General features: G+C 44.9%; 1 pseudogene; it reads left to right on the forward strand.

The window, feature by feature from the left end:
* Positions 1-25,556: 25,556 nt before the first annotated feature.
* LOC138663378 (zinc finger protein 665-like) lies at positions 25,557-55,436 on the forward strand (annotated as a pseudogene).
* Positions 55,437-72,089: the final 16,653 nt, after the last annotated feature.

Below are 72,089 nucleotides of genomic sequence, written 5' to 3' on the forward strand. Positions count from 1 at the left end.
GAAGTTGTTCCTGCATTCTTTTCATCTTGTGTACATGCCGAAAGTCTGACAATAGGTTTATATTTTATTGAGGAAAATGTGAAAACTCTCAAAAAAGGAAAGAAGTATAAATATTACATCAACAGGCACAAGAAATCTGAAAAGGTGAGCTAAGGCCACCAGCATCAGGGGCATAGCTACAGCATTATGCAATGCTGTAGATAAGCCCCCGCTTTATCCTGAAAGATAAAAAAAGAGGTTATATTATACTCACCCAGGGGCGGTCCCGCTGAGGTCCGGTCCGATGGGCGTCGTGGTCAAGGGCCTCCCATCTTCTTACGATGATATCCTCTTCTTGTCTTCACGCTGTGGCTCCGGCACAGGCGTACTTTGTCTGCCCTGTTGAGGGCAGAGCAAAATACTGCAGTGCGCAGGCACCGGGAAAGGTCAGAGTGGCCCGGCTCCTGGGCGTTGCAGTACTTTGCTCTGCCCTCAACAGGGAAGACAAATTACGCCTGCGCCGGAGCCGCAGCGTGAAGACAAGATGACGTCATTGTAAGAAGATGGGAGGCCCCGCACCGCGACGCCCATCAGATCGGACCGCCCACCCAGGTGAGTATAATCTAACCTCTTTTTCTCATCTTTCAGGATACAAAGGAGGCTTATCTACAGCATTACAGAATGCTGTAGATAAGCCCCTGATGCCGGTGGGTTTAGCTCACCTTCGATTTTGGGGGTGACAGGTTCCCTTTAAATGTGTTAACAAAACAATTAAAAGAAGCTGAAACTGTATTCAAACATGAGCAAGGGAATTTAAATGATGTTGAACATGAATGGACGAGTATGTCAGGCTCATCTTGGTGGAGAAATTTAGGAAAATCACTAACTAGTTGGTCAGTCTTCAGCGAAAATGGCAGCAGGAAATGTATTATCTGATCTGATTGTTATTGTTTTTATTGTAGTTTTGCTGTGTGTATAATATATCAAATAGTTATGTGTAAAATTAAGAACATTTATAAAAAGATAAAGACAGAAATGAAAAGAGATGATATTTTAAGAGAGATGATAAAACGGAAAAATATAACTCTCTGATTTAATTTTTAGATAATTTTCAAAGCTCAGATGTCATTCAACACAGGTGTTGATACAAAGTTTTCAGAATACAGAATGAATGTGATATGAATGGTGAGAGAATGAGTTTAGGATTGATTATAATATTTCTCAAATCATAATCAGGGGAATGTAAAATATCTATTTCAATAATGAAAAATATTGATTACTTAACATATGCAGTTAAGTCTAACTCTGGTTAGTGGGCGACTGAGTTATTCTGAGGACTTTGGTAGATACAGCTGTTCTCTGTTTGTCGCCGACCTAACTCCTGTGCAGACAGATCTCTCATACCTTGAGAATCTCCAACCCAGACCACAACAACCTCAAGACCATATGTAAGAACCACTGAATGCTTGTTTTCTCTTATATAATCTAATACATACAGTGGGGCAAAAAAGTATTTAGTCAGTCAGCAATAGTGCAAGTTCCACCACTTAAAAAGATGAGAGGCGTCTGTAATTTACATCATAGGTAGACCTCAACTATGGGAGACCATCTGAGAAAAAAAAATCCAGAAAATCACATTGTCTGTTTTTTTATCATTTTATTTGCATATTATGGTGGAAAATAAGTATTTGGTCAGAAACAAACAATCAAGATTTCTGGCTCTCACAGACCTGTAACTTCTTCTTTAAGAGTCTCCTCTTTCCTCCACTCATTACCTGTAGTAATGGCACCTGTTTAAACTTGTTATCAGTATAAAAAGACACCTGTGCACACCCTCAAACAGTCTGACTCCAAACTCCACTATGGTGAAGACCAAAGAGCTGTCAAAGGACACCAGAAACAAAATTGTAGCCCTGCACCAGGCTGGGAAGACTGAATCTGCAATAGCCAACCAGCTTGGAGTGAAGAAATCAACAGTGGGAGCAATAATTAGAAAATGGAAGACATACAAGACCACTGATAATCTCCCTCGATCTGGGGCTCCACGCAAAATCCCACCCCGTGGGGTCAGAATGATCACAAGAACGGTGAGCAAAAATCCCAGAACCACGCGGGGGGACCTAGTGAATGAACTGCAGAGAGCTGGGACCAATGTAACAAGGCCTACCATAAGTAACACACTACGCCACCATGGACTCAGATCCTGCAGTGCCAGACGTGTCCCACTGCTTAAGCCAGTACATGTCCGGGCCCGTCTGAAGTTTGCTAGAGAGCATTTGGATGATCCAGAGGAGTTTTGGGAGAATGTCCTATGGTCTGATGAAACCAAACTGGAACTGTTTGGTAGAAACACAACTTGTCGTGTTTGGAGGAAAAAGAATACTGAGTTGCATCCATCAAACACCATACCTACTGTAAAGCATGGTGGTGGAAACATCATGCTTTGGGGCTGTTTCTCTGCAAAGGGGCCAGGACGACTGATCCGGGTACATGAAAGAATGAATGGGGCCATGTATCGTGAGATTTTGAGTGCAAACCTCCTTCCATCAGCAAGGGCATTGAAGATGAAACGTGGCTGGGTCTTTCAACATGACAATGATCCAAAGCACACCGCCAGGGCAACGAAGGAGTGGCTTCGTAAGAAGCATTTCAAGGTCCTGGAGTGCCTAGCCAGTCTCCAGATCTCAACCCTATAGAAAACCTTTGGAGGGAGTTGAAAGTCCGTGTTGCCAAGCGAAAAGCCAAAAACATCACTGCTCTAGAGGAGATCTGCATGGAGGAATGGGCCAACATACCAACAACAGTGTGTGTCAACCTTGTGAAGACTTACAGAAAACGTTTGACCTCTGTCATTGCCAACAAAGGATATATTACAAAGTATTGAGATGAAATTTTGTTTCTGACCAAATACTTATTTTCCACCATAATATGCAAATAAAATGATAAAAAAACAGACAATGTGATTTTCTGGATTTTTTTTTCTCAGTTTGTCTCCCATAGTTGAGGTCTACCTATGATGTAAATTACAGACGCCTCTCATCTTTTTAAGTGGTGGAACTTGCACTATTGCTGACTGACTAAATACTTTTTTGCCCCACTGTATTTTTGGGTGCTATGAACTTACTTTTCTTCATTTTTCTAATCAGTTTTTTGAATGAACTTTAAACAAGATTTGTTTTATCCACACAATTCAATATTGTTTTCATTTCTATCCTCACTGTGCTCTTAGTTAAAAAGAAATTGTTATTTTTTCTAACAGGTGCCTTTAAGAAGATCTATCAATGGCGCGGCTGTTATAGCGAAACTCAGAATGAATAGCAGATAGTACCCCACAATTCTAAGAAACGCCCTCACTTGCTTCTTGGAAAGTGGTTGCAGCCAGTCTTGAATCGCCTCGATCTTGTTTATTTGTAGCTTAATTTCACCCCTCCAAACGACATAGCCTAGGTACGTGGCATATTTTTTCGGAATTATGGTGAACCCCGCATTTCTTAAAGCATCCATAACTGTCTGTACCTTTGGCAGATGACTAGCCCAGTAAGGGCTAAAGACAACAATGTCATCGAAGTACGCTGCGGCATACTTCTTATGCAGAGTCAGGATCCGATCCATCGCCCTTTGGAAGGTTACCTTGGCCCACTGAAGACCGAAGGACATTCTGGTGTATTGAAAACACCCATCAGGCATCGAGAAGGCCATCTTCTTCTTGACACTATGGGACATGGGGATTTACCAATAGCCCTTCGTCGGGTCTAGCGTTGTAATGTACCTTGCGGGACCAAGTCTCCCGATGAGCTCGTCCACATAAGACATTGGGTATGCATCAAATCTTTAGACTTCATTCAGCTTGCAGTAGTTGTTGCAGAACCGCCACTCACCATCAGGCTTTGGCACGAGGAAGACTGGACTCGATCACCCAATTTTCGACTCCTCCATCTCCCCGAGATCTAGCATCCTCTTCATCTCATTTGAAATCACCTCCTGACGTGCTTCTGGAGTTTTATAGGGCTTGAGGTTCACCCTGACATGCGGTCCTGTTAACATGTCATGCTCTACCACCTGAGTATGCCTTGACAGCTCCGAGAACAGGTCATGGTTCTGCTGCAACAGCTCCTGTCACCGTTGCCTCTGGGCGGGTGTTAGCGTCTCCACAACAGTGACATCATCCACTGTGGCTTTGGGACTGGCTCCCAGGTAAGGGACGTCCAACAATTCTCAGTCTCGCCAAGGTTTCAGCAAGTTCACATGATGAGACTTGGTGCGGCTTTCTTCGGCCCAGCTGTGTACCTTGTAATTAACGTCACCCAGTTTTTCCACCACCTCATATGGGCCTTTCCACTTAGCTAGGAACTTGCTCTCCGCCATACAGATAAGCTCTATTATTATTATTTTATTATTATTATACATTTTTTATACCACCATTTATTCCATGGTGCTTTACATGTGAAAGCACTAGCATGGGGTTCTGTTATGTTTGCTAATGACAGGTGTTATGAAGGCAATCCAGAAACACAGTGTGCTTAGCGATCAGAGCGCACACAGTGATCTGACAAATACCCAAAAATACAAGAACGAGCTCTGAGACGTGGAAACTCTGTAGACTGCACACCTGATCCTATCCTAAACACAACTAAAAGCGGCTGTGGATTGCGCCTAACAACTACCTAGGCAACTCGGCACAGCCTAAGAAACTAGCTAGCCTGAAGATAGAAAAATAGGCCTGACTTGCCCCAGAGAAATTCCCCAAAGGAAAAGGCAGCCCCCCACATATAATGACTGTGAGTAAGATGAAAAGACAAAACGTAGGGATGAAATAGATTCAGCAAAGTGGGGCCCGATATTCTAGGACAGAGCGAGGACAGTAAAGCGAACTTTGCAGTCTACAAAAAACCCTAAAGCAAAACCACGCAAAGGGGGCAAAAAAAAACCACCGTGCCGAACTAACGGCACGGCGGTACACCCTTTGCGTCTCAGAGCTTCCAGCAAAACAAAAGACAAGCTGGACAGAAAAAAAGCAACAAAAAAGCAAAAAGCACTTAGCTATACAGAGCAGCAGGTCACAGGAACAATCAGGAGAAGCTCAGATCCAACACTGAAACATTGACAAGGAGCAAGGATAGCAGCATCAGGCGGAGTTAAGTAATGAAGCAGTTAACGAGCTCACCAGAACACCTGAGGGAGGAAGCTCAGAAGCTGCAGTACCACTTGTGACCACAGGAGTGAATTCAGCCACAGAATTCACAACAGTACCCCCCCCTTGAGGAGGGGTCACCGAACCCTCACCAGAGCCCCCAGGCCGACCAGGATGAGCCGCATGAAAGGCACGAACAAGATCGGAAGCATGAACATCAGAGGCAAAAACCCAGGAATTATCTTCCTGAGCATAACCCTTCCATTTAACCAGATACTGGAGTTTCCGTCTAGAAACACGAGAATCCAAAATCTTCTCCACAATATACTCCAATTCCCCCTCCACCAAAACCGGGGCAGGAGGCTCAACAGATGGAACCATAGGTGCCACGTATCTCCGCAACAACGACCTATGGAATACATTATGTATGGAAAAGGAGTCTGGGAGGGTCAAACGAAAAGACACAGGATTGAGAACCTCAGAAATCCTATACGGACCAATAAAACGAGGTTTAAATTTAGGAGAGGAAACCTTCATAGGAATATGACGAGAAGATAACCAAACCAGATCCCCAACACGAAGTCGGGGACCCACACGGCGTCTGCGATTAGCGAAAAGTTGAGCTTTCTCCTGGGACAAGATCAAATTGTCCACTACCTGAGTCCAGATCTGCTGCAACCTATCCACCACAGAATCCACACCAGGACAGTCCGAAGACTCAACCTGTCCTGAAGAGAAACGAGGATGGAACCCAGAATTGCAAAAAAATGGAGAAACCAAGGTAGCCGAGCTGGCCCGATTATTAAGGGCGAACTCAGCCAACGGCAAAAAGGACACCCAATCATCCTGGTCTGCAGAAACAAAACATCTCAGATATGTTTCCAAGGTCTGATTGGTTCGTTCGGTCTGGCCATTAGTCTGAGGATGGAAAGCCGAGGAAAAGGATAGGTCAATGCCCATCCTACCACAAAAGGCTCGCCAGAACTTTGAAACAAACTGGGAACCTCTGTCAGAAACAATATTCTCAGGAATGCCATGCAACCGAACCACATGCTGAAAGAACAAAGGTACCAAATCAGAGGAGGAAGGCAATTTAGCCAAGGGCACCAGATGGACCATTTTAGAAAAGCGATCACAGACCACCCAAATGACTGACATCTTTTGAGAAACGGGAAGGTCAGAAATGAAATCCATCGAAATATGTGTCCAAGGCCTCTTTGGGACCGGCAAGGGCAAAAGCAACCCACTGGCACGAGAACAGCAGGGCTTAGCCCTAGCACAAATCCCACAGGACTGCACAAAAGTACGTACATTCCATGACAGAGATGGCCACCAGAAGGATCTAGCCACTAACTCTCTGGTACCAAAGATTCCAGGATGACCAGCCAACACCGAACAATGAAGTTCAGAGATAAGTTTATTAGTCCACCTATCAGGGACGAACAGTTTCTCTGCTGGACAACGATCAGGTTTATTCGCCTGAAATTTTTGCAGCACCCGCCGCAAATCAGGGGAGATGGCAGACACAATGACTCCTTCCTTGAGGATACCCGCTGGCTCAGATAAACCCGGAGAGTCGGGCACAAAACTCCTAGACAGAGCATCCGCCTTCACATTTTTAGAGCCCGGAAGGTACGAAATCACAAAGTCGAAGCGGGCAAAAAATAACGACCAACGGGCCTGTCTAGGATTCAAGCGCTTGGCAGACTCGAGATAAGTCAAGTTCTTATGATCAGTCAATACCACCACGCGATGCTTAGCTCCTTCAAGCCAATGACGCCACTCCTCGAATGCCCACTTCATGGCCAGCAACTCTCGATTGCCCACATCATAATTACGCTCAGCGGGCGAAAACTTCCTGGAAAAGAAAGCACATGGTTTCATCACTGAGCCATCAGAACCTCTCTGTGACAAAACAGCCCCTGCTCCAATCTCAGAAGCATCAACCTCGACCTGGAACGGAAGAGAAACATCTGGCTGACACAACACAGGGGCAGAACAAAAACGACGCTTCAACTCCTGAAAAGCTTCCACAGCAGCAGAAGACCAATTAACCAAATCAGCACCCTTCTTGGTCAAATCGGTCAATGGTTTGGCAATGCTAGAAAAATTACAGATGAAGCGACGATAAAAATTAGCAAAGCCCAGGAACTTTTGCAGACTTTTCAGAGATGTGGCTGAATCCAATCCTGGATGGCTTGGACCTTAACTGGATCCATCTCGATAGTAGAAGGGGTAAAGATGAACCCCAAAAATGAAACTTTCTGCACACCGAAGAGACACTTTGATCCCTTCACAAACAAAGAGTTAGCACGCAGGACCTGAAAAACCATTCTGACCTGCTTCACATGAGACTCCCAATCATCTGAGAAGATCAAAATGTCATCCAAGTAAACAATCAGGAATTTATCCAGATACTCACGGAAGATGTCATGCATAAAAGACTGAAACACAGATGGAGCATTGGCAAGTCCGAACGGCATCACTAGATACTCAAAATGACCCTCGGGCGTATTGAATGCAGTTTTCCATTCATCTCCTTGCCTGATTCTCACCAGATTATACGCACCACGAAGATCTATCTTAGTGAACCAACTAGCCCCCTTAATCCGAGCAAACAAGTCAGATAACAATGGCAAGGGATACTGAAATTTAACAGTGATCTTATTAAGAAGGCGGTAATCAATACACGGTCTCAGCGAACCATCCTTCTTGGCTACAAAGAAGAACCCTGCTCCCAGTGGTGATGACGATGGGCGAATATGTCCCTTCTCCAGGGATTCCTTCACATAACTGCGCATAGCGGCGTGTTCGGGCACGGATAAATTAAATAATCGACCTTTAGGGAATTTACTACCAGGAATCAAATTGATAGCACAATCACAATCCCTATGCGGAGGTAGAGCATCGGACTTGGGCTCTTCAAATACATCCTGATAATCAGACAAGAACTCTGGGACCTCAGAAGGGGTGGATGACGAAATCGACAAAAATGGAACATCACCATGTACCCCCTGACAACCCCAGCTGGATACCGACATGGAATTCCAATCCAATACTGGATTATGGGTTTGTAGCCATGGCAACCCCAACACGACCACATCATGCAGATTATGCAACACCAGAAAGCGAATAACTTCCTGATGTGCAGGAGCCATGCACATGGTCAGCTGGGCCCAGTATTGAGGTTTATTCTTGGCCAAAGGTGTAGCATCAATTCCTCTCAATGGAATAGGACACCGCAAAGGCTCCAAGAAAAACCCACAACGTTTAGCATAATCCAAATCCATCAGATTCAGGGCAGCGCCCGAATCCACAAACGCCATGACAGAAAACGACGACAAAGAGCATATCAAGGTAATGGACAGAAGGAATTTGGACTGTACAGTACCAATGACGGCAGACCTAGCGGACCGCTTAGTGCGCTTAGGACAATCAGAAATAGCATGAGTGGAATCACCACAGTAGAAACACAGACCATTCAGACGTCTGTATTCCTGCCGTTCAACTCTAGTCATAGTCCTATCGCACTGCATAGGCTCAGGTTTAACCTCAGGCAGTACCGCCAAATGGTGCACAGATTTACGCTCGCGCAAGCGTCGACCGATCTGAATGGCCAAAGACAAAGACTCATTCAAACCAGCAGGCATAGGAAATCCCACCATGACATCCTTAAGAGCCTCAGAGAGACCCTTTCTGAACAAAGCTGCCAGCGCAGATTCATTCCACTGAGTGAGTACTGACCATTTCCTAAATTTCTGACAATATACTTCTATATCATCCTGACCCTGGCACAAAGCCAGCAAATTTTTCTCAGCCTGATCCACTGAATTAGGCTCATCGTACAGCAATCCGAGCGCCAGGAAAAACGCATCGACACTACTCAATGCAGGGTCTCCTGGCGCAAGAGAAAATGCCCAGTCTTGAGGGTCGCCGCGCAAAAAAGAAATAATAATCAAAACCTGTTGAATAGGATTACCAGAAGAATGAGGTTTCAAGGCCAGAAATAGCTTACAATTATTTTTGAAACTTAGAAACTTAGTTCTATCTCCAAAAAACAAATCAGGAATAGGAATTCTTGGTTCTAACATAGATTTCTGATCAATAGTATCTTGAATTTTTTGTACATTTATAACGAGATTATCCATTGAAGAGCACAGACCCTGAATATCCATGTCCACACCTGTGTCCAGAATCACCCAAATGTCTAGGGGAAAAAAAAAAAGTGAACACAGAGCAGAAAAAAAAAAAAATGATGTCAGAACTTTTTCTTTCCCTCTATTGAGAATCATTAGTTTGGCTCCTTGTACTGTTATGTTTCCTAATGACAGGTGTTATGAAGGCAATCCAGAAACACAGTGTGCTTAGCGATCAGAGCGCACACAGTGATCTGACAAATACCCAAAAATACAAGAACGAGCTCTGAGACGTGGAAACTCTGTAGACTGCACACCTGATCCTATCCTAAACACAACTAAAAGCGGCTGTGGATTGCGCCTAACAACTACCTAGGCAACTCGGCACAGCCTAAGAAACTAGCTAGCCTGAAGATAGAAAAATAGGCCTGACTTGCCCCAGAGAAATTCCCCAAAGGAAAAGGCAGCCCCCCACATATAATGACTGTGAGTAAGATGAAAAGACAAAACGTAGGGATGAAATAGATTTAGCAAAGTGGGGCCCGATATTCTAGGACAGAGCGAGGACAGTAAAGCTAACTTTGCAGTCTACAAAAAACCCTAAAGCAAAACCACGCAAAGGGGCAAAAAAAAACCACCGTGCCGAACTAACGGCACGGCGGTACACCCTTTGCGTCTCAGAGCTTCCAGCAAAACAAAAGACAAGCTGGACAGAAAAAAAGCAACAAAAAAGCAAAAAGCACTTAGCTATACAGAGCAGCAGGTCACAGGAACAATCAGGAGAAGCTCAGATCCAACACTGAAACATTGACAAGGAGCAAGGATAGCAGCATCAGGCGGAGTTAAGTAATGAAGCAGTTAACGAGCTCACCAGAACACCTGAGGGAGGAAGCTCAGAAGCTGCAGTACCACTTGTGACCACAGGAGTGAATTCAGCCACAGAATTCACAACAGGGTTCCCAGGCTGGAACTGCCTCAGTCTCGCTGATTGGTCATAGACCCTTGCCTGTGCCTGGAGAAGATCCTACTTCATGATAGTCATTACTTTCACCATTTACTCCTGCAGCTGCGGAACACAGAATATTAGGGAGAAGGAAAAAGACGCAAGATGATAATACACAGATAAGAATAATAGAGAGGAAATATTGGAGAACAATACATGTAATATTGAGATGGATCCAATCATTGTTTTATAAAAAAAATCTACTTATTAAACAAAAAAAGCTCCGCTCCATACACACACGGCTCCGCTACATGCACCTCATACCCCCACTCTGCTCAGTACATGTCGTAGACACACAGCTTCGCGCCGTACAAACATGGCTCCTGTCCATAGACAAACAACTGCTCTGTACATAGAGTACACGCACGGCTCAGCACCGTACACCCTGTACACACACCGCTCCACTCAACACACCCTGTACACAGGCGGCTTCACTCCATATATCACACACGGCTCCGCTCTGTACACCTCGTACACACATGGCTCCGCTCCGTACACCTCGTACACACATGGCTCCGCTCCGTACACCTCGTACACACATGGCTCCGCTCCGTACACCTCGTACACACATGGCTCCGCTCTGTACACCTCGTACACACACGGCTCCGCTTTATACACCTCATACACACACGGCTCCGCTCCGTACACACATGGCTCCGCTCTGTACACCTCGTACATACACGGCTCTGCTATATCCACACTGTAAACCCCTCCTGACCTCACACATAAACTTCCCCTCATCCAGCACCATGACAACCAGCACAGCACAGTCCTGCATACACTGAGGCCTCTGATCATGTGACCCCTGACTCCTCCCCTCCTGTGACCTCATCACAGGTCCTGTGTGCACAGAACTGCCATATATGTGGTGTGCGGTTCTGCAGGTGAAGGTATGTGGAGATTCCCCATTACTGGCGCATTAATATTAGAAATATATTGCTTGGTCTTCCAGACATTATCTTGACCTCCACTGTTCCTGGTAACTGCTATTTATTAATTACATTTAGGACTGAGGAAAGGGCAACTTGTAAACACTTTGTTATCTTCTTCTATCCTCCTCCTGCTTTGTGGCCTCCACCATTGTCAGAGCTCGGCAGCTGCTTAGAGCCCATGGCTGCTGTTTTTTGGCACAAGGTTCGAGGAGGCTGGGTTTTTACAAAGTTGGGAAATTTGCATCACCTGACCTTTCCTAACAATGATAGTGAACAAGGGATAACCCTAAAGGTACCTTCACACTGAACAACTTGACAACGATATCGCTAGCGATCCATGACGTTGCAGCGTCCTGGATAGCGATATCGTTGTGTTTGACAGGCAGCAGCGATCTGGATCCTGCTGTGCCATCGTTGGTCGGTGCAGAAAGTCCAGAACTTTATTTCGTCGCTGGACTCCCTGCAGACATCGCTGAATCTGCGTGTGTGACACCGATTCAGCGATGTCTTCACTGGTAACCAGGGTAAACATCGGGTTACTAAGCGCAGGGCCGCGCTTAGTAACCCGATGTTTACCCTGGTTACCATTGTAAATGTAAAAAAAAACAAACACTACATACTTACATTCCGGTGTCTGTCCCCTCACCGTCAGCTTCCCGCACTGACTGTGAGCGCCGGCCGGCCGTAAAGCACAGCGGTGAGGTCGCCACTCTGCTTTACGGCCGGCCGGCGCTGAGACAGTGCAGGGAAGCTGAGGCGGGGGGACAGACACCGGAATGTAAGTATGTAGTGTTTGTTTTTTTTACATTTGCAATGGTAACCAGGGTAAACATCGGGTTACTAAGCGCGGCCCTGCGCTTAGTAACCCGATGTTTACCCTGGTTACCAGGGGACTTCGGCATCGGTGGTCGCTGGAGAGCTGTCTGTGTGACAGCTCTCCAGCGACCACACAACGACGAAACAGCGACAATGCAGCGATCGGTATCGTTGTCTATATCGCTGCAGCGTCGCTTAATGTGACGGTACCATTACAGGTTAATTAAGGTGTGAAACCTGGGTCAAACTTATCTGAGCACACACCTCTCCAAGCGTTGCCCAAACTTTTTCATCACCGTCTTTTCCTTTTTGTACTTTTTAAAATTTAAAAAATGCAAATATAATATATATACCTAAAATACAAAGGACATGTGTCATCTTTAACTTTAGGCCTTTTAGACATCATTTAACCTTTAACTTGCTTACCTGTTCACAATAACAACAAAAAATTTTTTTTACAATTGAGATAATTATCAGTTTAGTACTTAGCAGCACATCTGCACTTTTATTATTTCCCTTTTTGCACAATAACATTGCATACACTAGTCCCATATTTTCATTTTTCTTTTTAAAATATTTTTATTAGGTTTTGCATTAAAAACCGGGATTAGGGAAATGAGGGAGGGGAAGGGTTAACAATGGACAGTGGAAGGGATCAATAAAATTAGAGAACCCTAATAACAGTCTCTAACAAACAAATATTTGTTTGCAATTTGAAGAATGTTGTATGTAGATGTCATACTTAATTGAATACAATTCCGAGGAAAGAGACACAAAATGGCAATTTTAAACCTTATATTTGCTGTTCCAGATCTTCCATTTCTTAGAATGTTTGTAAACTCTGCTATTGTTAGCCGCAAATCTCCATTCCAGAGCGCTATGTTGGTGAATTTTGTCCAAAATATCTGAGGATTTGGATGTTTCGCGTTTTTTCCACCAGAATGCCAATGCATCTTTGACAACTAGGAGGATCTGTATGAGGACATTTCTAACCGAGGGGTCAAATTGCTCCATGTCAAGGGAAAGAAGCGCCCTTTGAGGGGTGATCACAAAGTTTTCAGAAAAGGAGTTACCGTATATACTCGAGTATAAGCCGACCCCCCTAATTTTGCAACAAAAAACTGGGAAAACTTATTGACTCGAGTATAAGCCTAGGGTGGAAAATGCAGCAGCTATCGGTAAATGTCAAAAATGTCAGCTCATGGCATCTGCCTCGTGCTGGAAGAAGCCCTGTTCCTTCCCCTGATGAACCCCGGCTTATTTTCCTGGGGGTAAACGCATCGGGATGGGCGTCTTATTTGGATGAGTACAATCTCATTTTTTTGATTATTGTTTTATGACTATATTCCTGCATCAGTCTGGTTAGTGAAACTAGAGGTTATATGTATTGAGAAAGCAAAATTATGATACTTTAAAGATGCACATTTAGTCTATTTTTCTACTCTTGTTTATTATCTGATGAAAGGTTAACAGGAAAAAGGGGGTTATTTATAATAGCCATGGTAATTTTGAGAATTTTCTCTGTCTTTGGTATTGTGCACACATTCCCCTACCATATATAAGGTACCAGGGTTTCTGAAAACCAAAAAACCCTGAAAATTTGGGAACTACCCAAAATAGACAGATGCAGTCTCTGATTAAGCTCTTTTGCACAACTGCACTTTAGGGAATCATTGGTGTTGGTGGTGGTTTTTCTTTGTTTAGTTCCCCTCTAGGGTCTGAAGGGTGAGCCTTCGGTGAGCGGGGTCGCCATGTCGAATTTTGGGTGCCAACCTCCGCTGTGAGGTAGGGTGAGTAGGGAGAGATCACCCCCCACCACATTAGTCTCTATCCTTTTTAGTATTGTATAAGAGTGTTTAGACTATAGTATTAAGGTTTTTGTTGTCTCCTGTCCCTATATAGGGTAATTTTACCCAGCAAATTTAGGTTATATTTTAGGGGTATTCTTTTTGATTTTCGGTTTATATGTATATAAGTAGAGTAACAGCCAGCGAAAAAAGTGGTAAACCGGCCTACAATGCCCAAACTTGGAGCACGCAGATATATGAGGCCTGTCACGGAAATACCACACTGCCAAATATGTGGCCTGTATTTTTTTAAATGCAAAATAGTGCGGTATATAAGTAGAGTAACAGACAGCAAAAAAGGTGGTAAACCGGCCTAAAATGCCAAACTTGGAGCACGGCGATATATGGGGCCTTTTTTGCTTTTTGGTGAATTTAAAACAAAAAAAAAAAGAGTGGCACAAGGCTACCACACATAACTATGCTACTGCGGAAATACGATTTAAAAAAAAAAAAAAACACAAGGAATCACCCTGATATAACAGACTGTATTAATTTTTTTTTTTGGCTTTTGGGTGAAATTATAAAATAAAAATAAAAATAGTAGAACAAGGCTAGCACACACAACTATGCTTCGTATGCCTGACAAACTATGATTTTTCTACAGATGCACCAGGACTTAGTCTGACATAACAGACTGTATATTTTTGGGGGGAGGGGTGAATTTTTTGAAAAAAGAAAAAAAAAAAGAAAACTGCAACTAGGTATATAGTAAATAAGCAGCAGCAGAAAGTTATGGAGTTAAAGGGAACCTGTCACCAGATTTGGCTGATATAAGAGACAGCCACCACCTTTCAGGGCTTATCTACAGCATTCTAATAATAAGTCCTGGATCCGACCTTAAAGAAAAGAAAAATAACTTTTATTATACTCACACCTCGTAGAAACACGGCTCCACTCCGTGCACACACAGTTCTGCTCCGTACACCTCGTACACACGCGGCTCCGCTCTATACACCTCGTACACACACGGCTCCGCTCCGTACACCTCGTACTCACACAGCTCCGCTCTGTACACCTCGTACTCACACAGCTCCGCTCTGTACACCTCGTACACACATGGCTCCGTTCCATACACCTCGTACACACATGGCTCCACTCCGTACACCTCGCGCACACATGGCTCCACTCCGTACACCTCGTACACACATGGCTCCGCTCCGTACACCTCGTACACACATGGCTCTGCTCCGTACACCTCGTACACATGCGACTCTGCTCCGTACACCTTGTACAGACACGTCTCTGCTCCGTACACCTCGTACACACAAGGCACCGCTCCGTACACCTCGTACACAAGGCTCTGCTCCGTACACCTCGTACACACATGGCTCCGTTCCATACACCTCGTACACACATGGCTCCACTCCGTACACCTCGCGCACACATGGCTCCGCTCCGTACACCTCGTACACACATGGCTCTGCTCCGTACACCTCGTACACATGCGACTCTGCTCCGTACACCTTGTACAGACACGTCTCTGCTCCGTACACCTCGTACACACAAGGCACCGCTCCGTACACCTCGTACACAAGGCTCTGCTCCGTACACCTCGTACACACACGGCTCCGCTCTGTACACCTTGTACACACATGGCTCTGCTACATCCACACTGTAAACCCCTCCTGACCCCACACATAATCTTCCCCTCATCCAGCACCATGACAACCAGCACAGACTCAAATAGGCTTTATTAGCAGGAACAAAATACACTTAGTGGTGGCAAAGCAAGTGTCACGATTCACACCGTGACCGTCACCCCTACATCACGGATCGGGGTGACTTTAGGCCACCAGACGGCTATCAAATGTGCAGGGGGGCTTATCTTTGTTATCCCTTCACTGCTACAATGTGATGAAAACACACACAAGGCTATTGACCTTTTAGTTTTCAGCAGGGGCTTATTTCAGTTATTCCACTGCTCTTACAATATACCACGAACTGCAGGGATTTATGTATATCCCGCTTTACAGTTCCGCTTGAACTTGCAGCTCTCTGGCGCCCCCTTACCCTCAGGTCAGATTAGGTACTGCACCTAGGGTAATTACTCACCAGAAAGGCTGCCTGCTATGTACTGGCTATTAGACACGCTACAGCAAGGCGATGTAACTACTCCTTCTCAGGCAGGAACAATAATTATCAATGCTGCCGTCACTACAACGACTCCCAAATACTGAGAACAAGGTATGCTGCAGCTTTGATTAAACGTGTCCGAAGCTAACCCAAAACAGTAACGTAATTCCCTTCAGAAGACTTAGGGTACGTTTTAGAGCAGGAAGAACGAAAACTAGTAATTTGAATATTTTACTCTGAAAGATTAGGCAGTGTTTTATCAAAATATTAAAAGGATGTTACAAAAGAGACAATTGAAAATATGTACAAGGTAATTATGAAAATAACAGGGGTTAAATGAGAAATTAACACTTACATGTGTTCAGGACATTGCAGGCAACCAGGCTAGTGGGCGGAGTTCCCAAATATCCCAGTTCATCAGGGCTAGCAGTAAGGGCTCCTCAGGTAAGACTCACTGCTGGGTGCCTGGCAGAAAACTTATAAACTGCAGCCCTGTGACATCACTAACAGGGCTGGTTTCCCCAGCCCCTCCCCTCTCCTCAGACTTACCAAATTTAACACAAATTTGTATAATGCTCGTATCTCTGCTCCAGAACATGTCAGAATCCCACCACACCCCTCATTCTTCTTATTTTACATTTGGCTTTCTATTGGTACCAAGTTTGGGCTAGTTGGGACACATAGTTCTGGAGAAATCCGTACTTTTTTACCTGTTGGAATTAGAGGCTCACGCTTGCAGTGGCTGATAGATCCGCCGATGGAGATTCGCAAAATGGACTTATTATTTTCCTAGCCAAAATCATTGGCCCAATATCTTACAATAACAGGACAAAGAACCGCATGCCTTGAGAGGGATATCAGACTAGTTCTAGCTGGCACAACTGTCCATTGCAACTACAGCGGTCGTATAAATTCTTTAGGTGGGAGGGATTGAGTAATTTGCCCAGAATCAGGAATTAGCAGCTAGAAGCAATAAAAAACCTCTTCTTCACACAGCAGAAACACACAGAGAAGGGTTTTTTTTTAGCCCGCAGTATGGGTCTAACAGGCAAAGCTACAAAATCATATTACATTTCATACAATATCGTGACACCTCCCCCTTTTGGTCTGCACAATGGAGGCAGGACCTCTTGGTGCTCCTCCATGCGCACCTCAGCAGGTTCACCCTGGTGGGCCAACCCATCACTATTGCCATGCTCTGGCTACATGGTGCCTCCGCCTATCCAGTGCCCCAGGTAGTGGACCTCACTCATGCCCATCTGGCACTTTTTGCGCTTGATAGTCAGTCCGTCTCGGTGAATTCGCCTGAGCACTGGCAATGTCATCCAAGTACGCCACCGCATACTTCTCCAGTCCCTGAAGCAGGAGGTTGACCATCCGCTGGAAAGTGGCAGGGGCATTCTTCATGCCAAAGGGCATGACTGTGGACTCGTACAGTCCAAAGGGTGTGATAAAGGTGCACTTCTCCTGTGCCTCGGGGCACAGGGGAATCTGCCAGTGTCCTCGACTCAGATCTATTATGGTAAGGTAGTTTGCGCCAGCTAACCTCTCAAGCAGCTCCTCGATGCATGGCATTGGGTACGTATCAGAGGCTGTGATGGCGTTGAGCCCCCTGTAGTCCGCAGAACCAGGTGGTCCGATCCTTATTGGCCACTAGAACTACAGGTGAGGCCTACGCACTCTTTGACCGTCAAATCACCCCCAGCTGTAACATCTCATCGATCTCCTGGCGCATAACCTGCTGCACCTGGTCGAAGATTCGATAAGGTGGTCGCCGTAGTGGGGCATGATTCCCGGTGTCCACCTCGTGGACTGCTAACTCAGTCCTTCCAGGTCGGTTGGAGAACACGACCCGGAAGGGTTCCAGCTTGGTCCGCAATTTGCACCTGCTGGGGTTCGGTTAGCGAGGCGCTTACCTCCACGTCCTCGATGGACCCACCGGCCTTGGCTTGGGCCAGCATGTCCAGGAGGGTGTCTTCCTCCCCATCTTCGGGCAAGCTGCAGACCGGTATGACGAAAGGTTCACGTTCGTGATGAGCCTTCATCATGTTGACGTGAAAAGCCTTTCGCCTACCCCGAGCGTGGTCAAGTGTGACCACGTAGGTGACCGGGTTGAGCTGTTGGTGGACGACGTACGGGCCCTCCCAGGCTGCCTGAAGCTTATCCTTTGGTACGGGGACCAGCACCCACACCTTTTGACCCACGTGGTAGGTCCTCTCCCGGGCGTTCTGGTCATACCAGTGCTTCTGGTCAGCCTGCGCCTGCGTCATGTTGTCATGCACCAACTGCGTCAAGGTCTGCATCTTGTCACTGAAGCGCATGACATACTCCACTATGGACACTTCAGAAGGATTCGGCTCCTCTTCCGAGGATTCCCTTACCAATCCAAGGGGTCCCCGGACTCGCCTGCCGTACAGGAGCTCGAAGAAGGAGAACCCCGTCGAGGCCTGCGGAACCTCTCGGTAAGCGAATAGCAGGTGTGGGAGGTACCGCTCCCAGTCGTGCCATTGGGTCTCAACCAGCATGCGTAGCATCTGTTTGAGGGTACCATTGAAGCGTTCACACAAGCCATTGGTCTGTAGGTGATATGCACTCGATACCAGGTGCTTCACCTGCATTCTCTTACAGAGAGCCTCCATTAGACGAGACATAAATTGGGTCCCTTGATCAGTAAGCATCTCCCTGGGAAATCCTACACGTGAAAAGATGGCCAACAGGGCATTTGCCACCTTATCTGCCCTAGTTGACGACAGAGCTACTGCCTCTGGGTACCGGGTAGCGTAGTCTACCACAGTAAGGATGTATTGCTTTCCAGAGCTGCTGGGGATGGCCAGTGGGCCCACAATGTCCACTGCGATCCTCTGGAAAGGCTCCCCTATTATTGGCAAAGGGATTAAGGGAGCCTTAAGAGCAGGCCCTGCCTTCCCCACTCTTTGACAGATGACACAGGAGCGGCAGTAGTTTGACACATCTGTCCCCATCTTAGGCCAATAGAAGTGTTAAGACAGCCGGGCCTTAGTTTTGCTGATCCCCAAGTGTCCAGCTAGTGAGATCTCATGGGCAATCCATAACAACTTACCCCGGAATTGCTGCGGGACGACCAGCTGTCTTTCCCTCAACCACTCCTTTTGTGATTCTCCGGGTACGGTCTTCCGGTACCTTCCTAGTTCCCAGAACACCCTCTCCTTATCAGTCACCGAGGTGGGCGTCTCGGAGAGTTGTCTCAAACTCTCTAGGCACACATCTGCATGCAGAGCTGCCTGAAACTCCTGGCTAGGGGAAGCCAGAAGTGAAGTCAGGGTCCCTTCCCCACAGGAACCCTCTGGGACCTGCTCTGGGTCCATCTCTGGTTCAGTCACAACGATGACTGAGGAGGGTCCGGAAGGCAGACAGTTATCTGCGTTCCGGGCACTCTGACTGCGGGTGACAGCAACTAGGTAGGCTATCTCCCCGGGGATTTCCACAGACCCATCAGCCGACACTGCTATGGGTACTACTTCCCCATCCACCCCCAACACTTCAGGGGCAGTGCTACTTATATGGGCCAGTTACCTTCCTCTGTGCCACTGGTAAATTTCATGGCATCACCTTTCTCACGGTTCCCATGCTTCTCCCCATTTCCTGTAGCACCGACACTTGACCCTTCTAGGGGTTCCTCAGCCGTCTCACTCCGCAGAGTGACGGGGCTGAGCATTCCTGTACCTATGGACACATCAACTTTCACAGAAAAATCATTATCAGGTTCAGTTGGCACAGGTACAACATTTTCACCATCAATCCTAGGGAAAAAATGGTTATCAGATGCATCATTACAAGATAAAGCATGGTCAGGTAACACATGCGATTTCCCATCATCATCATCCTCATCAGGGTTTTCCCTGGAATGATCTCTTCAGGGGCCGCCAGTTCGGGTCGGATGAGGGTTCGTTCAGCCCCGGTGTCCTTGAAACCTGTAGCGACGTTGTCACACCCCCTCCCAGCCACCCTACCCACCAAAAGAACTGCTGCATTAGGCCCTGGGGCCTTGGATGGGGGGGTTCTTCGGCTTGTCTGGATAGTAGGCACTGATATGGCCAGTCCACTTGCAGAAGAAACACTGGCGAGGGTTGGTGGTAGGTCTGGTGCTGTTGACCACGGGGACAGGACCTCTGGTGTGTTGGCTAGCAGGGGTACTGGCGTTTGTTGTCGGCTTACCCCCTCTCCAGCTGGTGGTGACTGCCTTCTGCACTTCCGATCTACAGTTGGCCTCATAAACCGTGCTTGAGGGTATGGCAACCGTGAAGGGAATTGGGTCAAAAAATGAGAGGAAAGGAAGTGCACCTACTGGGGGCTTGTGGGGGGGGAGGTTTCTGAGTAGGACCCCTGCTGAATAGGGGTGGATGATTATATGAAAATAGTCGTGCGTTCAGGCTTCCATTATGTGCGCCTAGTGGATCCTGTGCCTCGCGCAGGTATTGTCAGCCCACAGGATATTAACCTAAATGTGACCCGACTAAGGTGACCTGCACACTACAGGGTATGGGTGTGTAGCATATATATGCACACATGTAAATTGTGTAAACCACATACACCGGTAGGGCCGGCTGGGGACTCACCAGGATCCAAAGGCGTTGTGGATGTGGTGCTGCTTTATATGTTGCTGCCTGAAAAGATCCGTGGTGACGGTCCTCGTGTTCAGATGGCAGGAAGGCGGACTAGTGGCAGCCACGGCACAGCAGGAATGCAAAGAAGCTGCGTAGAGCCAGAGAGAGCCCCGGCCGATGGCGTCCGTGGATACGAGCGGGGGGAAGAGTGGCCATGGGAAACCTGGCGTGTGATGTTACAGGAACTACGGCGCGGTGCTGAGACCAAGAGGGTATCCGATGCATTTCTTCATTAGGGTTACCGCTATTATCCAGGGACGCCACTGGCAGGGGCTCTACCTGGCTCTACGCAGCTTCTTTGCATTCCTGCTGTGCCGCGGCTGCCACTAATCCACCTTCCTGCCATCTGAACACCACGACCGCCACCACGGATCTTTCAGGCAGCAACATATAAAGCAGCTCCACATCCACAATGCCTTTGGATCCTGGTGAGTCCCCAGCCAGCCTTACCGGTGTATGAGGTTTACACGATTTACATGTGTGCATATATACGCCACACACCCATAGCCTGTAATATGCAGAGCACCTCAGTCGGGTCTCATTTAGGTTAATATCCTGTGGGTTGACAATACCTGCCCGAGGCACATGATCCACTAGGTGCACTTAGTGGAAGCCTGAACGCACGATTATTGTCATACAGTCATCCACCCCTAAACTGCCAGGGTTTTTGTTGCAGCCGCATCTGTTCTGTCCCTGCGGTGTACATCTATGTTCTGGGGTCCAAAAGAGTTAATTTAAAAACAAATGTTTAGTGTGTTTAAAAAATATATAATGTGCCTTCTGCTTTTTTATGTTTTTTTTTTTCTTCTTCCAAGAATTGTTGGTGTCTATTTTTTTAAACATTTTATTATTTGTTTTTTTTCTGGTCTCTTTCTTGCAATGTAGGAAAGCCTAAGGCCAGAAATAAACCCCATAAAACACTGTATATGGAGACTTTGGTGTCAAGTACCATATTTTTTGGACAATAAGATGCACTTTTTCCCTCCAAAATTTTAGAGAAAAGGGTGCGTCTTATAGCCCAGATGTACCTTATAGTGGCTATGGGCATGGGGGAAGTGGCAGAGACAGAGGAGCAGGTTACAGGAGGCAGGAGCCAGCAGCTGCGGCTAACACATTTGCCCACTGTTAAAGAGCATGAATATTCACTGCTCCCCACCCTCATAGTCCCTCTCATCCACAGTCCCTCTCACTGGGCCTGTGGAGCAGTGAATATTCATTCTCTTTAGTAGCGGGCACACATGATCGCCCAACCACTATTAAAGAAAATGAATATTCACTGCTCACCACGCCCAAAAATATGGGCATGGGGAGCAGTGAATATTCTGGAAGATGACCTCGGCGTGTGGAGGCTACTTACACGTTGTGCGCTGCTTACACTCTGAAATCAGCTGATGGAATCAAACATGGCGCTGAGCAGAGGGAAGGTGCATAAAATTGTTTATTTTTTTTTTTTTTATGTGAGCAGCGTGATAGGGCCATGTTTACCAGGATTGGGTGGTATCTATACCATGATAATGATGGGAGCCATGTTTACCAAAATGGGGATAGTAGCCATGTACTGTGTATGAGGTTGGGGAAAGGGGCCATGTATACTAGGATGGGGATGGTGGCCATGTAAACAAGGATGGGGTGCCATACATACCAGGAAGGGGGGCCATGTATACCGGGATGGGGCCAGCCATATATACCAGGATGGTTAACCATGTAAACCAGGATGGGGGTGGGGGCCATATACACCAGGATAAGGGGCTTCGTATACTCAGTGGGGGGGCACGTATACCTGGATTGGTGGCCATATATAACTGAATGAGGACATACATACCATGATAGATGTTATATATACGTGAATGGAGCCACTTATATAAGAGACCACTGCACAGTTTTCTAAAAATCACCATCTCTACATGTCTGACAGCCAGTCCATTCCAGGGTCAGTTCAATTCCAACCAAAGTACACCTCATTCTCCTTAATGTGTTTGATTTGGTGATCACCTGAACCAAATCTTATTTAATGAGGGAAAGGATAAAAAGACTGTTGTGGTCTTCACAATCCTCTTGCAATAGGACAAGCTGGATGACCAAACAAGTGCTAGAAATAGTCCAAAATTAATTTGAATGAAAAAATAATTTGTAACCATGTCAAAGAAGTTGAAAAGAAAAGTCTTGAATGAGGAAAAGATGGGCTCAATTCTGGCTTTACTATTAGACGGACTTTAGTCTATTACAACAAAGTCATGCAGCAGACATTGAGGACAACAAAGCTACAGACCGGCAGAGGGTGAAAGCGAATCTCCACTGACCGGGATGACTGTCCTTTTATTCGAATGGCACTCAGCAACCCCAGGATGACATCAAGTGACCTATAAAAGGAATGGCAAATAGCAGCTGGGGTGAAGTGTACGGCAAGAACAGACTTCTAGAGGCAGGCCTCAAGTCTTGTAAAGCTAGAAAAAAGCCTTTCATCATTGAGAAGCAAAGGAGTGCCTGGCTCAAGTTTGCCAAAGACCCTAAGGATTGGACCATAGAGGACAGGAGTAAGGTAATCTTCTCTGATGTGTCTAATTTTCAGCTTGCCCAACACCTGGTCGTCTAATGGTTAGACAGAGACCTGGAGAGGCGTACAAGTCACATCGTCTTGCACCCACTGTGACTTTTGGTGGAGGATCGGTGATGATCTGGGGATGCTTCAGCAAGGCTGGAATTGGGCAGGTTAATCTTTGCGAAGGAAGTATGAATCAAGCCGCATACAATGTTATCCTTGAAAACCACTTGCTTCCTTCTGCTCAGGCAATGCTCCCTCTCTCTGGGGGCTGTTTTTTTCCAGCAGGACAATGCCCCATGCCATACAGCTAGGTCAATCAATGTGTGGATGAAGGAGCACCACATCAAGACCCTGTCATGGCTAGCCCAATCTCCAGACTTGAGCCCCATTGAAAACCTACTAAATGTAATCAAGAGGAAAATGGATAGTCACAAGCCATCAAACAAAGAACGTCTTAAATTTTTGTTCCAGGAGTGGTATAAAGTTACCCAAAAGCAGTGGGAAAGACTGGTGGAAAGCATGCCAAGACGCATGAAAGCTGTGATTAAAAATCATGGTTATTGCACCAAATATTCATTTCTGAACTCATCCTAAGTTAAAATATTAGTATTGTTGTTTCTACATGAATAAGAAGTTGTTTTCTTTGCATTATTTGAGGTCTGAAAGCACTGTTTCTTTTTTATTATTTTGTCAATTTCTCATTTGCTGAAAATAAATACATTTTTAGCTTAAAATTTCGGAGACATGTTGTCACTGCTTTATAAAATTAAACAGTGTACATTTTACTCAAAAAACATACCTACAAAGAAATTTTGCAGTGGTCTCGTAATTTTTGCCAGAGCTGTATATATAAAATTTAAAACCTAGGTGCATCTTATGGTCCAGTGTGTCTTATAATCCCAAAAATATGGTAATTTCTGACCATGGTGTTTTTGAAAACAAAATTTTTTTTATTTTTATAAAAGCCTCAAACTTATGTGTGTAAATCAGACATGAGATCTGACGTGATAGAAGATTACAGTGCGGGGAAGACTGGAAACATTCATATAGATGGCTGGTGGTGATGTAGTCAGTGATGGACTCGGACAAATATGTTTCTAGAGCCGTAGTAGAAGATGATGTCATCCTCATCATGAAGTAGTTATTTCTCCTGTCACGTGTAATGAATATCTCCTGCAGTATTGTTAATGGCGATTTCAGGGTCTGTAAATGAGACGAAAATTAGCGTTATGGAAGATGAGTCTATGAGAAACGTATTCAGCTGCCGACTCCGAGGAACAAACTATTTGTTGTCTGTGGCCTAAACTTTATAGGTTTTATTAGTAGATGTCAGAGAAAAAACAATGTTGTAAAATAATAAAAATATACCATATTTTTCGGACTATAAGATGCACCGGACCATAAGACGCACCCCAAATTTACAGAATTAAAATAGGGGAAAAAATGTGTCAAATGGTGGTCCGTCATACAGACCGAATTAAGCTTACCATGGGAAATCAGTAGCGCTGGGGGAGGGTGGTTACAGGGGGGGTTCGGTGGTCCAGCAGTGATATGACTCCTATCGCAGACTGATGCGGTAGGTTCTGTGGTGCGGTGGCTCCTCCAACATTTTCTGAAAGCCCGGAGCACCCGCACATCCATTGCTGTGAAGCAGTAGCCTCTGGGAAATCCCATCCCAGGCTGACACGACAGGTTTGTCGGTGCTCAGGGTTGCGGGCGCTACGCTGTTATTTTGTGAAAGCCCTCGAGCCCCACACACCCCCACTGCTGCGATGCGGTGGCCTTCAGTAAAATGGCCTCTGGGAAAATGCCACTGCAAATTGAGATCTCGGCTCCAAGATCTCATCTCCCGAGATCTCAATGTGTGCATGTGCCAACCCGGTGGACATTTTACCAGGGGCTAACGCATGGCAGCATCGTGGATGTGCAGTGCTTTGGGCTTTCCAAAAATGTTGGCGGAGCCCCGCACCACTGCACACCTCCAAATACTTCCGCACCAGCCTAGGAAGGGAGTGTGATCTGCCTGCAGTGTTGGACCGCCGTAGAATCACCCGACTCCTGCTGCCATCACACTAATTGTAAGTATATTCCGACTAGAAGACGCACCCCCATTTTCCACCCAAAAATTTGGGGGGAAAAACTGCATCTTGCAGTCCGAAAAATACGGTAATTGCTGCTTGGGTCCCCGCCAGACTCTGTATTTTCTGGTCTGTCCCAACGAACTTGTGATTCCTACAGCAAATTAATTGCCGAAGCAGTGAGTAACATAGCCAGTGATTGGTTGCATGGAGATGTCTTACTCAGTAATTCAGCTTATGTTCCAGTCCATACAAGACTAGAGAATACAACATTCTGTCTTCTGAAATGTTTCCTTTGCTATCTCCAGTAATTTTATTATTACACAGCATTCCTTGTAATGATTCATCGTCTCATCGTCTTCCTATTCAGGTCCCTACAATATCCGATCCTTTCAGTAGACATCTTCTATATTAAGAGAAATTTTCTTAACTACCAATCAAGAATGGATATGAATTGGGACAAGATGGCAGAGAGGATATTACACCTCACCCTAGAGATCCTCTTCCGTCTTACTGGAGAGGTGAGAGATTTTGATAGCGTCACATTACATAATTCTTATTTATGGCAATAAAACTGTTGGACGGAACTCAAGAGGCGAGGAATCTGGAAATGTCTGTAGAGAGATTTATTAATGTGTCTCTCCATTACCAGGATTACACATTAGTGAAGAAGACCTCTAGTGAGCGCTGTCAGGCCCCTGTGTCTGAAAGGTGGGAAAGACCCCTGAGCCCAATCACAAAGCCTCCACCTCACCCCCTGATACATGAGGAAATCAATGACCAAAAGATCATAGAACTCACCTACAAGATGATTGAGCTGCTGACTGGAGAGGTAACACTGCTGGGAATACTGGGACATTATACAGTAAAACTATGAAGGTATCGGAGTGATGACGGTATCATTGTATGTGTCAGATTCCTATAAGGTGTCAGGATGTCGCTGTCTATTTCACCATGGAGGAGTGGGAGTATTTAGAATTACACAATAATCTGTATGAGGACATCATGATGGCGGTTCCCCAGCCCCTTACATCACCAGGTAATAGGATTAAATACACACAGCCTATAATTATCTGTATTATCTGTATGTAAGGAATGAATTCAGTCCCTGTGTGTGTTTCCTCCAGATCTATTCAGTAAGAGGACAACACCAGAGAGATGTCCCGGTCCTCTTCTTCCAGAGGACTGTAAACAAGAAGATCCCGATGTTCCTCAGGATCATCAGGTAGATGGAGTGAAGGTGTCATGAGATCTCTCCTATGATGTGTAGACGGCTGTGAAGGTCTTGTGCTCAGTCTTGTTTTATCCACCAGTATTACATGTTTCATACTGGCTTCATGAGAACGGTGGAGATGGCAGGATTAGAGCTGATTATAGATGTGACTTTCTCCATCTGTCTGTGACTTTTATAATATTTATTTCAGGGTGAAGAACTGACCCATATTAATACTACAGAGACATATGTGAGGGGTGATGAGCGGTGTAAAGAGGAGACTCCTACATATGACTACCCAGGTGAGTAGTGACCACTAACTACAGAGAAGTCACAGATTCTTCTCAGTCACCGGCTGTGGCTGCTTTATCAATGGCATAGTTCGGACGTGGCATCATGTGATCCCCATTTTACGGGTAGAGCATAACATTCTCTTCCATCCGAAAATGTTTAAATGGCTTTGTGAAATTGTGAAAACTCTTTTGTATAGGGCTTACAACCTGCAAGTGTAATGCGGCCAGGGTGGTAGTCGTGGCAACGGACTGTAGTGTTTCCACACCCTGGCACCCCGCAGATTGAATATAAAGTCCTTTCTGGTGGGTGTGTGTGTGTGTGTGTGTGTTCCCTCGGTTTCTTTAACTCCAGCTTCAGGATTCCAGGTTCCATAAAACACTGCAGCGTCAGTCCTTTTCAAACAGTTCAACTTTACTGATAACATGGGCACCCATCACTTTTGCAGCACATTTCACACAAAGCATCATATACTTTCCCTTCCTTCTGGGCAGACTCCATTTCCTCTATAACCCCTCCTCTCCTGGCAATCCATGCCATTTCTGTGGACAATCCGTGCTCCTTCCGTATTACTTGTATCACCAGCTCCCTGTCAGCCCCTTGTCCGATTCCATCTTGCAAAGGTGCCAGGAGTTCCATCTTACTGACTCCCGCCCCAGTCGTAGATCCCAGAACCACCCTGAGGATGATCCTATTAAGCTGATGCCCGACTGTACTATTCTCCAGCCTGGGGCCCCTTATTGCCATCTGCAGCTTTACCCCCATGACCTGTAGCTGTCTCATACACTGCATGCATCCTGCCCTTGGCAAGGCTGCCCGGGTGATTATACTTCCCTGCTCCTTGCTTTTTCATCCCCTTTAGTTAACCCTGTGCTGCCTACCTCCTGCTCTATTCTATGATATCTGTTATGATCCGGTGACCTTGGAGCCGCATGGAACTTTCTCTGAGTTGGTGGAAACTGTACTGACCGCAAATCCTGAACTTAACACCGCAACTAGAAGTAGCCGCGGGGTGTGCCTAACAAATCCTAGACACCTCGACACAGCCAGAGGACTAAATATCCCTATAGATGGAAATAGGAATTCTACCTTGCCTCAGAGCAGAACCCCAAAGGATAGGCAGCCCCCCACAAATATTGACTGTGAGTAGTAGAGGAAAAGACACACGCAGGCAGGAAACAGGATTTAGCAAAAGAGGCCACTCTAGCTAAAATAGGAAAGGATAGGACAGAATACTAAGCGGTCAGTATTAAAACCCTTCCAAAAATATCCACAGCAGAAAATACAAAAAATTCCACCATCTAACTAAAGATGTGGAGCGTATATCTGCAACTCCAGAGAATCCAACAAGACTGAGAAAACACTGACACAATCTAAGCTGGACAAGAGAAAACACATGAATAGCACAGAATTATTAAGCACACAGCATGTGTGCCACAGCAACAAAAACCAGACACTTATCTTTGCTGAATTGGCAGCAAGGCAGGAGGAACCAGACAAAGATCCAAAACCTCCCAGAACAATGGACAACTGGAAAAGACTAATGAATCCTGCACACCTAAATATCCCAGTCAGAACTGCAATCAGCAGATACACCTGGCCAAGATTGTGACTCAGGGACAACTGCATTCCCACCTACAACCTCTGGAGGGAACCCAAAAGCAGAATTCACAACAGATATAATCTATCACTACTGTGCCCCCCTCTTGTCTAGCCCCACTACAGTTCTAGCCTATCCTATATCCTATTCTAGCCCCAATCCTATAAACAGTACCCATTGAGTACATTTACATATAAATATATATACAGTACAGAAGAAAAGTTTGGACACCCCTTCTCATTTAAAGATTTTTCTGTATTTTCATGACTATGAAAATTGTACATTCACACTGAAGGCATCAAAACTATAAATTAACACATGTGGAATTATATCCTTAACAAAAAAGAGTGAAACAACTGAAAATATGTCTTATATTCTAGGTTCTTCAAAGTAGCCACCTTTTGCTTTGATGACTGCTTTGAACACTCTTGGCATTCTCTTGATGAGCTTCAAGAGGTAGTCACCGGAAATGGTCTTCCAACAATTTTGAAGGAGTTCCCAGAGATGCTTAGCACTTGCTGGCCCTTTTGCCTTCACTCTGCGGTTCAGCTCATCCCAAACCATCTTGATTGGGTCCAGGTCTGGTGATTGTAAAGGCCAGGTCATCTGGCGTAGCACCCCATCACTCTCCTTCTTGGTCACATAGCCCTTACACAGCCTGGAGGTGTGTTTGGGGTCATTATCCTGTTGAAAATTAAATGATGGTCCAACTAAACGCAAACCGGATGGAATAGCATGCCTGCAGGAGATGTGTTGGCATGACTCGAGTCCTGGTTTCATAGATTCACTCCATGTCATAAATTACATTATGTTTTCAATCATAAGAAATTCAGATTACTGCACAATCTCTCCTGAAATGGGGGCACTAATACATTCTCTACTCTTCTGGTCAGGACTCAGTAGCTCCAATGGTCCACCATAAACGAGTGCAACTCCAGTTTAGTGTTGGAGTTCTCCCCTTGTACATACTTTTTTGGGGGAGATGTAACATATTTTTTGTTCTATGTTTTTTTTTTACATGTTCATTCTGGTTGATAGTTTGATTGTGGTACGATCAGCCTGCCTCAGTTAGGTGAGTTTGTAAGTTTGGAACTCCCTGGTATCTTTTTTTTTTTTAAGTCTCCATTACCTCTTCCAAATGTGCGACATCTAAATTGAAGATGCCCTAGCTCTGCAGTATTATAAGAAGTTCTCTTTAAATGTCTAATATTTTTTCTTGAAACTCATCTTATAGAAAATATTGGCCCTTACGATAGTTTAGATTGCCAAGAGCCACCAAGCACCATACTCTAATTACTCCAGAGAGTTGATACCACTACTCATATTTTACTGATGAAGACTGTTGAGTTTGAACATTTTGATAGATGTGTTATTGTCCATAGTCAGTTTTTGACTACAGTAGTAGTAGTCGCATATACAGTAGTCGCATATATTTTTGCTTAGCGGCTTTAGATCAACGTATGATTTTGGGATGTGCGGTTCATGCTCTTTTTTTTTTTCTTTTTTGCAAAGCATGTTCTAGTCTTCTTCTTGGACCAGCACTCCTCCCATTTGGCTCAGGTGATTTTAATTAGCAGGAGACTGCAAAGTAAGGGGTCTAGCCCATTTTGGCTCTCACTAAAGAGCTGGAGGAAGGTGAGTTTAAGTTCTCCTTTCATTTTGGTGTTGGTGGTGTGTGGCGGCCATTGTTGCTGTGGCTTTGTGCTGGTGGGGCGGCGTGGTCTGGAGTCTTGGGGACTCAGTCTTGCAGCATGGGTGCTGTGGGGCAACAGGCCGTCCGCCCTGCTGGTGCATGGCTGCTGTGGCGGTGGGCGCAGCACGGCTCCGCTCCGTTAGGGCGATAGGACCCACTACGAGGTTTGCCGTGAAGGGACAGTGGGCTTCATACAGTCTGATCAGAATGTTAAACTGAAAACCTCATATTCAGTTATATTAATTTTTGCCTAGCGGCTTTAGATCAACGTATGATTTTGGGATGTGCGGTTCATGCTCTTTTTTTTTTTCTTTTTTGCAAAGGATATATTTGTATCAAGATTTTAATGGAAAAATAAAGTATCGACATTTTATGGAGCAGGAACACTCTTTTTCTTCTGTTGCAATTACCACTCGTCTTGGTCCCAGATGAAGTTCCGAGCACCTGCATGGATTGGGGAGCTGAATGCGGTCTAATTTCATTAGCCGCATCATTTTATTTTGGTTATTCCTAAGATGTAAGGTGTGGATGTTATGTGCCGGTGAATAAAGATAGGACACAAGTTGTAAGTCTTTACCTGGTTTACTGCAGTTGGCTGGCCACAGTCCAGGGCACCAGGCACGGGTGGTGGTATGGCCCGGCCAGCTCAGAGGCAATGGAGGGTCCCCTTCTCCAGGTGAGGTCCGTGAGCCTTTCCTCTAGCGCCTCTTAAAGACGAAGTCCCTGCTGCCTGAAATTTCCTACAGGGTCCTCCACTTTCCCCCTGTCCTGGGACAGGTACCTGCACGACGGGCAGTTTGAGCTGTTTTACATGGACTCTTATCATGCACTGGGCTCCTTAGGTGCTGCTGCGTCTCAGGCAAGGTGTGGGCCAATTACATACAGTTCCTGGCCTTGCGGTTCTGCTCTGTGTCCTAGAGTTCCACAAAAGCCTCGGGCTCCCGGTACCTGGTTCCTGCGCTTCGGCTCTGAGGGTGCCCGGTCACAGTTCCCCTCTGAGCCCTGTTCATAACCTTTGCTCCTTTCCTCTCCAGGTACTACACATCCAACCCTCCAGGTTCTTTCTCCTTTCCCAGAGGCTGCAGCTCCCTCATGGCTGTCAGACCTCTGCGTCTCTCCTAGACGTCCGCCCACTTCATTGTTCCTCTCCAACTAACCTAACTCCTCCTCCAGGTCAGGATACATATAGCTGGGGGATGCTCTCCTGAATCCGGGTCTTGAACTCTCCCTCCTGGCCTGGATTCAGAATGTGTTGCATGTGGGTGCCTTACCTGGTGAAGAGCACTCCCTTGCCTCTGATCATGACATTACCTTCCCCGAAGGAAAAGCACTCATTGATCACCCTCACTGTCAAAAGGTTTTTTCTAATATCCAATCTGTGTCTCCTCTACTTCAGTTTCATCCCATTGCTTCTAGTCTTTCCTTGTGCAAATGAGAATAAATCAATAAAGCTATTTTTACATACCGTATATACTCGAGTATAAGCCGACCCGAGTATAAGCAGAGTCACCTAATTTTACCTAAAAAAAGTGGGAAACTTAACTCGAGTATAAGCCGGGTATGCATTGTCCCCTCATCCCTATCCTTGTATGCGTGGCTCCTCATCCCTATCCTTGTATGCAAGGCTCCTTATCGCTATCCTGGTATGATTTGACCCCATCCCTATGCTTGTATGCATGGCCCCATCCCTATCCTTGTATGCACAGCCCCATCCCTATCCTTGTGTCCACGGCCCCATCCCTATCCTTGTATGCACGGCCCCATTCCTATCCTTGTATGCACGGCCCCATCCCTATCCTTGTATACACGGCCCCATCCCTATCCTTGTATGCATGGCCCCATCCCTATCCTTGTATGCATGGCCCCATTCCTTTCCTTGTATGCAGGGCTCCAGTCCTATCCTTGTGTGCATGGCCCCATTCCTATCCTTTTTATGCAAGGCTCCAGTCCTATCCTTGTATGCACTGCCCCATCCCTATCCTTGTATGCACGGCCCCATTCCTATCCTTGTATGCACTGCCCCATCCCTATCCTTGTATGCACGGCCCCATCCCTATCCTTGTGTGCACGGCCCCATTCCTATCCTTGTATGCACTGCCCCATCCCTATTCTTGTATGCACGGCCCCATCCCTATCCTTGTGTGCACGGCCCCATCCCTATCCTTGTGTGCACGGCCCCATTCCTATCCTTGTATGCACGGCCCCATCACTATCCTTGTATGCACGGCTCCATCTCTATCCTTGTATGCATGGCCTCATCCCTATCCTAGTATGCATGGCCCCATCCCTATCCATGTATGCACGGCCCCATTCCTATCCTTGTATGCATGCCCTCATCCCTAACCTAGTATGCATGGCTCCACCCCTATCCTTGTATGCATGGGCCCCATCCCTATCCTTGTATGCATGGCCTCATCCCTATCCTTGTATGCATGGCCCCATCCCTATCCTTGCATGATTGGCCTCCATCAAAAAACGTAAAAAAATAAACCATTACACTTACCTTCCTTCGCTCCCTCGCAGCGTCTTGTCTTGATGCCAGCAGCTGCTTTATGTTTCTAAGCATTGCATGGCAGGGATGTCATGCGCTGCTCACAAGCAGAGCACAGCTTCCGGAATACTCACCACTTGCAATGCCGGAACTATGTGTGTGGGGCAGTGAGTATTAAGTAGCGCGCACACAGCGTTAACCGCCAGGCGGTCATGTGTGCCGCTACTTAAGAGAAATTAATATTCAGAATGAATATTCATCTCTGTTAAGTAGCGGCACACGTGACCTCCCGGCAGCTGCAGGACCTGCTGCTGCAGCTGACACTGCGCGAGCTATTACAGAGAAATTAATATTCATTTCTTTTTAGCAGCGGGCATCGGAGTTAGCTGCTGCAGCCGGCTCCTACCTCTGTGACCCGCTGCTCCGCCGCTGCCTCTCCCCTCCATGTTCTGGACACCTCACTCGAGTATAAGCTGAGGGGGGGGGGGGGGGGTGATTTCAGCACAAAAAATGTGCTGAAAACCTCTACTTATACTCGAGTATATACATCAATTTACCATTTTTACAGACAGTTTTAGGAGAAATGTTCAAAAATATAAAGTTCAAGGATATTTTATTGAAAAATAATTGGTTTTATTCTTGACAGATGACTGTACCTGGAGATCAGAGGGACAGCTGACATCTTCAATTTTAAAATCAGATGATCTTGAGATCTCACAGGAAACAATTGAAGTGAATGCCATTACTCCAGATATACTATCATCCCTTCACAGCAAAGATCTGTCATCTGATTCAATACCGACTACTAAGGAAAATCAAAGACCCAAAAGAGGCATTAAAAAACAAACTGCTCCTAAAGCAAGGAAGTCCTTTTCATGTTCAGAATGTGGGAAATGTTTTAATTGGAAACATCATCTTGCTCGACACCAAAGAATCCACACAGGAGAAAAGCCTTTTTCCTGTTCGGAATGTGGGAAATGCTTTATCCACAAAGTGAATCTTGATAGCCACCAGAGAAACCACACAGGGGATAAGCCTTTTTCATGTTTAGAATGTGGAAAATGTTTTGTGACGAAATCACATCTTGTTAGACACCAGAAACTCCACACAGGGGAGAAGCCTTTTTTCTGTTCAGAATGTGGAAAATGTTTTGTGACTAAATCACATCTTGTTACACACCAGAAACTCCACACAGGGGAGAAGCCTTTTTTCTGTTCAGAATGTGGAAAATGTTTTGTGACAAAATCAGTTCTTGTTATACACCAGAAACTCCATACAGGGGAGAAGCCTTTTTCATGTTCAAAATGTGGGAAATGTTTTATCCGGAAAACGCATCTTGATAACCACCAGAAAACCCACACAGGGGAGAAGCCTTTTTTCTGTTCAGAATGTGGAAAATGTTTTGCAGAGAAATATCTCCTTGTTAGACACCAGAGAACACACACAGGGCAGAAGCCTTTTTCCTGTTCAGAATGTGGGAAATGTTTTGTGAGGAAATCAGATCTTGTTAGACACCAGAGACTCCACACAGGGGAGAAGCCTTTTTCATGTTCAGAATGTGGAAAATATTTTGCAGAGAAATATCTCCTTGTTAGACACCAGAGAACCCACACAGGGCAGAAGCCTTTTTCCTGTTCATAATGTGGAAAACGTTTTGTGAAGAAATCCGATCTTGTTAGACACCAGAGACTCCACACAAGGGAGAAGCCTTTTTCATGTTCAGAATGTGGAAAGTATTTTGTAGCCCTGTTCTATGTAGCAGAAGCAATCACACAAGTGCAGCTTCTAGTCTCCCATGGGGACTATTGAAGCAAGTAGATAGTTTAAAAAAATTATTAAAAATATTAAAAAATAAAAAAATATAAAAGTTATATCACCCCTTCTCGCCCCATTCAAAAAAATAAAAAAAAAACAAATATACACATATTTGGGATCACCGCATTCAGAATCGCCTGCTCTATCAATATATAAAAAGAATTTATCCAATCAGTAAACTGTGTAGCGAGAAAAAAATTTGAAAAGCCAGAATTATGTTTTTTTGGTCGGTGCAACATTGCAATAAAATGCAAAAATGCAATCAAAAGATCGTATCAACACCAAAATGGTAACAATAAAAACGTCAGACCGGTGCGCAAAAAATAAGCTCTCATCCAGCCCCAGGCCCCGAAAAATTGAGACGCTATGTGTCTCGGAAAATGGCAACTTTTTTTTTTTTTTTACAATCTTTGGAATTTTTTTTTCACCACTTAAATAAAAAAGTTTAGTGTCTGTGAGCTTGTAATGACCTGGAGAATCATAATGTCAGGTCAGTTTTAGCATTTAGTGAACATGGTAAAAAAAAATTAAAAAACTGTTGTGGAATTGCACTTTTCTTGCAATTTCACCGCATTTGCATTTTTTTCCCCCCATTTTCGCTTACATGGTATGGTAAAATAAATGGTACCTTTCAAAAGTACAACTTGTCCTACAAAAAACAAGCCCTCACATGGCCATATTGACGGAAAAATATAAAAGCTATGGCTGTGTGGATAAGGGGAGCAAAAAATGGAAACTCAAAAACAGAAATAACCCTGGTTCTTAAGGGGATAAATAGACCAATCATGAGGAATAAGAAGGGGTTGTCCTAGTAGTGGACAACCCTTTTAAACATCTAAAATCCCACACAGATAGCAGTCATTATTAGCGATGAGCGAGCACTAAAATATTTGAGTCAACAGGTCACATGCTCAGCAGACGTTTCCAGGAAGACTGAGGGGGCAGGAAAATTGCTGAAATGGATGAAAACAGCACTAAATTGGAATGAGAACAGCATGGAGAAGATGGCTGGATGCATCTCTGACTCTCAGGTCGCTTTTGGGATCAATGTTGTCGGAGTATTACGCCACTTTTAAGGAGTGACAACAAAAACATCCAAAACCGAAAATAAAATGTACAGGGGGATTGGCCCCTACACCCGTCCGTCATTAACGGACAGGTGACGTCACCGTTCAGTCACGCCCCCCGCTCACCACGCTACTCCTATAGCAGCGCCATCGGCTGAGGCTAACCGCTGTGAACACCAGCAGTTTCACGGGGTGTTGCAGCTTTGGGAGGACGCTCCCGCATCTGATACAAGTGGACATTGGGCAGGAAACTACTACGCAAGTCCGACCACCCTTTACAGGACCACATGTGCACCTGTAAGTGCCTCTCAGCGCAGCAATCTATCTTTCACTCTTCATGTATTTCTCGGTTTTAAGGCAGTTTTACACAACACACCTGTCGGATTGCCTGCTGCTTTGGCTTCAGGCACATTGTGACTAGCGCCATTGTGATTTGCTGGTTCAGCATTTGCATTACGAAAATAAAATGTGTTTTACAAGTAAAAACATTTGTTCTTGTATATAAAGCAATTTAAAAAAGAGAAAAAATAAGCTTCCTTCACCCCTTAGTTTGTGTTTACACGTAGCCTCTTTGCTGTGTTTTTCCATTTTCTCATTGCTTTCAATGGTGAAAAAAACATTCATTGTAAATGTAATTTTAATATTTTAATACCTTATCTGGACATGTGGTGTGTGACATAGTGAGACACATCCTGTTTACTTTATAAAGGGACTCTGAAAATCACAAATCCTATGCGGACAATGCAAGAACTTCCAAAAATGAGTAGGAAGAGGGACTCTGATACACCCTGTATTAGACATAAAGGAGGGTCTCATAAACATTCTTTTAAAATTGTTAGGAAGTGGGACTTCTAGACTCATAAAGTCTATGCACTAAGTGCAAGGTCTAGTAAAAATTTAAATGAGGGTGTGATGACACGGAATTTTATTTTAATTAACCAGATGTCTATTTTCAGTAAGCCAGGAGGAATAGACTGTTATCTATATGACGACTTTTGAATTTATGCAATTGTTCTTCAGTTGGTCAAAAACCATACACTGTTGTCACGAGTCTTAAACGTTGATTTTTGATCATTTTAAATGGCTAATGTTTGCCTCTTACATCAGACCCTACAACTTATTGTCTGCTTTCTTTGCAAGACACTGATGCAGGGTCATTGAACAATGGATGTTTGCTTAATTTATTGAATGACCATTGTGTGGGTTTTGTGGCTTGTTGACTTACAAAACAAATGAATAAGAACTATGCAAATAGATTAAATAGTCAAACGATACGAGTTAAACTCATCACATCTTCCTCTTGACGTCTGGATGCTGGCTTGAAAGACAACAATTGTGAGCTATATATGTGGGATATGCCTCTAACAATATGCATCCAGACAGCCGAGAGATCCAAAGAACCAGAGACTCTTTACATAACCACAGCCAGGAACACTTTACAGGATAGCTGCCAGATCGTGGCTCTATCACGAGTGACAGAGATCTGACATTCTACAGAATGCCAGCCAGGCACCAGCTGAAAGAATATACATCTGCTTCATTGACCATCAATGAACCCATGAATACATTTGGGGTAGTCAGGATTTGAACTCACCAGTCACCAGAGTCCTATGGATACATTTGTGAAAGCCAGGAATGGGACTCACCGGTCACCTGACTCCATGGAGATGTTCGGAGAAGCCAGGTTGTGACCTTCCTGGCACCTGGCCTTGTACCTCAATGAACTGTCAGCTTCCTAAGCTTGTCGTTACCTCCTCCCTGTCCGAGGGAGAGGTCGAGGTAGTTGGCCCTGGAAGCGCTGAAGTCACAGCTGCTCTTATCCCAGCGAGTCAGTGGGTGAGACTGTAATTTGCACCATCTTGGGTATTTTGCTAGTACTGTTCTATGTGTTATTTAGAAGTATAAAATGAAAATAGTGGCGCAAGTGTTAAGGTGTTATCTGCAGCGAATAAGACAATTGCAGGAAAACTAAATAAGTATTGTGAATGTTCGCGCTGATAAACCTTGGTAAAATTAAAAATTGACTGGTGAACAGTGTGAGCTAGCTTTGGGCCTTGTACCTGTTCACACTAGTCAGTAAAAAGAGGACCCATAAGATAGTATAACATATAGAATGATCTGTGGGCAGTGTGGATAAAGGGGGGAAGGGAACAGGTTTAAAATACTGTAGACCTTGTGCCTATTCACACTAGTTTAATTGAAAAGTTAGTTGTGCATATAAATGCTGGTAGGTACTGTTAGATAAAAGGGCTGCATTCATTAACCCCTATTTCCACAAGAAAAAGTTATGCAATTATACACAACTAGATGGTGGCCCGATTCTAACGCATCGGGTATTCTAGAATATGCATGTCCACGTAGTATATAGCACAGCCACGTAGTATATTGCCCAGCCACGTAGTATATTACCCAGTCACGTAGTATATTGCCCAGCTGCGTAGTATATTGCCCAGCCACGTAGTATATTGCCCAGTCACGTAGTATATTGCCCACCTACGTAGTATATTGCCCAGCCACGTAGTATATTGCCCAGTCACGTAGTATATTGCCCAGTCACGTAGTATATAGCCCAGCTATGTAGTATATTGCCCAGCCACATAGTATATTGCCCAGTCACGTAATATATTGCCCAGCCACGTAGTATATTGCCCAGTCACGTAGTATATTGCCCAGCCACGTAGTATATTGCACAGCGACGTAGTATATTGCCCAACCATGTAGTATATTGCACAGCACAGCGACATAGTATATTGCCAAGGCACGTAGTATATTGCCCAGCTATGTAGTATATTGCACAGCGACATAGTATACAGCACAGAGCCACGTAGTATATTGCACAGCCACGTAGTATATTGCCCAGGCATGTAGTATATTGCCCAGCTACGTAGTATATTTCCCAGCCATGTAGTATATTGCCCAGGCATGTAGTATATTGCCCAGCTATGTAGTATATTGCCCAGCCACGTAGTATATTGCCCAGGCATGTAGTATATTGCCCAGCTACGTAGTATATTGCCCTAGCTCTGCAGTATTATAAGAAGTTCTCTTTAAATGTCTAATATTTTTTCTTGAAACTCATCTTATAGAAAATATTGGCCCTTACGATAGTTTAGATTGCCAAGAGCCACCGAGCACCATACTCTAATTACTCCAGAGAGTTGATACCACTACTCATATTTTACTGATGAAGACTGTTGAGTTTGAACATTTTGATAGATGTGTTATTGTCCATAGTAAGTTTTTGACTACAGTAGTTACTGCCCAAAATACTCCCATTTTTCACATCTGACATGTTGCTTTTTGTGGCGATAACTTTGGAATTCTTCACAAAGGATAATAGGAAACAAATGGACATCACAAATTATTTTCCAACATCTCTTGAATCCAACAATACCCTGTATACGGTTGTACACTACTGTCTGGGCACATGGCAGGGTTAAGAAGGGTAGGATCGCCATTTAGCTATTTGAATGCATATCTTGTTGGAATAGATTCCAGACACAATGTATTGGTTACCTGGCAGCTCAAAACATGGCTACCACAATCAGGCTTGGCGCTATCTACTCAGCTTTGCAGATCCCAAGGATTGCCTTGCTCAACATTCTTTACATGGATCTGTTCTTACACAGAGATCCCTAGGCTTGGGCCATGGTCTTACCTGCTGTTCTGTGGAGGGAGGTGGGATAACGAATAGTCAAGTAGTTGGGTCAGATCCACGAGGGCAGAGAAAATACAAAATCATAAGAAGCAAGATTAGTCACTAAGGGGTCACAGCAGCTGAGCACAGAAAGGACTGAACCAGAGGAGAACAAGGTTGTATCTGGCATCTTCCTGAAATTTGCTTTGAGCTTTAGTAGGGTGGGGTGCTTTCCAATTGGCGAAAGCAGGAAGCAGATAACTCCAGATGGACAGCACACACACCCATAATGCCTGACTGGATGGTACTACAGTTCACAGCAACCCTAATCTAAGTGGCTGAACAGAGCCTGCACCATCCAGAGCTTCTGGTTCCAATATCTCTTCGATCCCCAGTACTGCCTGCAGAATGAATGAGGCCATTCCTGGTGACAGAAGTAGAGGTGGCAGGTGCGGATCCCAGGCAAGATGGTACACACCATTTTCACAAGCCTTAATATGACAAAATGCAGAAAACCAGATCAGTTTAAAACCTCATAATGTGACTCCATTTTGGAAATGATAATGCGTCACCCCCAGGGCAGTGGGGTACTCTGTATCGGGTCCGGTCTCGAGGGGGAATGTCACGGTGGCTGCGATCCGTTCTGTGGCCCTGGTCCTCAACGTTAAAGGGGAACGGTCTTTTAAGGGAAAAGTGTCTAAAGTCTGTCGTGATGCCACCTGTGGCGTTTGGTCAATAGTGGGACCGACACTGCATTAAAGGAGTCCTCTGGGGGATGTTTTGGCAGCACTGATGTTACTCTTCCCACAGGTGAATCAGGATCCTAAGATGTAAGAGAAAGAGTGTTCCAGCTCCATAAAATGTTGATACTTTATTTTTCCATTAAAATCTCGATACAAATATATCCTTGCATATATCCTATATAGCATAGTATATTTTGCTTATAGCTAATCTGGTAGTTTGGTTTATTTTACTATTTAGATAGTTAATCTATACCGCATTGATATAATTACATCCAGGACCTGCAGAAGTAATCAGGTGACTAATAGCGGCAATCTGATTGGTCCAGGAATACTATATAGTAATTGTTAGAACTCATACTAAACCAAGCATGGATTAAGATCTGACAAGATCGAAACGCGTCGCTCTCACCTTGACATCTCAGCATTCGCATATATGCAAGGATATATTTGTATCAAGATTTTAATGGAAAAATAAAGTATCGACATTTTATGGAGCTGGAACACTCTTTTTCTTCTGTTGCAATTACCACTCGTCTTGGTCCCAGATGAAGTTCCGAGCACCTGCATGGATCGGGGAGCTGGCTGCGGTCTAATTTCATTAGCCGCATCATTTTATTTTGGTTATTCCTAAGATGTAAGGCGTGGATGTTATGTGCCGGTGAATAAAGATAGGACACAAGTTGTAAGTCTTTACCTGGTTTACTGCAGTTGGCTGGCCACAGTCCAGGGCACCAAGCACGGGTGGTGGTATGGCCCGGCCAGCTCAGAGGCAATGGAGGATCCCCTTCTCCAGGTGAGGTCCATGAGCCTTTCCTCTAGCACCTCTTAAAGACGAAGTCCCTGCTGCCTGAAATTTCCTACAGGGTCCTCCACTTTCCCCCTGTCCTGGGACAGGTACCCGCACGATGGGCAGTTTGAGCTGTTTTACATGGACTCTTATCATGCACTGGGCTCCTTAGGTGCTGCTGCGTCTCAGGCAAGGTGTGGGCCAATTACATACAGTTCCTGGCCTTGCGGTTCTGCTCTGTGTCCTAGAGTTCCACAAAAGCCTCAGGCTCCCGGTACCTGGTTCCTGTGCTTCGGCTCTGAGGGTGCCCGGTCACAGTTCCCCTCTGAGCCCTGTTCATAACCTTTGCTCCTTTCCTCTCCAGGTACTACACATCCAACCCTCCAGGTTCTTTCTCCTTTCCCAGAGGCTGCAGCTCCCTCATGGCTGTCAGACCTCTGCGTCTCTCCTAGACGTCCGCCCACTTCATTGTTCCTCTCCAACTAACCTAACTCCTCCTCCAGGTCAGGATACATATAGCTGGGGGACGCTCTCCTGAATCCGGGTCTTGAACTCCCCCTCCTGGCCTGGATTCAGAATGTGTTGCATGTGGGTGCCTTACCTGGTGAAGAGCACTCCCTTGCCTCTGATCATGACATTACCTTCCCCGAAGGAAAAGCAACATCACTGTAGCAACCGGTTACCTGGGGTGCTACATTAACCTTCAGTGAATTAATCTATAGTAGTGATTATTTTGAGTCCACAGCCACTTTCCAAAAATTAGCGAGCAGTGGATGTTGGAGAGTGAAAACTGTGAATATACCATTTATTACTCACCACATAATGCCCAGATTGTGCTCCAAGAGAGACACACCATAAATTAAGTGGGTTCTTCTCACAATAATATTGACAACTACATGGGTCCTAATTTTGATTTGGGCACACTGAAAGGCTCAGAAGCGACGGGAAGATTTGACTTTGTGAAAGTGGATATAGACGGCTTGGTTTATAAAAGTCATACTGCTATTTGAACATTTCCATTGAAGAAGAACTCACAACCTCTCGTGGCAGCCTGTTCCACTCATTGATCACCCTCACTGTCAAAAGGTTTTTTCTAATATCCAATCTGTGTCTCCTCTACTTCAGTTTCATCCCATTGCTTCTAGTCTTTCCTTGTGCAAATGAGAATAAATCAATAAAGCTATTTTTACATACCGTATATACTCGAGTATAAGCCGACCCGAGTATAAGCCGAGTCACCTAATTTTACCTAAAAAAAGTGGGAAACTTATTGACTCGAGTATAAGCCGGGTATGCATTGTCCCCTCATCCCTATCCTTGTATGCGTGGCTCCTCATCCCTATCCTTGTATGCAAGGCTCCTTATCGCTATCCTGGTATGATTTGACCCCATCCCTATACTTGTATGCATGGCCCCATCCCTATCCTTGTATGCATGGTCCCATCACTATTTTTATATGCACGGCCCCATCCCTATTCTTTATGCATGGCCCCTGTTATGAACTGGTGATTCAGAAACACAATGGACCTGGTGGTTAAGAGCACACAAAGTGACCTGATAGTTACTAGCAACATAGGACGAGCTCTGAGACGTGGGAACTCTGCTGACCGCAATCCCTAATCCTATCACACCACACTAGAGGTAGCCGTGGAGCGCTCCTGACCAGACCTAGGCGCCTCGGGCACAGCCTGAGAAAATAGCTAGCCCTGAAGATAGAAAAATAAGCCTACCTTGCCTCAGAGAAATTCCCCAAAGGAAAAGGCAGCCCCCACATATAATGACTGTGAGCAAAGATGAAAATACAAACACAGAGATGAAATAGGTATTAGCAAAGTGAGGCCCGACTTACTGAATAGACCGAGGATAGTAAAGATAGCTTTGCGGTCAGCACAAAAACCTACAAACAACCACGCAGAGGGCGCAAAAAGACCCTCCGTACCGACTAACGGCACGGAGGTGCTTCCTCTGCGTCCCAGAGCTTCCAGCAAGCAAGAAAAACCAATATAGCAAGCTGGACAGAAAAAATAGCAAACAAAAGTAACACAAGCAGAACCTAGCTTATGCAGGGCAGACAGGCCACAAGACGATCCAGGAGAGAGCAAGACCAATACTGGAACATTGACTGGAGGCAAGGAACAAAGAACTAGGTGGAGTTAAATAGAGCAGCACCTAATGACCTAACCTCGTCACCTGAGGAAGGAAACTCAGAAGCTGCAGCCCCACTCACATCCACCAGATGAAGCTCATGGACAGAACCAGCCGAAGTACCACTCATAACCACAGGAGGGAGCTTGACCACAGAATTCACAACAGTACCCTTCCCTTGAGCAGGGGTCACCGAACCCTCACCAGAGCCCCCAGGTCGACCAGGATGAGCCAAATGAAAGGCACGAACCAGATCGGCAGCATGAACATCAGAGGCAAAGACCCAGGAATTATCTTCCTGACCATAACCCTTCCACTTAACCAGGTACTGGAGTTTCCGTCTCGAAATACGAGAATCCAAAATCTTCTCCACTATATACTCCAACTCCCCCTCAACCAAAACCTGAGCAGAAGGATCAACGGATGGAACCACAGGTGCCACGTATCTCCGCAACAATGACCTATGGAATACATTATGGATGGAAAAAGAAGCTGGAAGGGTCAAACGAAAAGACACAGGATTAAGAACCTCAGAAATCCTATACGGACCAATGAAACGAGGCTTAAACTTAGGAGAGGAAACTTTCATTGGAATATAACGAGATGACAACCAAACCAAATCCCCAACACGAAGTCGGGTTCCCACACAGCGCCTGCGGTTAGCGAAACGTTGAGCCTTCTCCTGGGACAATGTCAAATTGTCCACTACATGAGTCCAAATCTGCTGCAACCTATCCACCACAGTATCCACACCAGGACAGTCCGAAGACTCAACCTGCCCTGAAGAGAAACGAGGATGGAAACCAGAATTGCAGAAAAACGGCGAAACCAAAGTAGCCGAGCTGGCTCGATTATTAAGGGCGAACTCAGCCAAAGGCAAAAAGGACACCCAATCATCCTGATCAGCAGAAACAATGTTTCCAAGGTCTGATTGGTTCGTTCAGTTTGACCATTTGTCTGAGGATGGAAAGCCGAGGAAAAAGACAAATCAATGCCCATCCTAGCACAAAAGGCTCGCCAAAACCTCGAAACAAACTGGGAACCTCTGTCAGAAACGATGTTCTCCGGAATGCCATGTAAACGAACCACATGTTGGAAATACAATGGCACCAAATCAGAGGAGGAAGACAATTTAGACTAGGGTACCAAATGGACCATCTTAGAGAAGCGATCACAAACCACCCAAATGACCGACATCTTTTGAGAGACGGGGAGATCCGAAATAAAATCCATAGAGATATGTGTCCAGGGCCTCTTCGGGACCGGCAAGGGCAAAAGCAACCCACTGGCACGAGAACAGCAGGGCTTAGCCCGAGCACAAATCCCACAGGACTGCACAAACGAACGCACATCCCGCGACAGAGACCGCCACCAAAAGCATCTAGCCACCAAATCTCTGGTACCAAAGATTCCAGGATGACCAGCCAACTCCGAACAATGAACCTCAGAGATAACTCTACTCGTCCATTTATCAGGGACAAACAGTTTCTCCGCTGGGCAACGGTCAGGTCTATTAGCCTGAAATTTTTGCAGCACCCGCCGCAAATCAGGGGAGATGGCAGACAAAATTACCCCCTCTTTGAGAATACCCGCCGGCTCAGGCAAACCCGGAGAGTCGGGCACAAAACTCCTAGAAAGGGCATCCGCCTTCACATTCTTAGAGCCCGGAAGGTAAGAAACCACAAAGTCAAAACTGGAGAAAAACAGCGACCAACGAGCCTGTCTAGGATTCAACCGTTTGGCAGACTCGAGATAAGTCAAGTTCTTGTGATCAGTCAAGACCACCACGCGATGCTTAGCTCCTTCAAGCCAATGACGCCACTCCTCGAACGCCCACTTCATGGCCAGCAACTCTCGATTGCCAACATCATAATTACGCTCAGCAGGCGAAAACTTCCTGGAAAAGAAGGCACATGGTTTCATCACCGAGCCATCAGAACTTCTCTGCGACAAAACAGCCCCTGCTCCAATCTCATAAGCATCAACCTCGACCTGGAACGGGAGCGAAACATCTGGCTGGCACAACACAGGGGCAGAAGAAAAATGACGCTTCAACTCCTGAAAAGCTTCCACAGCAGCAGAAGACCAATTGACCACATCAGCACCCTTCTTGGTTAAATCAGTCAACGGTTTAGCAATACTAGAAAAATTATTGATGAAGCGACGATAAAAATTAGCAAAGCCCAGGAACTTTTGCAAACTCTTCAGAGATGTTGGCTGAGTCCACTCATAAATGGCCTGAACTTTAACAGGGTCCATCTCGATAGTAGAAGGGGAAAAAATGAAACCCAAAAATGAAACCTTCTGAACACCAAAGAGACACTTTGACCCCTTCACAAACAAAGAATTAGCACGCAGGACCTGGAACACCATTCTAACCTGCTTCACGTGAGACTCCCAATCATCTGAGAAGACCAAAATATCATCCAAGTATACAATCAGGAATTTATCCAGGTACTCTCGGAAGATGTCATGCATAAAGGACTGAAATACTGATGGAGCATTGGAAAGCCCGAATGGCATAACCAGGTACTCAAAATGGCCCTCGGGCGTATTAAATGCTGTTTTCCATTCATCGCCCTGTTTAATACGCACAAGATTATACGCACCACGAAGATCTATCTTGGTGAACTAACTAGCCCCCTTAATCCGAGCAAACAAATCAGACAGCAGCGGCAAGGGGTACTGAAATTTGACTGTGATTTTATTTAGAAGGCAGTAATCGATACAAGGTCTCAGCGAACCATCCTTCTTGGCCACAAAAAAGAACCCTGCTCACAATGGTGACGACGACGGGCGAATATGACCCTTCTCCAAGGACTCCTTTACGTAACTCCGCAAAGCGGCGTGCTCAGGCACAGACAAATTAAACAGTCGACCTTTAGGAAACTTACTACCAGGAATCAAATTGATAGCATAATCGCAATCCCTATGCGGAGGTAGGGCACTGGACTTGGTCTCATCAAATACATCCCGGTAATCCGACAAGAACTCTGGGACCTCAGAAGGGGTGGATGACGAAACAGACATAAATGGAACATCACCATGCACCCCCTGACAATCCCAGCTGGACACAGACATAGATTTCCAATCCAATACTGGGTTATGGACTTGTAGCCGTGGCAACCCCAACACGACCACATCATGCAGATTATGCAACACCAGAAAGCGAATATCCTCCTGGTGCGCAGGAGCCATGCACATGGTCAGCTGGGTCCAATACTGAGGCTTATTCTTGGCCAAAGGCGTAGCATCAATTCCTCTCAATGGAATAGGATGCTGCAAGGGCTCCAAGAAAAACCCACAGCGCCTAGCAAACTCCAAGTCCATCAAATTCAGGGCAGCGCCTGAATCCACAAATGCCATGACAGAATAGGACGACAAAGAGCAGATCAAAGTAACGGACAAAAGAAATTTCGACTGTATCGTACCAATGGTGGCAGACCTAGCGAACCGCTTAGTGCGCTTAGGACAATCGTAAATAGCATGAGTGGAATCACCACAGTAAAAACACAACCCATTTCGACGTCTGTGTTCTTGCCATTCAGCTCTGGTCAAAGTCATATCACATTGCATAGGCTCAGGTTTATGTTCAGATAATACCGCCAAATGGTGCACAGTTTTACGCTCACGTAAGCGTCGATCGATCTGAATGGCCAAAGACATAGACTCATTCAGACCAGCAGGCATAGGAAATCCCACCATAACATCCTTAAGGGCTTCAGAGAGACCCTTTCTGAAAATTGCTGCCAGCGCACATTCATTCCATTGAGTGAGCACAGACCACTTCCTAAACGTCTGACAATATATCTCTACCTCATCCTGACCCTGACACAGAGCCAGCAAATTTTTCTCTGCCTGATCCACTGAATTAGGTTCATCATAAAGCAATCCGAGCGCCAGAAAAAACGCATCAATATTACATAATGCAGGATCTCCTGGCGCAAGGGAAAATGCCCAGTCTTGCGGGTCGCCACGTAATAAAGAAATAATGATCTTAACTTGTTGAACTGGATCACCAGAGGAGCGGGGTTTCAAAGCCAGAAATAGTTTACAATTATTTTTAAAACTCAGAAACTTAGCTCTATCTCCAGAAAACAAATCAGGAATAGGAATTCTAGGTTCTAACATAGAATTCTGAACCACAAAGTCTTGAATATTTTGTACTCTTGCAGTGAGATGATCCACACAAGAAGACAGACCTTTAATGTCCATCACTACACCTGTGTCCTGAACCACCCAAATGTCTAGGGGAAAAGAAAGGCAAAACACAGTGCAGAGAAAAAAAAATGGTCTCAGAACTTCTCTTTTCCCTCTATTGAGAAGCATTAGTACTTTGGGCCTCCAGTACTGTTATGAACTGGTGATTCAGAAACACAATGGACCTGGTGGTTAAGAGCACACAAAGTGACCTGATAGTTACTAATAACATAGGACGAGCTCTGAGACGTGGGAACTCTGTTGACCGCAATCCCTAATCCTATCACACCACACTAGAGGTAGCCGTGGAGCGCTCCTGACCAGACCTAGGCGCCTCGGGCACAGCCTGAGAAACTAGCTAGCCCTGAAGATAGAAAAATAAGCCTACCTTGCCTCAGAGAAATTCCCCAAAGGAAAAGGCAGCCCCCACATATAATGACTGTGAGCAAAGATGAAAATACAAACACAGAGATGAAATAGGTATTAGCAAAGTGAGGCCCAACTTACTGAATAGACCGAGGATAGTAAAGATAGCTTTGCGGTCAGCACAAAAACCTACAAACAACCACGCAGAGGGCACAAAAAGACCCTCCGTACCGACTAACGGCACGGAGGTGCTTCCTCTGCGTCCCAGAGCTTCCAGCAAGCAAGAAAAACCAATATAGCAAGCTGGACAGAAAAAATAGCAAACAAAAGTAACACAAGCAGAACTTAGCTTATGCAGGGCAGACAGGCCACAAGACGATCCAGGAGAGAGCAAGACCAATACTGGAACATTGACTGGAGGCAAGGAACAAAGAACTAGGTGGAGTTAAATAGAGCAGCACCTAACGACCTAACCTCGTCACCTGAGGAAGGAAACTCAGAAGCTGCAGCCCCACTCACATCCACCAGATGAAGCTCATGGACAGAACCAGCCGAAGTACCACTCATAACCACAGGGGGGAGCTTGACTACAGAATTCACAACAGGCCCCATCCCTATCCTTGTATGCACGGCCCCATCCCTATCCTTGCATGCACTGCCCCATCCCTATCCTTGTATGCACGGCCCCATCCCTATCCTTGTGTGCACGACCCCATCCCTATCCTTGTATGCACGGCCCCATCCCTATCCTTGTATGCACGGCCCCATCCCTATCCTTGCATGCACGGCCCCATCCCTATCCTTGCATGCACTGCCCCATCCCTATCCTTGTATGCACGGCCCCATCCCTATCCTTGTGTGCACGGCCCCATCCCTATCCTTGTGTGCACGGCCCCATTCCTATCCTTGTATGCACGGCCCCATCCCTATCCTTGTATGCACGGCCCCATCCCTATCCTTGTATGCATGGCCCCATCCCTATCCTTGTATGCATGGCCCCATTCCTTTCCTTGTATGCAGGGCTCCAGTCCCATCCTTGTGTGCATGGCCCCATTCCTATCCTTTGTATGCAAGGCTCCAGTCCTATCCTTGTTTGCACTGCCCCATCCCTATCCTTGTATGCACGGCCCCATCCCTATCCTTGTGTGCATGGCCCCATCCCTATCCTTGTGTGCACGGCCCCATTCCTATCCTTGTATGCACGGCCCCATCCCTAACCTTGTATGCACGGCTCCATCCCTATCCTTGTATGCATGGCCTCATCCCTATCCTAGTATGCATGGCCCCATCCCTATCCATGTATGCACGGCCCCATCCCTATCCTTGTGTGCACGGCCCCATTCCTATCCTTGTATGCACGGCCCCATCCCTATCCTTGTATGCATGGCTCCATCCCTATCCTTGTATGCATGGCCTCATCCCTATCCTAGTATGCATGGCCCCATCCCTATCCATGTATGCACGGCCCCATTCCTATCCTTGTATGCATGCCCTCATCCCTAGCCTAGTATGCATGGCTCCACCCCTATCCTTGTATGCATGGGCCCCATCCCTATCCTTGTATGCATGGCCTCATCCCTATCCTTGTATGCATGCCCCCATCCCTATCCTTGCATGATTGGCCTCCATCAAAAAACGTAAAAAAATAAACCATTACACTTACCTTCCTTCGCTCCCTCGCAGCGTCTTGTCTCGATGCCAGCAGCTGCTTTATGTTTCTAAGCATTGCATGGCAGGGATGTCATGCGCTGCTCACAAGCAGAGCACAGCTTCCGGAATACTCACCACTTGCAATGCCGGAACTATGTGTGTGGGGCAGTGAGTATTAAGTAGCGCGCACACAGTGTCAACCGCCAGGCGGTCATGTGTGCCGCTACTTAAGAGAAATTAATATTCAGAATGAATATTCATCTCTGTTAATTAGCGGCACACGTGACCTCCCGGCAGCTGCAGGACCGGCTGCTGCAGCTGACACTGCGCGAGCTATTACAGAGAAATTAATATTCATTTCTTTTTAGCAGCGGGCACCGCAGTTAGCTGCAGCAGCCGGGTCCTACCTCTGTGACCCGCTGCTCCGCCGATGCCTCTCCCCCTCCATGTTCTGGACACCTTACTCGAGTATAAGCTGAGGGGGGGGGTGATTTCAGCACAAAAAATGTGCTGAAAACCTCTACTTACACTCGAGTATATACATCAACTTACCATTTTTACAGACAGTTTTAGAAGAAATGTTCAAAAATATAAAGTTCAAGGATATTTTATTGAAAAATAATTGGTTTTATTCTTGACAGATGACTGTACCTGGAGATCAGAGGGACAGCTGACATCTTCAATTTTAAAATTAGATGATCTTGAGATCTCACAGGATATAATTGAAGTGAATGCCATTACTCCAGATATACTATCATCCCTTCACAGCAAAGATCTGTCATCTGATTCAATACCGACTACTAAGGAAAATCAAAGACCCAAAAGAGGCATTAACCCCTTCATGACCCAGCCTATTTTGACCTTAAAGACCTTGCCGTTTTTTGTAATTCTGACCAGTGTCCCTTTATGAGGTAATAACTCAGGAATGCTTCAACGGATCCTAGCGTTTCTGAGATTGTTTTTTCGAGACATATTGGGCTTCATGTTAGTGGTAAATTTAGGTCAATAAATTCTGCGTTTATTTGTGATAAAAACGGAAATTTGGCGAAAATTTTGAAAATTTCGCAATTTTCACATTTTGAATTTTTATTCTGTTAAACCAGAGAGTTATGTGACACAAAATAGTTAATAAATAACATTTCCCACACGTCTACTTTACATCAGCACAATTTTGGAAACAAAATTTTTTTTTGCTAGGAAGTTATAAGGGTTAAAATTTGACCAGCGATTTCTCATTTTTACAACGAAATTTACAAAACCATTTTTTTAGGGACCACCTCACATTTGAAGTCAGCTTGAGGGGTCTATATGGCTGAAAATACCCAAAAGTGACACCATTCTAAAAAATGCACCCTTCAAGGTACTCAAAACCACATTCAAGAAGTTTATTAACCCTTCAGGTACTTCACAGCAGCAGAAGCAACATGGATGGAAAAAATGAACATTAAACTTTTTAGTCACAAAAATTATTTTTTAGCAACAATTGTTTTATTTTCCCAATGGTAAAAGAAGAAACTGAACCATGAAAGTTGTTGCCCAATTTGTCCTGAGTACACTGATACCTCATATGTTGGGGTAAACCACTGTTTGGGCGCACGGCAGGGCTTGGAAGGGAAGGAGCGCCATTTGACTTTTTGAATGAAAAATTGGCTCCACTCTTTAGCGGACACCATGTTACGTTTGGAGAGCCCCCGTGTGCCTATAAATTGGAGCTCTCCCACAAGTGACCCCATTTTGGAAACTAGACGCCCCAAGGAACTTATCTAGATGCATAGTGAGCACTTTGAACCCCCAGGTGCTTCACAAATTGATCCGTAAAAATGAAAAAGTACTTTTTTTTCACAAAAAAATTCTTTTAGCCTCAATTTTTTCATTTTCACATGGGCAACAGGATAAAATGGATCATAAAATTTGTTGGGCAATTTCTCCTGAGTACACCAATACCTCACATGTGGGGGTAAATTACTGTTTGGGCACATGGTAAGGCTTGGAAGGGAAGGAGCGCCATTTGACTTTTTGAATGAAAAATTATCTCCATCGTTAGCGGACACCATGTCGCGTTTGTAGAGCCCCTGTGTGCCTAAACATTGGAGCTCCCCCACAAGTGACCCCATTTTGGAAACTAGACCCCCCCAAGGAACTTATCTAGATGCCTAGTGAGCACTTTAAACCCTCAGGTGCTTCACAAACTGATCTGTAAAAATTAAAAAGTACTTTTTTTTCACAAAAAAATTATTTTCGCCTCAATTTTTTCATTTTCACATGGGCAATAGGATAAAATGGATCATAAAATTTGTTGGGCAATTTCTCCCGAGTACGCCGATACCTCATATGTGGGGGTAAACCACTGTTTGGGCACACGGCAGGGCTCGGAAGGGAAGGCGCGCCATTTGACTTTTTGAATGGAAAATTAGCTCCAATTGTTAGTGGACACCATGTCGCGTTTGGAGAGCCCCTGTGTGCCTAAACATTGGAGCTCCCCCACAAGTGACCCCATTTTGGAAACTAGACCCCCCAAGGAACTTATCTAGATGCATATTGAGCACTTTAAACCCCCAGGTGCTTCACAGAAGTTTATAACGCAGAGCCATGAAAATAAAAAATAATTTTTCTTTCCTCAAAAATGATTTTTTAGCCTGGAATTTCCTATTTTGCCAAGGCTAATAGGAGAAATTGGACCCCAAATGTTCTTGTCCAGTTTGTCCTGAGTACGCTGATACCCCATATGTGGGGGTAAACCACTGTTTGGGCACACGGCAGGGCTCGGAAGGGAAGGCACGCCATTTGGCTTTTTAAATGGAAAATTAGCTCCAATCATTAGCGGACACCATGTCATGTTTGGAGAGCCCCTGTATGCCTAAACATTGGAGATCCCCCACAAATGACTCCATTTTGGAAACTAGACCCCCAAAGGAACTAATCTAGATGTGTGGTGAGGACTTTGAACCCCCAAGTGCTTCACAGAAGTTTATAACGCAGAGCCATGAAAAAAAAAAAATATTTTCTCAAAAATGATATTTTAGCCTGCAATTTTTTATTTTCCCAAGGGTAACAGGAGAAATTTGACCCCAAAAGTTGTTGTCCAGTTTCTCCTAAGTACGCTGATACCCCATATGTGGGGGTAAACCACTGTTTGGGCACATGCCGGGGATCGGAAGTGAAGTAGTGATGTTTTGAAATGCAGACTTTGATGGAATGCTCTGTGGGCGTCACGTTGCGTTTGCAGAGCCCCTGATGTGGCTAAACAGTAGAAACCCCCCACAAGTGACCCCATTTTGGAAACAAGACCCCGAAAGGAACTTATCTAGATGTGTGGTGAGGACTTTGAACCCCCAAGTGCTTCACAGAAGTTTATAACGCAGAGCCATGAAAATAAAAAATAAAAATTATTTTCTCAAAAATGATCTTTTAGCCTGCAATTTTTTATTTTCCCAAGGGTAACAGGAGAAATTTCACCCCAAAACTTGTTGTACTGTTTCTCCTGAGTACGCTGATACCCCATATGTGGGGGTAAACCACTGTTTGGGCACATGCCGGGGCTCGGAAGTGAAGTAGTGACGTTTTGAAATGCAGACTTTGATGGAATGCTCTGCGGGGGTCACGTTGCGTTTGCAGAGCCCCTGATGTGGCTAAACAGTAGAAACCCCCCACAAGTGACCCCATTTTGGAAACTAGACCCCAAAAGGAACTTATCTAGATATGTGGTGAGCACTTTGAACCCCCAAGTGCTTCACAGACGTTTACAACGCAGAGCCGTGAAAATAAAAAATCATTTTTCTTTCCTCAAAAATGATGTTTTAGCAAGCATTTTTTTATTTTCACAAGGGTAACAGGAGAAATTGGACCCCAGTAATTGTTGCGCAGTTTGTCCTGAGTATGCTGGTACCCCATATGTGGGGGTAAACCGCTGTTTGGGCACACGTCGGGGCTCGGAAGTGAGGGAGCACCATTTGACTTTTTGAATACAAGATTGGCTGGAATCAATGGTGGCGCCATGTTGCGTTTGGAGACCCCTGATGTGCCTAAACAGTGGAAACCCCTCAATTCTACCTCCAACACTAACCGCCCCACACCCCTAACCCTAATCCCAACTGTAGCCATAACCCTAATCACACCCCTAACCACAACCCTAATTCCAACCCTAACCCTAAGGCTATGTGCCCACGTTGCGGATTCGTGTGAGATTTTTCAGCATCATTTTTGAAAAATCCGCGGGTAAAAGGCACTGCGTTTTACCTGTGGATTTACCATGGATTTCCAGTGTTTTTTGTGCGGATTTCACCTGCGGATTCCTATTGAGGAACAGGTGTAAAACGCTGCGGAATTCGCACAAAGAATTGACATGCTGCGGAAAATACAACGCAGCGTTTCCGTGTGGTATTTTCCGCACCATGGGCACAGCAGATTTGGTTTTCCATATGTTTACATGGTACTGTAAACCTGATGGAACACTGCTGCGGATCCGCAGCCAAATCCGCACCGTGTGCACATAGCCTAATTCTAAAGGTATGTGCACACGCTGCGGAAAACGCTGCGGATCCGCAGCAGTTTCCCATGAGTTTACAGTTCAATGTAAACCTATGGGAAACAAAAATCGCTGTACACATGCTGCAGAAAAACTGCATGGAAACGCAGCGGTTTACATTCCGCAGCATGTCGCTTATTTCTGCGGATTCCGCAGCGGTTTTACAACTGCTCCAATAGAAAATCGCAGTTGTAAAACCACAGTAAAAGGCGCAAAAAAAACGCGGTAAATCCGCGATAAATCCGCAGCGGTTTAGCACTGCGCATTTATCAAATCCGCAGCGGAAAAATTTGCAGAGGACCAGAATACGTGTGCACATACCGAAACCCTAACCCTAACCCTAGCCCTACCCCTACCCCTACCCCTAACCCTACCCCTAACCCTACCCCTAACCCTACCCCTAACCGTACCCCTAACCCTACCCCTAACCCTAACCCTACCCCCTAACCCTACCCCTAACCCCATTCTAACATTAGTGGAAAAAAAAATTCTTTATTTTTTTATTGTCCCTACCTATGGGGGTGACAAAGGGGGGGGGGTCATTTATTATTTTTTTATTTTGATCACTGTGATAGATTATATCTCAGTGATCAAAATGCACTTTGAACGAATCTGCCGGCCGGCAGATTCGGCGGGCGCACTGCGCATGCGCCCGCCATTTTGGAAGATGGCGGCGCCCAGGGAGAAGACGGACGGACCCCGGCAGGATCGGTAAGTATGATGGGGTGGGGAGGGAGCACGGGGGGGGGGGAGCATCGGAGCACGGGGGGTGGATCGGAACGCGGGAGGGGTGGAACGGAGCACGGGGGGGTGGAACGGAGCACAGGGGGGTGGAACGGAGCACGGGGGGTGGAACGGAGTACGGGGGTGGATCGGAGTGCAGGGGGGGTGATTGGAGCACGGGGGGGTGATTGGAGCACGGGGGTGAGCGGACAAGAGCACGGGGGGGAGCGGAGCACAGGACGGAGGGGAGCGGGGCAGTGTACCGGGCAGATCAGAGGGCTGGGGGGCGATCGGTGGGGTGGGGGCACATTAGTATTTCCAGCCATGGCCGATGATATTGCAGCATCGGCCATGGCTGGATTGTAATATTTCACCTGTTATAATAGGTGAAATATTACAAATCGCTCTGATTGGCAGTTTCACTTTCAACAGCCAATCAGAGCGATCGTAGCCACGGGGGGGTGAAGCCACCACCCCTGGGCTAAACTACCACTCCCCCTGTCCCTGCAGATCGGGTGAAATGGGAGTTAACCCTTTAACCCGATCTGCAGGGACGCGATCTTTCCATGACGCCACATAGGCGTCATGGGTCGGATTGGCACCGACTTTCATGACGCCTACGTGGCGTCATGGGTCGGGAAGGGGTTAAAAAACAAACTGCTCCTAAAGCAAGGAAGTCCTTTTCATGTTCAGAATGTGGGAAATGTTTTAATTGGAAACATCATCTTGATCGACACCAAAGAATCCACACAGGAGAAAAGCCTTTTTCCTGTTCGGAATGTGGGAAATGCTTTATCCACAAAGTGAATCTTGATAGCCACCAGAGAAACCACACAGGGGATAAGCCTTTTTCATGTTTAGAATGTGGAAAATGTTTTGTGACGAAATCACATCTTGTTAGACACCAGAAACTCCACACAGGGGAGAAGCCTTTTTTCTGTTCAGAATGTGGAAAATGTTTTGTGACTAAATCACATCTTGTTACACACCAGTAACTCCACACAGGGGAGAAGCCTTTTTTCTGTTCATAATGTGGAAAACGTTTTGTGAAGAAATCCGATCTTGTTAGACACCAGAGACTCCACACAAGGGAGAAGCCTTTTTCATGTTCAGAATGTGGAAAGTATTTTGTAGCCCTGTTCTATGTAGCAGAAGCAATCACACAAGTGCAGCTTCTAGTCTCCCATGGGGACTATTGAAGCAAGTAGATAGTTAAAAAAAATTATTAAAAATATTGAAAAATAAAAAAATATAAAAGTTATATCACCCCTTCTCGCCCCATTCAAAAAAATAAAAAAAAACAAATATACACATATTTGGGATCACCGCATTCAGAATCGCCTGATCTATCAATATATAAAAAGAATTTATCCAATCAGTAAACTGTGTAGCGAGAAAAAAAATTGAAACGCCAGAATTATGTTTTTTTGGTCGGTGCAACATTGCAATAAAATGCAAAAATGCAATCAAAAGATCGTATCAACACCAAAATGGTAACAATAAAAACGTCAGACCGGTGCGCAAAAAATAGGCTCTCATCCAGCCCCAGGTCCCGAAAAATTGAGACGCTATGGGTCTCGGAAAATGGCAACTTTTTTTTTTTTTTTTACAATGTTTGGAATTTTTTTTCACCACTTAAATAAAAAAGTTTAGTGTCTGTGAGCTTGTAATGACCTGGAGAATCATAATGTCAGGTCAGTTTTAGCATTTAGTGAATATGGTAAAAAAAAAATTAAAAAAACTGTTGTGGAATTGCACTTTTCTTGCAATTTCACCGCATTTGCATTTTTTTCCCCCCATTTTCGCTTACATGGTATGGTAAAATAAATGGTGCCTTTCAAAAGTACAACTTGTCCTACAAAAAACAAGCCCTCACATGGCCATATTGACGGAAAAATGTAAAAGCTATGGCTGTGTGGATAAGGGGAGCAAAAAATGGAAACTCAAAAACAGAAATAACCCTGGTTCTTAAAGGGTTAAATAGACCAATCATGAGGAATAAGAAGGGGTTGTCCTAGTAGTGGACAACCCTTTTAAACATCTAAAATCCCACACAGATAGCAGTCATTATTAGCGATGAGCGAGCACTAAAATATTTGAGTCAACAGGTCGCATGCTCAGCAGACGTTTCCAGGAAGACTGAGGGGGCAGGAAAATTGCTGAAATGGATGAAAACAGCGCTAAATTGGAATGAGAACAGCATGGGGAAGATGGCTGGATGCATCTCTGACTCTCAGGTCGCTTTTGGGATCAATGTTGTCAGAGTATTACGCCACTTTTAAGGAGTGACAACAAAACATCCAAAACCGAAAATAAAATGTACAGGGGGATTGGCCCCTACACCCGTCCGTCATTAACGGACAGGTGACGTCACCGTTCAGTCACACCCCCCGCTCACCACGCTACTCCTATAGCAGCGCCATCGGCTGAGGCTAACCGCTGTGAACACCAGCATTTTCACGGGGTGTTGCAGCTTTGGGAGGACGCTCCCGCATCTGATACAAGTGGACATTGGGCAGGAAACTACCACGCAAGTCCGACCACCCTTTACAGGACCACACGTGCACCTGTAAGTGCCTCTCAGCGCAGCAATCTATCTTTCACTCTTCATGTATTTCTCGGTTTTAAGGCAGTTTTACACAACACACCTGTCGGATTGCCTGCTGCTTTGGCTTCAGGCACATTGTGACTAGCGCCATTGTGATTTGCTGGTTCAGCATTTGCATTACGAAAATAAAATGTGTTTTATAAGTAAAAACATTTGTTCTTGTATATAAAGCAATTTAAAAAAGAGAAAAAATAAGCTTCCTTCACCCCTTAGTTTGTGTTTACACGTAGCCTCTTTGCTGTGTTTTTCCATTTTCTCATTGCTTTCAATGGTGAAAAAAACATTCATTGTAAATGTAATTTTAATATTTTAATACCTTATCTGGACATGTGGTGTGTGACATAGTGAGACACATCCTGTTTACTTTATAAAGGGACTCTGAAAATCACAAATCCTATGCGGACAATGCAAGAACTTCCAAAAATGAGTAGGAAGAGGGACTCTGATACACCCTGTATTAGACATAAAGGAGGGTCTCATAAACATTCTTTTAAAATTATTAGGAAGTGGGACTTCTAGACTCATAAAGTTTATGCACTAAGTGCAAGGTCTAGTAAAAATTTAAATCAGGGCGTGATGACACGGAATTTTATTTTAATTAACCAGATGTCTATTTTCAGTAAGCCAGGAGGAATAGACTGTTATCTATATGACGACTTTTGAATTTATGCAATTGTTCTTCAGTTGGTCAAAAACCATACACTGTTGTCACGAGTCTTAAACGTTGATTTTTGATCATTTTAAATGGCTAATGTTTGCCTCTTACATCAGACCCTACAACTTATTGTCTGCTTTCTTTGCAAGACACTGATGCAGGGTCATTAAACAATGGATGTTTGCTTAATTTATTGAATGACCATTGTGTGGGTTTTGTGGCTTGTTGTCTTACAAAACAAATGAATAAGAACTATGCAAATAGATTAAATAGTCAAACGATACGAGTTAACCTCATCACATCTTCCTCTTGACGTCTGGATGCTGGCTTGAAAGACAACAATTGTGAGCTATATATGTGGGATATGCCTCTAACAATATGCATCCAGACAGCGGAGAGATCCAAAGAACCAGAGACTCTTTACATAACCACAGCTAGGAACACTTTACAGAATAGCTGCCAGATCGTGGCTCTATCACGAGTGACAGAGATCTGACATACTACAGAATGCCAGCCAGGCACCAGCTGAAAGAATATACATCTGCTTCATTGACCATCAATGAACCCATGAATACATTTGGGGTAGTCAGGATTTGAACTCACCAGTCACCGGAGTCCTATGGATACATTTGTGAAAGCCAGGAATGGGACTCACCGGTCACCTGACTCCATGGAGATGTTCGGAGAAGCCAGGTTGTGACCTTCCTGGCACCTGGCCTTGTACCTCAATGGACTGTCAGCTTCCTAAGCTTGTTGTTACCTCCTCCCTGTCCGAGGGAGATGTCGAGGTAGTTGGCCCTGGAAGCTCTGAAGTCACAGCTGCTCTTATCCCAGCGAGTCAGTGGGTGAGACTGTAATTTGCACCATCTTGGGTATTTTGCTGGTACTGTTCTATGTGTTATTTAGAAGTATAAAATGAAAATAGTGGCGCAAGTGTTAAGGTGTTATCTGCAGCGAATAAGACAATTGCAGGAAAACTAAATAAGTATTGTGAATATTCGCGCTGATAAACCTTGGTAAAATTAAAAATTGACTGGTGAACAGTGTGAGCTAGCTTTGGGCCTTGTACCTGTTCACACTAGTCAGTAAAAAGAGGACCCATAAGATAGTATAACATATAGAATGATCTGTGGGCAGTGTGGATAAAGGGGGGAAGGGAACAGGTTTAAAATACTGTAGACCTTGTGCCTATTCACACTAGTTTAATTGAAAAGTTAGTTGTGCATATAAATGCTGGTAGGTACTGTTAGATAAAAGGGCTGCATTCATTAACCCCTATTTCCACAAGAAAAAGTTATGCAATTATACACAACTAGATGGTGGCCGGATTCTAACGCATCGGGTATTCTAGAATATGCATGTCCATGTAGTATATAGCACAGCCACGTAGTATATTGCCCAGATACGTAGCATATTGCCCAGTCACGTAGTATATTGCCCAGCTACGTAGTATATTGCCCAGCCACGTAGTATATTGCCCAGTCACGTAGTATATTGCCCAGTCACGTAGTATATAGCCCAGCTATGTAGTATATTGCCCAGCCACATAGTATATTGCCCAGTCACGTAATATATTGCCCAGCCACGTAGTATATTGCCCAACCACGTAGTATATTGCACAGCACAGCGACATAGTATATTGCCCAGCCACGTAGTATATTTCCCAGCTACGTAGTATATTGCCAAGGCACGTAGTGTATGGCCCAGCTATGTAGTATATTGCACAGAGACGTAGTATACAGCACAGAGCCACGTAGTATATTGCCCAGGCATGTAGTATATTGCCCAGCTACGTAGTATATTGCCCATTCACGTAGTATATTGCCCAGCCACGTAGTATATTGCCCAGGCATGTAGTATATTGCCCAGCTACGTAGTATATTGCCCATTCACGTAGTATATTGCCCAGCCACGTAGTATATTGCACAGCGATGTATAATACAGCACAGAGCCATGTAGTATACAGCACAGAGCCACATAGTATATTGCACAGCAACGCAGTATATAGCACAGTCCACGGAGTATATCACACAGCCCACATAGTATATAACAATGCCTATGTAGTATACAGCACAGAGCCAGGTGGTATGTAACACAGCCCACGTAGTATACAGCAGTGTGGGCACCATATCCCTGTTAAAAAAATAATTAAAATAAAAAATAGTTATATACTCACCCCTAGGATCCACCGAAGCTCAGGCGATACGCGCACAGCTGCCGCCATCTTCCGTTCCGAACGGAAGATGGCGGCAGGCGCGAGTGGCTCAGCGGACAACGGAGGGTGAGTATAGCAGGTTTTTTATTTTTTTATTATTTTTACCATTACTTTTTTTACTATTGATGCCGCATAGGCAGCATCAATAGTAAAAGGTTGGGGACACACAGGGTTAATAGTGGCAGTAACGGAGTGCGTTACCATCGGCATAACGCGGTCCGTTACCGCCAGCATTAACCCTGTGTGAGCGGTGACCGGAGGGGTGTATGCAGGCGCCGGGCACTGACTGCAGGGAGTAAGTAACGGCCATTTTCTTCCAGACTGTGCCCGTCGCTGATTGGTCGTGGCTGTTTTGCCGCGACCAATCAGCGACTTGGATTCCATGACAGACAGAGGCCTCGACCAATGAATATCCGTGACAGACAGACAGAAAGACAGAAGTGACCCTTAGACAATTATATAGTAGATAAAGAACAATGTTAATATATAGATCAGAGCAATAAAAGTATCGTACAAAATCTGGAAATATTGATAGGAACTCCTAATTACATGCAAAATTCGAAAAACTACTGTCTACAAAATACAAAAAGCATTTATTAAATAAATAACACCGGTAAAGTCCGACCAGAGGATTCAAGTTCTTAAGTCTAATAAGCCGTATAATGAAGTATATGCATGTCTTAAAAAACCTCTAGTCAGATCAATTAGCCCAAGATTGATCCTCACCCATATTGGTCGCAGTGTGGAAGAGGGGCTGGCAGTCCGCTTCCACACTGCGACCATTATGGGTGAGGATCAATCTTGGGCTCATTTATCTGACTAGCGTTTTTTTAAGACCTTCATATACTTCATTATAAGGCTTACTAGCCTTAAGAACTTGAATCCTGTGGTCGGACTTTACTTTATCAGTGTGCTTTTCTGGACTCTTTACCTGTGTCCTTCTTGCTTTTGATACCCATGTGATGATTATATGTATCTAATTGTACTTTTGTAACTTTTACTTTATTATGTGACATTGCTATTTAATAAATGCTTTTTTATATTTTGTAGACAGTAGTTTTGACTCTGTTCTGTCTCCACCATCTAATATTGTTACCCTGATTATCTGTTTGCATAATTGCAGGTTTCTCAGTATCGATATTCATACCTTTATTTGTTTGTGATGCTTTGGCTCCCTCTAGCGGTCAGAGTTATGTTGGCAGTTCAATCTTCTGTTTTTGTATTATCCATGTCTGATTCTCCTCCTCCTTTGCAATGCATTTTGGTAGTTCAGCCTCCATTTCCCTCCATTTTTCCTTTCACTTTCTTCAGTTTGCCTTCAAGGAAAGACGCTTCACTTCATCCCCCTTGCGATTGCATTGCCGGTATGTCTTTATGCTTTCTGTAGATATTTCTGCTCTATATTAGCCTAGTTTAACCAGTTATACTCCTAGTTCAGTTACTAGCCTTCTAAATGTTATGCATAATGTATATCATGTGTAGTATGTATCTGTTCTATACCATGCACTGATTCTATGTATATCATTTTTCACAGTTTCACCGCATCAATATACCACTACGTTTAATAAAGCACAGACTCAACCACAGTCTCCTTATTGGATCCCGGTATAGCGGTTTAGCTGACTGTATAGCTACGTATGAGCCTGCCTCATCTAGTGAGGACAGAACAGTGAAACGGCAGCCATCCAGCTAGTGGGATTCAGGTCACCGGCTACTCAGAGACTAAATACAGCTACAGCAATCTCTGCACAGCCAAGCACTTTCCCAAGCATATCTCACAAATCGCATAGGACAAGATCTGTTACTTCCGTCTCCTCAAAGACAACATCCATCAGCAGCGCAGTCGCCATTGCCCGCGCAAATGCTGAAGCCGCCAAAATACGAGCGAGCTTTGCTGACCAAGAGATGCAACTTAAATTAGAAAAAGCACGCCTAGATGATGAAGAGAGAAGGTCGCGCTTAGAGAGAGACGAGCAAGAGAGAAGGTCGCGCTTAGAGAGAGACGAGCAAGAGAGGTCACGCTTAGAGAGAGTCGACCAAGAGAGAAGAACGCAGTTAGAGAAGGCACGTGTGGATGCCGCCTTAGAAAGCCTAGCAGCAAAAAGGGAAGCTGCCGCAGCCCTCGCCGAAGCAGAATCGCTAGAAGCCGCGCAAAATCCCAAGCTGCATAGCCAAAGCAGTATGTCGAGTCTGGAGTTTCCACTGCAAGACTCACCGCAACGCACATCTCAGTATGTTAATGAACTTCCTGATCCAAACTATAACCCTGAACCAGTACCAAAACCAGAATACGACACCTCCAGCGAAGTGAGCGAAAGTCGTCACGAGGCTCAGGACAGAAACAAACTTGAAAATGTGAGGCAAAACAACTCTGCTAATGACTACCTTGCCCCTCATCAGGTAACCAACGTGGATCACCCTGCTGACACACCGTACATCAGACCGAAGCAATACGACACCGGCTGGCGCCACCCTGAGGACACTAACAGGTACGAACGCACCTCACATCACTATCAGGGCGACCCATCACCAGTATACTCTGCTGACAACCGGTTCACAACAGAATTTGCCAAGTTCTTCACCCGACGTGAACTGGTTGCCAAGGGACTCATGAAATTCACTGACCGAGCTGAAGGTTACAGAGCTTGGAAAGCTTCCTTCCAAAATGTCATTAGAGACTTGGGGCTACAACACAGGGAAGAGATAGACCTGTTAGTCAAATACCTGGGAAAAGAGTCAGTCAAACACGCAGTAAGGATCAGAGACATTAATATAAACTGCCCTGAGACTGGCCTCAAAGAGATCTGGAAAAGGCTGGATGAGTGTTACGGCTTAGCAGAAGTAATAGAAAGAGCCTTGTTCAAAAGAATCGATGACTTTCCTAAAATATCTAACAAAGGTCTCCAGAAACTTAGAGAGCTAAGCGACCTGCTAAAGGAAGTCCAAGTTGCCAAATACGAGGACGACCTACAGGGACTTGCATTTCTCGACACAGCCAGAGGTGTTAACCCTATAGTCCAGAAGTTGCCCTACAATCTACAGGAGAGGTGGCTCACACATGGTTCCACGTACAAATATAAACACAGCGTTCCATTCCCTCCCTTCTCCGTTTTTGTAGACTTCATATACCAACAAGCGAGAATTAGAAACGATCCCAGCTTTGACTTTGCAATACCATATGCCACTCCATCACCACCTGCAAATCCACGCAGAACATCTGTAGCAGTACACAAGACTTATGTTTCTTCTTCAGGTTCTAATTACAGGTCTGCTGGTTGCTCCCAATCAGAGACAAAGGTGCAGGACCCTGACAAGCAGTGCCCACTTCATCAGAAGCCTCATCCTCTCCTGAAATGCAGAGCCTTCAGAGAAAAATCTATGCCAGATCGCAGAAGCTTCCTGAAAGAAAACGGTATCTACTACAAGTGCTGCTCATCCACAGCTCATCTCGCCAAGGATTGCAAGGTCAGTGTAAAATGCACAGAATGTGGCACCACAGATCATAACACCGCTCTACACCCTGGCCCAGCTCCATGGAGTACACAAAACACGCCAGCTGGCAGTGAGCATGGCGGGGAGGAAAGGAACACTGATACAGCTACGCCAGAGATCACTTCACAATGTACCGAGGTCTGCAAAGGGACAATAGACAGTAGGTCCTGTTCAAAAATATGCCTCGTCAAAGTATACCCAAAGGGCCATAGAGACCAAGCTGTAAGACTGTATGCTATCTTGGATGATCAAAGTAATCAATCCTTGGCTAGATCAACGTTCTTTGACCAATTCAACATCAAAGGGCCAAGCACTCCCTACTCCTTAAAGACGTGTGCAGGTACTGTGACAACAGCAGGCAGGAAAGCTACTGACTACCAGATCGAGTCTTTAGACGGACAATTCTGCCTACCACTACCTACGATCATCGAATGTAACCAGATCCCAGACAACAGATCTGAAATCCCTACACCAGATGTAGCAATTCATCACGCTCACTTAAAACGAATAGCACACCTTATACCGGAACTCGACCATCAGGCCAAGATAATTCTGCTGTTGGGGAGAGATATCCTGCAGGTTCATAAAGTGAGACGTCATATCAATGGACTCCACAATGCTCCCTATGCCCAAAGGCTAGACCTAGGATGGGTCATAATTGGCAAAGTATGCTTGGGACGCATGCACGCCCCATCTTCTGTGACAAGCATGCTGACAAATACATTGGAGAAAGAACGTCCATCTCTGTTTCAACCTTGTAACAATGAGTTCCATGTCAGGGAACTACCAAACAGCATCCAACTGCCCAACCATCTAATAGACTTTACTCACGACAGTAATATAGTGTCGGGAAGCTATGAGGATCAGTTAGGGTGCACAGTCTTCCAGAGAACTAAACAGGACAACCAAGTGGCAATGTCGGTAGAGGACAAGTTGTTCTTAGAGGTAATGGACAAGGGACTCGTTAAAGATGAGACCAACAGCTGGGTCGCACCTCTTCCCTTCAAAACCCACAGACCACGTCTACCGAACAACAGAAATCAGGCATTACAATGTTTCTCCTCTCTCAAACATAATCTGCAAAAGAAACCAGAGATGAAAGATCACTTTTTCTCCTTCATGTCAAAGATTTTTGAAAACTGTCACGCAGAACTAGCTCCCACTCTCAAAGACTCTGAAGAATGCTGGTTCCTACCCATGTTCGGAGTATACCACCCTAAGAAATCAGGCCAGATCAGAGTTGTGTTTGATTCCAGTGCTAAATTTAAGGATGTCTCCCTGAATGACGTTCTACTGACAGGACCAGACCTCAATAACAAACTACTGGGTGTACTTATGCGCTTCCGTAAGGATTCCATTGCCTTCATCGCTGACATCCAGCAAATGTTCCATTGTTTCCTTGTGAGAGAGAGAGACAGGAACTTCCTAAGATTATTCTGGTACAGAGACAATGATCCTACTAAAGAAGTCACAGAGTATCGCATGAGAGTGCACATCTTTGGCAACAGTCCTTCACCTGCAATCGCCATTTACGGACTCAAAAGGTCGGCTCAGGAAGGAGAAGCAGAATACGGAGCAGATGTCAGACAATTCATAGAAAAGGACTTTTATGTCGACGACTGTCTAAAAGCCATGCCTTCAAATGAGACTGCCATCAGTCTTCTCAGGAGAGCCCAGGACAAGCTTGCCTGCTCGAACCTTAGGCTTCATAAAATAGCCTCAAACAGCCAAGAACTCATGGAAGCGTTCCCTTCTCAGGACCTATGTAATGGTCTCAGAGACCTGGACCTGGGGTCAGACCCCGCACCAATGCAACGTAGCCTCGGGCTTCTTTGGAATCTACAGTCAGACACTTTCACCTTTCAGGTCAGCCAGGAAGAAAGGCCTTTCACACATAGAGGTGTCCTGTCTACCATCAACAGTCTGTACGATCCCTTGGGTTTTGCAGCTCCTGTTACTATACAAGGCAAGGCCCTACTAAGAGACTTAACTAGAGAAACATCTGACTGGGATGCACCTCTGCCACCTGACAAGAGGATCCAGTGGGAAGAGTGGAAGAACTCGTTACCAGCACTCTCCAACCTGCATGTGCCAAGACCATACACCCCTGTGCCATCTACTGAGATACAGAGCCAAAGACTGTACATATTTGCAGATGCTTCTGTCAAAGCAATTGCCACTGTTCAACAGAAAATAGATACTCCAGCTCCGATAAAAACTTGAAATCTTTAATAATCCAAATGGTTAAAATAGACAATCCTTACATGTGGTGGACCAGACAGGTGTTTGTAATAGATAAGGCTACGCGTTTCGACCTGAATCGGTCTTACTCATGCCTGTGTTACATTGCAAGTGAAAGCTACACATATAGTGTTCCTAGACAGAAGGTTCCGCCCTCTCCACATCACATGATCTCTAGTGAAAGGTCATACAAGGTCCTACAAACACATATGTGAGTATAATATACAATTTAAAACAATAACACTAAACAATTAGCAATAGTAGTATAATAATTTGTTTCTTTTGTTTAACCCTGATGGAAATCAAGTGTTGAGATTAAAAATCCAGAACGCCTCTCTTGTGAGTAGACGTCTTTTTATGTCTCCTCCTCGATTAGGCGGATAGATTTTTTCTACGCCATGCACCTTAAAGGATGAAGTATCACCATTATGCATCGTACGAAAATGTTTTGCAGCCATTGATATATTTCTATTAGTCATATTACATATATTGACATCTTTCAGGTGCTCTGTAATGCGAGTTTTTAATTTGCGCGATGTGCAGCCCACATAGGATTTCTGACATGTAGTGCACTCTATTTCATAGACTACATTTTTTGTATGGCAATTTATAAAGCTATTTATATTATAGATTTTAGATTTATCAGAGTTCCAGAATTTATTTCCCAGCTGCGCATGAATACAAGTGCTGCACGCTGCAGTACCGCATTTAAAGAAACCCTTGCAGTCTAACCAAGTAGTGGACTTAGATTTAGTTTTAGATTGAAGTGAATTAGGGGCAATTATATCACCAATGGTTTGTGCCCTTCTAGCAACTATATTTACACCATCCTTTAATAAATGTGATAGCCCTTCATCTTCATATAGAATAGGTAATCTGTTATTAATAATATTTCTGATTAAATTAAACTGTGGGGAAAATTGTAAACATAAATGTAAATTATTTGCATATTTTCTGTTTTTATTTTTATTGTCATTAGCACATTTTTTGATTTTAGAAGGGACTAGAAGGTCCTCCCTTTGTTTTTTCTCCACTATATTAATGGCCCTATTCAGTGTCCAATTTGGATAATTTCTAGCTTTTAGCTGGGTTTTTAGTTCCTGGAACTCTTTTGAATGATCCTCTTTTTTGCTGCAATTTCGTTTCAGCCTAGTGAACTCCCCCACTGGTATGGATTTTATAGTGTGAGATGGGTGACTGCTATTAGCATGTAGAATTGTATTGCCGCTAATTGGTTTTATTTGAGTTTGACTAGTGATTTCTTCGCCAACAGTACAACTCAGCTCCAGATCTAAAAAAGAAATGGATTTGTTGTCCTGAACATAAGTGAATTTTATACCTAAATTATTAGAGTTAACGTATTCCACAAATCCCGGTATGGCAGACACATCACCCCCCCAAATAATGAGGGTGTCATCAATGTATCTGCCATACCAGGAGATGTGGTCAACATAAGGATTCTCAACAGCATAAATAAATTCTTGTTCCCAATAAGCCATTGTCAAATTTGCCAGAGATGGTGAATATTTTGCCCCCATTGGGACTCCCGACTTCTGAATATATATTTCACCATCAAATGAAAAAATATTATGTTCCATAAGAAAGTACGTTATTCTCAGTAGAAAATCTATCAGGTTTTGAGAGTATTGACCATAATCTTTTAAATGGAACTCTAGCGCTTTCATGGCTACATTATGGGGTATGCTTGTGTATAACGAGATTACATCACAACTGAGCCAGGTGTGATTAACCTCCCATTTACGATTTTTAAATGTTTTTATAATTTCTCTGGAGTCTTTCACATATCCTGGCATTTTTTTCACCAAAGGTTGCAATAATGAGTCAACCCATTCACATAGGTATTCTGACATGGAGCCTATGCCCGAAATTATCGGTCGCATGGCTGGTAAACCTGTGCTTTTGTGTACCTTAGGAAGGCCATACATGATAGGCAGTTTTGGGGTTTCTACATATAAATATTCGGCTTGTTTTTTACTCAGGACTGCTAAAAATGCGCCCTCCTCAATTAATTTTTTAATTTTCTCATTATATTCTTTAGTTGGATTCTTTTTTAATTTGTTGTAGGTAGCATTATCAGATAATAATTCATACATTTTGTCCTTGTAATCCTTTTCATTTAAGATAACTATTAGACCCCCCTTATCACTTCTCTTAATGATAATATTTTTAAAGGATTTTAGTTCATTAAGTGCTTTCCGCTGCCGATAAGAAAGGTTTCTCTGCATTTTATTGTTACTATTCAAACTATGTTCTAAATTCTTTAGGTCTTTTTCGACTAGTTCTTGAAATTTATCCATACATTCCACTCTAGTCTGTATAGGGTAGAAGTATGGGTTTTTAGTCTTAAAGGTTTTAACACTATATGTGTAGCTTTCACTTGCAATGTAACACAGGCATGAGTAAGACCGATTCAGGTCGAAACGCGTAGCCTTATCTATTACAAACACCTGTCTGGTCCACCACATGTAAGGATTGTCTATTTTAACCATTTGGATTATTAAAAATTTCAAGTTTTTATCGGAGCTGGAGTATCTATTTTCTGTTGGATTTGCTGTTGCTGGACGTTTGGATCAAGACGGACTCTCGTGCTCTATTACTGCTGGTCTGGTTGGTGAGCTGGCTTAGGCTTTTTAAGCCGCTTTTCGTATATATGTGCAATTGCCGCTGTTGCCTACCTCAAAATTGGTTTCATTATGGGAAAGGCCAAACTCGCACCACAACCAGAGCACACTATACCAAGGTTAGAGCTTTGTGCCGCAGTCTTAGCCGTTGAGTTAGCAGAGTTCATCGCATCCGAAATGTATATCGACCTGACACAGGCCAAGTTCTACTCAGACAGCAAAGTAGTCCTGGGATATATCCACAACGAAACCAAGCGATTCTACGTTTATGTCATTAACAGAGTGCTACGAATCAGGAGATCAATTCATCCAAAGCAGTGGCATTACATACCCACAGACCAGAATCCCGCAGATCATGCAACTAGAGCAGTTGACGCAAGTCGACTAGGAAGCACAACGGGGCTCTCGAGACCAAAACTATTGTACATTGAGGAATGTTTTCCAGACACCTTTGAACTAGTAGGAGAGGACTCAGATGCTGAAATCCGCCCTCAGGTGTCTACACTACATACAATGACCTCTGTTATCCAGCTTGGATCTTGCAGGTTTGACAGATTCTCAAGTTGGAAGTCACTTAGGGTACCGTCACACTATAACATTTCGATCGCTACGACGGTACGATTCGTGACGTTCCAGCGATATCGTTACGATATCGCTGTGTCTGACACGCAGCAGCGATCAGGGATCCTGCTGAGAATCGTACGTCGTAGCAGATCGTTTAGAACTTTCTTTCATCGCTGGATCTCCCGCTGTCATCGCTAGATCGGTGTGTGTGACACCGATCTAGCGATCTAGCGATGCGATCCAGCGATGCGTTCGCTTGTTACCAGGGTAAACATCGGGTAACTAAGCGCAGGACCGCGCTTAGTTACCCGATGTTTACCCTGGTTACAAGCGTTAAACTAAAAAAAAAAAAACAGCACATACTTACATTCTGGTGTCCGTCAGGTCCCTTGCAGTCTGCTTCCAGCACTGTGACTGCCGGCCGTAAAGTGAAAGCAGAGCACAGCGGCTGTGCTTTCACTTTCACTTTACGGCCGGCAGTCACTGAGTGCGGGAAGCAGACTGCAAGGGACCTGACGGACACCAGAATGTAAGTATGTGCTGTTTGTTTTTTTTTAGTTTAACGCTTGTAACCAGGGTAAACATCGGGTAACTAAGCGCGGTCCTGCGCTTAGTTACCCGATGTTTACCCTGGCTACCCAGGGACCTCGGCATCTTGGTCGCTGGAGAGCGGTCTGTGTGACAGCTCCCCAGCGACCACACTACGATTTACCTACGATCACGGCCAGGTCATATCGCTGGTCGTGATCGTAGGTAAATCGTATAGTGTGACGGTACCCTTACTCGAACCATTACCTGCCTGACTCATATAGCTTGCTCATTCAGGACTACCAGAACTTGTGGCACAGAAAAATGTAAAGGTTGGCATCTTTGTAAAAATACTTACGTTACCTCCGACTTAGAGTTCTCTAGAAATCATATCATCCTCACTGTTCAAAGAGAAACCTACTTTGCAGAAATCCAATGTCTTATTAACAAAGCTCCAATACCAGTGAGCAGCGTATTGAGAAAACTCGACCCATTCATCGACAACAGCGGCCTACTGAGAGTAGGAGGCCGACTCAAAGAAGCTGAGATGGAGTTTGTGGAGAAATTCCCTCTTATACTTCCCGGAAAATGTCACATTGCCTACCTAATCGTACAACATTACCACAATCTAGTCAAGCACCAAGGAAGACTATTTACAGAAGGAGCCATCAGATCTGCTGGTGTGTGGATCATCGGTGCAAAGAGACTCATCAGTAGTGTCATCTACAAATGTATTACCTGCCGTAAGCTTCGTGGTTCAACTCAAACCCAAAAGATGGCTGACCTACCAGCAGATAGAGTCAGCCCAGACCCTCCGTTCACTAGCATTGGTCTCGATGTGTTTGGGTCTTGGTCAGTTGTTACACGTCGTACGAGAGGTGGCCAAGCCAATAGTAAACGTTGGGCAGTCATGTTCACTTGCATGTCAATCAGAGCCATCCACATAGAGGTCATCGAGTCCCTTGACACGTCAAGCTTCATCAATGCCTTAAGACGTTTTATTGCTATCCGTAGTCCTATCAAGCACATACGTTCAGACAGAGGTACTAACTTCATCGGTGCAGCAAAGGAATTAGGAATATCTTCAAATCTAAACTATAAGACTCTCGAGAGGTTCCTCAGTGACCAAGGCTGCACATGGTCATTCAACCCACCTCACTCTTCACATATGGGAGGATCTTGGGAACGAATGATTGGTCTAGTACGGAGAATTCTTGAATCCACTCTTCAAGAAGGAGCAGCGAGGCTTACCCACGAAAGCCTAATCACCTTCATGGCTGAAGCTGCAGCTATAATCAATGCAAGACCCCTGGTTCCAGTTCCTAACGACCCTGAGGAGCCCTTTGTTATTGACTCCAGCTACTCTACTTACCCAGAAAACGGGACTGTCCAGTGCCCCTCCAGGAGGATTCGACGCTAAGGACCTCTACAAGCGCCAATGGAGACAGGTACAAAGTCTTGCAAATACTTTCTGGGACAGGTGGCGCAAACAATATTTGTCTACCCTGCAGCCACGGACGAAGTGGCAATCTACTAAACCTAATCTGAACATAGGTGACCTTGTTCTTGTGAAAGACTGTCAAATTCATCGGAACCAGTGGCCACTTGGTCTAGTTACCGCAACGTTCCTGAGCAAGGACGGCAACGTCTGCAAAGTTGAGCTAAGGATGACTAAAGGGAATGAACCTAAGACATTTTCCAGACCGGTATCTGAACTGGTCCTATTGTTGCCTTCGGAAGAAAGGAGCAGTGACATCCATTGATGCCAGACGAGGAGTGTTCTGTCTCCGCCATCTAATATTGTTACCCTGATTATCTGTTTGCATAATTGCAGGTTTCTCAGTATGGATATTCATACCTTTATTTGTTTGTGATGCTTTGGCTCCCTCTAGCGGTCAGAGTTATGTTGGCAGTTCAATCTTCTGTTTTTGTATTATCCATGTCATCCATGTCTGATTCTCCTCCTCCTTTGCAATGCATTATGGTAGCTCAGCCTCCATTTCCCTCCATTTTTCCTTTCACTTTCTTCAGTTTGCCTTCAAGGAAAGACGCTTCACTTCATCCCCCTTGCGATTGCATTGCCGGTATGTCTTTATGCTTTCTGTAGATATTTCTGCTCTATATTAGCCTAGTTTAACCAGTTATACTCCTAGTTCAGTTACTAGCCTTCTAAATGTTATGCATAATGTATATCATGTGTAGCATGTATCTGTTCTATACCATGCACTGATTCTATGTATATAATTTTTCACAGTTTCACCGCATCAATATACCACTACGTTTAATAAAGCACAGACTCAACCACAGTCTCCTTATTGGACCCCGGTATAGCGGTTTAGCTGACTGTATGGCTACGTATGAGCCTGCCTCATCTAGTGAGGACAGAACAGACTCCATATTTTTTGAATTTCTTAATAAAGAACAATGCACATTCATTATGCTGCACAGAGTGTATTAAAGGTAGATGTTGGTACGGTAAAAGCAGTATTAGTCTGACTGCTACCATATAGAATATGGCTCAGTCTCAGCACTGAAGGATCAAATGTCTTCCTTGGATTGTTGCCTGCCAGGCAATTGCACAAGAGAAATAGCGGAGAGCCGCCCCGGCCAGTGCCAGCAAATCTCTGTTCAGTATCTTCTAAGATCAGCGGTGGGTCCCGTCACAGTGCCTTGGTGCTGCGCCTCGATACTGCGATCGCTGTGGCTAGTGCAGGTTCCGATGATGCTTCTCAGTTCCTGTGTACTCCACGTGCCGGTAAGGCAATTGCTGCGGCTGGAGCACGGCCTGTGTGATGTGTTAGACCAGATGATGTCTGCGTGACTTGAAAGAGGTATGGAACGTAGTAATGACCATTCAAACCAATGCATTTCGGAAAACAGGCCACCCTTTCTCTAAACATTTTGTTTCTGGCACGGGATATGGTGACTTGAAACATCTACCTTTAATAGACCCCGTGCATCATAATGAATATACATTGTTCTTTATTGTGTATAATTGCATAACTTTTTCTTGTGGAA

The sequence above is a fragment of the Ranitomeya imitator genome, chromosome 2, assembly GCF_032444005.1.
Source record: "Ranitomeya imitator isolate aRanImi1 chromosome 2, aRanImi1.pri, whole genome shotgun sequence".
In the NCBI taxonomy this organism is placed as follows: domain Eukaryota; kingdom Metazoa; phylum Chordata; class Amphibia; order Anura; family Dendrobatidae; genus Ranitomeya; species Ranitomeya imitator.